General features: G+C 35.9%; 1 protein-coding gene across 1 annotated transcript; it reads right to left on the bottom strand.

The window, feature by feature from the left end:
* Positions 1-16,047: 16,047 nt before the first annotated feature.
* On the bottom strand, positions 16,048-45,675 carry spata17 (spermatogenesis associated 17). Its single transcript, XM_042742470.1, has 10 exons — positions 45,589-45,675; positions 45,318-45,407; positions 43,772-43,853; positions 42,752-42,802; positions 40,440-40,543; positions 37,054-37,177; positions 34,672-34,857; positions 32,008-32,156; positions 27,601-27,736; positions 16,048-16,200 (listed from the first exon to the last, which is right to left on the bottom strand). The coding sequence occupies exons 1-10, from the start codon at positions 45,654-45,656 to the stop codon at positions 16,120-16,122; spliced, it is 1,071 nt and encodes a 356-aa protein (XP_042598404.1). The 5' UTR covers positions 45,657-45,675; the 3' UTR covers positions 16,048-16,119.
* Positions 45,676-72,089: the final 26,414 nt, after the last annotated feature.

Raw genomic sequence — 72,089 nt, 5'->3', positions numbered from 1 at the left:
GCCTGGTCACAACAAACTATAATTTTTTTTTTCAGTGAAACACAATGACCTAATGCATCCACACCAGTAGGTGTCAGTATAAAGTATAGATAAAGACAGATAAAGAAGAGCCAGCAAAAATTAAAAAATTTACTATAAGAGCTGCAATGAAACAAAACTATTGACAGAGCTTTTCTTGTGACATACAGTGTAACAGATTAAAACAAAAGTATGCATCGTTGATTAGATGTTGATATGTGATTGTTGCACTCAAAAGTGCAGGCAGATGAACATGAGATTGTCACATCAACAGTTAATTTTGTTTGTTTGTGTGTTTTAATTGAAACATAATTATTCAGAATAAGATATGCATATATTATATGATAATAGATAGGTTGAATTTTCTTCTCATGCCGACTTGAACAGTTATATACGCCATAATGAGTATCGGAGTAGATAGCCATGTAGTGTGACAAACTGCACAACAGGGGTTACAGTCATTAACCCTTCCACCCTGAGCCCTCTCAGACAGTGACAAACGCCCCACTTACTCCTCACCGCTGCCCATAACAGCAAAAAACACTCCACCAGAGATGGCCAAAGAAGTCGGTAGTTTACTAAGTGGCAACAGCAGGAATTCCAAATCTGTCCCCGCTAATTTTATGTGGAATCAATTAAATCGTTTCGGGGGGCGGAGCAGAGGGGGAGCAATTCCCTCTACGTGATCTCATCTGTGCTTTAATGCAATTGTCCACTCTGAGCCATGCCGCACAGCACATAATAAAGTAATAAGGCTAATCTTGTTTCTCTGTCGCCTCTCCGGATCGACACGGCAGTTATTGTATTAGATCCGTAATGAGATTCTGCACTCCATCAACACGATGGTGCGCCAAGGGGGTGGATGCCTCTTTCCTCAGATAGAAATTTTGCCCATTTACATGCTATCATTAGTTTTATACAAATGTGCCCTTGAGCGCGTCGCACCTCTGCACCGCGCTCGTTTGCAAACACTTTACTTTGGCAGCAAATGATCATCACTGCCTCTTTCCTTACACACACACAGAGACCTCTTTCTTTTGGGAGGGATAGGTAAGCAGGACGAAGAAGACAAGGGCAAACACGCTGTAGTGTGCTGTTCTACAGAGACGGCGTAATGTAATGTAAGCCCACACACAGGCGCAGAGACAGAGATATGCACTCCGGTGGGACGCGCTCATCGGACAGGATATGAAAAGCACAACTTCAGGACGGAGCACATCTCAATCTTCTGACGCTTACATAACTAGACTATATGTGGCCGGCCTAGATATAGTGGAAGATTGAGAGGAGAACCTTGCTATTCAGGGCTCCACAATAAGGATTTTTTATTAATTATAATATGGTCATTTTTTTTTACTTGTTTTGCTATTGGCCTTAATGTTTTGCCACTTTGCCGCAAATTTTTGTGTTCACTGTCCAAACATGAAAAAATTATAAATATTATAAACTATTATATCATGTATCCTTAGGCTTCGGCATCCCAGCCACCCTGGATAAGCAGCTTGGAGAATGTATATTATAATATAATAATAATAAAAAAAATTATTAACGCACTTTCAACAACTGTTGCTTCCAAGACTATCACCAATCACTCTTGCAATTTTAACAAATCTTCATCTACTGTGTGTGTTATCACTAAGTGCAAGGCATAGTGACAATAACCCTGCTATCCATATCAAAATGTTCTTGATTATCGTATACAATTATATTCACTATAGGTGTTTATTTTCTACGTAAACTGTGGGAAGCTTTTCTAACATCTCCCAAAAGCATCAAATATCTTGGCCCAAAGTGAAGTTTACTAATACATTTATCTAAGCCTTCTCAGTGGGAGAAGAGATTAACAAGTCCCTCAAACATCATATAAGAGATAATATTTCAAGGTATTAATGTTGAATATCTAATTATCACTTTATTTGAACAAAACAAGATTGCACTTAATAAGCAAATTACCATGATAATAAACTGTCTGGATGGGAGCCAATCTGAATATATTAGGTGGAAACATCTTTAGCCCCTGGAACTGGAAACTAAAGTAGGAAATTTTCAAAGATATAATTATTGCGCTCTTTGAGCCACTGGCAGATAAGAATCAGTGGAAGTAAATGAGCGTGATCATATGACAAATGTTAAATGCATCATGCTCTGCTCATTGTGGGATGAAGGCACACTCATGTGGTGGCGCTGATAACTTTGAAGGCATTTCTAAAGGAGAGCGAAGCTTTTGACTCGCAACTTGACTTGCGCTGCGGCGTGAAAATGAAGCTGTGCAAATGAGATGCTGTCTCTTTAAGACAAGGCTTCGAGTTTGGAGAGGCGATAGATCATATCTAAAATAGAGTGTTTGCTCTTGGTGCAGATGCCATCATTACTAACTACTTGCCGGGGATCCTTGAAAGCTAAATCGCTTTGCGATGCATCATTGAGCATTTACTTGCCTCACCAGCAGATGGGTCCTTGTGGTCCATCTGTTGGAAGAGATGTCTTCAACAAGCCCCCTTCACCTTCAGCCAAAGAGATGAGAAGACATTTGAATATTCATCCCATCACAAGAGCCTCCTGGTGGGACTGGGGTCAGCGGTGTGGTCTTTTCTCTGGCCACTAAACTTTGGACGCTGAGTGAGGGGTCTCGCACCTGGTCTGCTGCACATATATGCTGTTTGTGTTTATGGAGGAACAGATGAACATGTGGACATGGGTGTATTAGAAAGAGGAAGGAGCAGAAACTATCCTCTCCCCTGGTAATTAAGGAGGCTGCATCTGTTAAAACATCACAGCTTAATGTGCTCATTAATTGTGTGCTATTTTGAATAGTTCATTATAAGTATCTAGTCCAGGGGGGCATATTTCATGCACAAAGACTTTGCTTAACTTGTGGCCTCAGTTAAATGTATTAGCTCTTCATTTGTTTGGGTATTAGCCATGATTATGGAACTTATATAATTTTTTTTCTTTTTAATTACGACACTAGATCTGTATTGCTTCAGTTCTGACCAAGCGGCAACCTCCCGCTCTCGTGAAGCCAACAAGGAAGTGACTAAAACTGCAATTCATAGACTGGCCGCTTGAGGCTGGCTCCAAAAGGGAGTCAGTCCCATAGACTACCCATGTTAAAATGCCCAACTTTACAGCAGAAAAAAAACTACCTGTTTACAGCTTGGTTCAAAAAATTATTTTGGTCTATATAGCTAATTTTGCCCTTCAAGACAATTTTGCCCTTCAAGACAATTTTGCCCTTCAAGGGTGTGATTTATTTTTTTTAATAACTAATCCGTTTAAATTATATTAAGCCTTAAAGTTCTGCAGAATTAAGGGCGTGGCCACTTGAGTGACATGTGGATTGCCGCTGCTGACACTGCCGTCGAGATAGGTGGGCATGGCTTCAGCAACCAGCTCCCACCTTTTTGCCCATTTCCAATTATCTGGTAAAAGACGCACGGTAACGCGCTGCCAAGATGGCAGCGGCCTGCTCCGCCCACTTTGCGCTTAAAAAAACGTTCTTCAGGAATCTACAGGTGATGTCGCGGACACTACGTCCATGTTTTTATACAGTCTATGGTTCTGACTTGATGTGGTCCATGTTTTTTTTAAGTTTATGTTTATTGTTTGTTGACTCAACAACCTAGCATTGTAGCATCAACATTGCAAATCTATTGACTCTACAGTATTAAATTAGTTAAAAATATTATTGAACATATTATGTAATGTTGTACTTTGATGTAAAATTCTACCCAATATGGTTTTCACCCATTGTAGTACAATACTTTTGATAATGTTTATAAAAAAAATTTTTGTTGCTGTTATGGACATAGCATGCTGCAACTTTTTACTTGCAATTACTTCTCTCAACAATAGAGCAATGTATTTCCCACACTTCTGTTAATACTTTTATTCAGCAAGGATGGATTAAATTGATCAATTTAATTGTTTACATTATTACATATTCCTATTTTAAAAAAATTCTGTTCTTTTGAACTTTCTATTCATCAAAGAATTCTGAAAGAAAATGTATCACCATTTCCACAAATATATTTAGCAGCAGATTAATCAACATTGATAAGAAATGTTTCTAGAGCATTAAATCAACATGTTAGAATGAATTCTGAAGGATCATGTGACATTGAAGACTGGAGTAATGATACTGAAAATTCAGCTTGGCCATCACAGGAATAAATTACATTTTAAAATATATTAAAATAGAAAACAGTTGTTTTAAATTGTAATAATATGTCACAATAGTACTGGTTTCAGTGTATTGTGTAATAAATTCAGCCTTGGTGAGCAAAAATCTTACTGACACCAAACTTGTGAATAGTGTAATTGCATTTATGTATTATGTATTTATTTATTTTTAGTGTTATATAAGCCATGTAATGTCAGGAAATGCTAATTCTAGTTCCTTCTAAAAGGATATTTACCTGGGCAATTGAATACTGGTAGTAAAATGTATTGCTTGTGATGGATTGATAGTTCATAGCCCAGTGTGGTCAGGAATATGAGTGGGTCAGTAGGCACAATGCTGTGGTCCTCGGAGGATTTCTGGAAGAATGACTGACTCTTTATGATCAGCCCTTTCAGAACATCACTATTTGAAGTCTCATCATTTATATGATTATGGAGCAGCAACAATAGACTGAACCCTTGACCCTCGTTTTAGACAGCGTTGCATTATTCGCACCATAAGGCCTTTCAAAACTACTTCACTCTTCAGTGGCACAAAATTGATTTCTCCTCAAACTATTCATGCATTTCCATGTTGCATTACCCTCTCGCTTCCATACACATGCGCTGTTTTACATAAGCCATTACTGTACGGTGTCACTTGTGTTTATTTCCAACACATGTCTGTGTTACTTTGATATTTTGACACATACTTAGCGAGGGGAGAGGGGGCTCAGATTGGGACACATCCTTTTCAGCTCCACCTGAACTGCTCTGTGCCCCACTGCCAATCTAATGAAGCTGTTATGGTGTGAAGACTGACAGGTTAATTATCTTTTATGAAAGTGGGACAAATTGAACTGTGTCTTTCCATCAGTTTTTGATAGATCAGAAGGCTGCTGGAGGTCTTGCGGCAGCACTCGAGTGAATCTCAAAGCTAATCCACTCCATTCCCCCTCCCCTGCTCCGAAAGACATGCAAGAAATACATCCAAACATGAGCTAGTGAGCTCTCTACCTAGAATGCATTTTAAAAAATTAGTTCAACCATTTATTCACCTTCATGTTGTTATAAACCTTTATAACTTTCTTTCCTCCATGGGAAAAAAAAACTATTTCAAATGGTGATTTACAAACTTAATAATGCATGAAAAAGCACCTTAAAAGTGTCATAAAGGTTATTAGTGAATATATGCATTGTGCACCATATATGTAAAGTCTTCTGAAGCCATATAATAGTTTTGTGTTAGAATGTTTAAACTGTTAAACTTTGTGATCAAATCATTGAGTTTTAGTGAGTTGAACTTGTAAACCAAACTATTCTGATTTTATTTGGTTTATCGACAAGTTCTGATTCAAAAGTATGATTCATTAATGAGTCAGACATTGGTACTTTTCTCATGAAATCTTAAGGACATGCTAAAGAGAACTTGGGCAGATGTCAAGATATTCAGTCAATAATAATTCAAATTTCAATCTGTTTCTTGCACAGTTGACCCTTCGCAAAGACTGATAAAAACTGACAAACGCCCCGACAGACAAGACAGAGCAGGTTACTTTTGGTATAAACCAAAGTCTCAACTTTTAAATTGTCCTTTTTAAGAAATTCAAACAATAAATACTGTTTTGTAGCTCTTTAATGTGTGGTGGCAGATTCAGCGTTATGATTGGTCAGACCACCTGTCAATTAAACTCCCGGTGAAGGGTAAATTCTGTTATATGGCTTCTGAAGATTTGGAATACGTCACTTTTTTGGTGCCTTTTTTTTTTTTTGCTTAAAAGCATTGTATTGAAAGAAACCAGGATAATCTCCAAAAATTCAAGTGAAAGATTCATTTGAAGTAACAGTCACACTGATAACATTAGGGTTAGTAAATAAGTTCTTAAAGAACTATTGTTAAAGCATAATAAGATGTTACCAATGTGAAGAGAAGGATTCCCATAACGAAACGAGCATTTCTTTTAAAATTTTTATTTCATTATTTTTACAAAATACACAAACAAACATGCTTTAATGGATAAATATCATGTAGAGTTGCGCTATATGACATTTTACATTCTGCACTACCTGTCATTGTCATAAAAATGTCAAATTATCTGATTTTTAGCAATTTGTTGACCTTGACACAGTCATGAGAGTCTTCTGGGGTCCCCTCTATGATGTCATTTCCTGTTGTTATAAATATGTCCCATATATGAAAACATATATATAAAAAAAAGAAAGAAATGGTGATACTATATGTAACTATTGATAATAAGTAAACTAATGTTGATTTGTAAACTTTATGCAAATCCACAACTGTGTGTTATCACAGATTCACTTCTTCTTAACACCCTCACTTCTCGAATTAGATATATTAGATATCATGATTTCTTTTGCTCCCTCTGCTCTTTGCCATCTCATCCAACGTGTCTGACCCCTACATCTCACTTGGATACCCCCTCCTTTCCTCATTTCTCTCTCCCAGCTCCGTCTCTCACACAGGCTGTGGCTTGACGCCCATATGCTACCTGACAGGCCCGGCCCAGTAAATGATGGCTATATCTAAATGTTGATGAGAGGGAGATGCGGACAGCGGTTGTGTTTGTAAATGGAGTGTTGTTTGGATGGGGAGGCTGGGGAGTTTGGAGCTGGCTGGCAGATGTCAAACAGCGGAGGGAAAGAGAGACACGCTCACGAGATGACTTGACAACTCTCTCAGTGGCAGGCCAGTAGATGGGCACTGTGGAAGTGGCCTTTCACCCCTTCGCTGTGTGACACCTGACAGCAGAGTCCTATCTCATCTCGCTGCCTGGAGACATCACTTACGTCCATGTCCAAAATAAGGTGGGAAATAGGAATATGTTAATTAATCAGCGGTCAAGGGTCAAATAGATGAAGACACAGCCCATGCCTCAGGGCTCGCAGTGTGAATTTATAGACTGCTGGTCAAACCTTTCCAAGACAAGGTCATTAAGTGGGAATCTGATCGGTACAATTATACTAAAAGATCTATTTGTGTGAAAACTGAAAGTGTCTAACAGTACCATGGTACAGTGGTCACATGGTTATAATAAACCTGGTACTTATTAATTACCATATGTGTATTAACAATTTGTGTACTCCAACGTAATTTAATGAATACAGTGGTTTTACCATGTTGTAAGTCCAAAACAACATGGTAATACCATGTTACTTTATTGTTAGTGTAATATAATAATTGGTTCTTCTGTAGAATAGAACAGCAGTGGTCCAGATACAAATAATTCACATGTATGTTGTATGAAAATTTTTTTTGTCAAATAAGTAATCCTTAAAAACAAACAAACAAACAAACAAGCAAACAGAATACAGTTTAGTAAAACGTTATTAAACTATGTATCTACCAGTCAAACTTTTGTAAGATTTACTTTTTTATTTATTTATTTATTTTGAAATATGTCTTACTAGGCTGTTTTTAATACAGTAAAAACAGTAATATTTTGAAATATTATACCCATTTACAAAACTCCTTTCTATTTTAATGTTTTAAGTAATTTATTCCCAATAAATTTATTCCTTGATATAAATCCAACAAAAATATATATTTTAGTTCTAAAAATAATACAAAAAATATAATTACATACAAAATATGTAATTATATGTATAAATTATACATAATATATTTGATTGCATAATATGTATTATTATTATTATCAATTTGTATAGTGATAGTAAAGCGCTTGACCTGACGTGATTTGTGTTCATAAATGTAACAAATTTCATAGGGATTATGTAATATTGTTTATTAAGTATCTAACCATTGATTTGCTTTCAGTAATTTAAGCTTTCATATAATAAATAAAAAGGAACATGCCATTCAAATAAATGAGAAGCATTTAATTAAACTTTTATAAACATTTTGTTGTTTAAAACAATAGTCTTGTAATTGTAAAACATTTGCAACTTGAAAATCAAGTGTATTTTCTCAACGCATTACCTAAACTCATTTCATTATTTACCATAATTAAATATATTATTAAGAAATCTACTTTAAAACATTTATTACAATTGTGATTTTGCTATAAGCATTTTTTAGCTATTCTTTCAGTTCTGTCAAAAAGCTCCAGTGCTGAGTTAGTCGGTTTGCAAGTGCTGGACATTTATATACATAAAGATCTACATTTATCTTTATACAGGGTAACGTTGCACAGCTGCTTGAGCTTCCTAAACAAATGGAGCCAGGTCACAGACCAGAAGGCAGCAGCCATGATACACTCATGTGTTCTGTGCATGTGTGTGAGAGAGAGTGTGATTGACTGGAAGGCCTATCTCTCCTCACAAAGGGGGCCGGCAAAGAAGCACTGCACCTCAAGCTCATCGGACGCCCGTAGGCTGCACAGGCATTAGCACCGTCGCCCAGGTGACCGATAGCATCGCGCTAACTGAATGAGCCGCACTTTTTACCTCTCGGACCATCTGGTCCCGCTGTCGGAGCGGCCTTCCCGCCTTCTCCCCGGTGGGCTTCTGTCTGAAAAGAGGAAGCAGGACGAGGGGTTGATGAGCGAGGCCTTGGGGCCCTCCATCATTCCTCGCCACCAGGAAGGCACCAGCTGTCTGCACTCATTTGCATTCTCTCTTTGCCCCCCCCCCCAAAAAAAATAATGAAATTAGCCACAAGTTTCCTGAGGTGATGCAAGACACGGACTTAGGCAGGACGTGTCAGTGTTTATGTAGATGCGGGTGTGTGCTTCAGGAGCCAGAGAAGAGAAGGTCATAGAGCCTCTGATGCTAAAGACGGAGAGAGAGGGGGAGAGAAAGCATACATGCCAGCGTGGCCTAATGTAAGCACTTATTAAGGTGTTTGTATGGTTGGATGTAGTTTTTTTTTGTGGCTTGATATTAATGTAAGAGTTTTTTATGTTGTTTTTTGGTTTGTTTGTACTGATTTTTTTTTTTGTATCCATCCAAAATTTTATACATTTCATGACATTCTGCATTTACTTGAAATTCTGCTTTTTATTACTTGAGTTTGGTTTTTTTTACTTGTTTTGAGATATGTAAGTGTTTTGGACTTGGGATGATAATATGGTTATAGAGGAAGAAACTTGGATAAGAACGTTGGTTTTTGTTAAATACATTTAGTTTTAGAAGAGGTGAAAGTTGTTATAGAAGTGACGAATGATTGATCTTCTTATTATATTTTTTATATGAAGTTCAGTGTTGGGGGGGAAGAAACTTGGATAACGCGAATTCTGTCCGATTCTTTTTTTTAACCACATTACATTTAGAATGCAAACTTAAGAATATGTATACAAACCTGCAATAATAACAATGTGTTAAATAAGACAAATATAAGTGATGTATTTATCCCATTTTATCAGGCTCTTGCTATGACCTTCGATGATAATTCATCTATACAAGCAAAGGAAAACACTTGGTTTCATTTTTTGTTATTGCTGCTAAATAACATTGCACTTTCTGTCTCCTTCATATTCCTTCATGCAATTCGTTTGAGCTGCGCTCTCTACTGTACAGACATGAATTTGCATTTCCTTCAGCCTGAGGCATATTCATATCACTTTTGTTGTGAAAGGGTTTTTACATTTGTAAAAGAAGAACTTTGTTGTATTAAAAACAAACAAGCAAGCCCTGCCCAGATTTAAAAAGTAACTCAAAAGTAACGTATCACATTACTTTCCATAAAAAATAACTAAGTAGAATGTGAAAATGTGAAATATTTATACACATATTGCACAAAATGTTTAATTGTTGCAAGACAGACTAACTTGATCAATATATCAGTGCAAAGACTCAGCACGAAAGGACTCAAGACACACCCTCAACTGATAACCAGCAATACTACGGTTTAACTAGCCTTGTAAAGTGGTCATCAGCTGTTTTTTTATGAGGTGATTTTTTTATGTAGATACATTTTCACTACTATGACATCCAAATGACTTTTTCAGCTGGAGAATTGCAGATACTGAGTGTTTTTCTGTTCGGGTGGTTCTCAGTATTGGTGGTAGAAGCGTGTGGAGTCCCTCTGGGAGCGTCTCTCCATAGCCTGGCTGTCTGCTCAGGTTAGTCTCTGACAGCTGGGCTGATTGATTCTCTGAGCGGAGCCAGGCAGGGGCACAGCCTCACGGTGAGCTGTACCTATCCACCCTGCCAGAGCCAGGGGTCACCGTCAGGGCCCGGGGTCGCTCGGTGTGGGCCACAGCTGACACGTCCCTCCATTGCCCATTAGCATCAGCTTTATTTCTTGTTATGTCAGGGCATCCACCTCAGCCAACTCATGTATCCTGACCATTAGTACTCCGCTGTCATGAGGGAGGCAGACACACAGTTCCTCAAACAGATCCAAGAGATCTTCAGTTTCTCAAGTCTGCTGCTTTGTGAGTGATCATGCGGGTTTCAAAAGTCTTTCTTTCTTTGTTTTCTCTTTCTATCTCTTCTTAAAGCATGTCAGCACATCCTATCTATCAATAATGTCTTGTCACTCAGGCGGCTGACAATTGCCAGAGGTACAAACCTGTCAATATGCCTGTTTAAGACAGACACCCGTCTCTTTGTGATGCAGCGGGCAGGACAAATGCTTGTCAATACCTCTTCTGATCGGTATTCATCATCTCCTCGGCTGTTGGATTCCATTTGGATCCTGATTTGGTGTGTGGAGATTCCTGTGTGTTTGGACTTAAAACAAAAGGTATTTTTGTTAGTGTCCTACAGTGTCAGGAATGTACCAGCTAATCCATGCATGATAACAGCACTGATAACAACATTATGTAGTTAATCTTAGTCTGTGAATTTTGGAGAAGCATGATATTTAGCTCAAGGCTATGGTGTGCAAGCACGTACCATCTGTGAAAGCATCATTTTCACACCGCTTGGCCCAAGGGTGTCATGGGTTATGTGTTTGATTTTAACAAATTTTGTTAACCTTTTAATAGTTTAGAAGTTAATTTACTAATAAACGCTAGTTCAAAATAGATTAAGTTGTCTTAATTTGTCATAATTCAATCGATTTTTATTGATTTTTATATTTTAATAAATTTTGTTAATTAAATCAGCATAAAATAAAAGCAGTAAAACAGATACTATAGCATTTACAATTTAAATAAAAATAATTTACTAATAATATTAATATTTAATGATAATTTTTAATGTATTGATAAGATAAAGAGGAAAAAAAACCTACTTTTCAGCAACAGACCAAAATTTTCAGCTATAACCCCATAATCAGAAGTTTTTTTAAATAAATCAGCATAAAATAAAAGTAGAAGAACAGATTTAATATAATAATAATAATAATAATTTTAATGTAATGATAAAGGAAAAAACATAAACTTTTCAATAACAAAGGCCAAATTTTTCAGTTATAATCCCATAATCAAGTTTTTTTTTAATCAGTGTCAAATAAAAACAATAGAACAGATAATAGCATTTACAATTTAAATAAAATTTGTTTATTATTATTATTATTATTATTAATAATATAATATTTAATAGTAAATATTTAATAAATTTCATTAAATTATATATATATATATATATATATAAAAAATACTAAATATAAATTTTTTTAAATACAATTTTTTTTTTAGGAAATAAGAATGAGACTTTTTTTTGCATTACAGTAATTATAACACACACACACACACACACACAACTGGCAGTGTAAAATGATGTTTTCCAGAGATGGTCAGATATTTGGGAATCTTGGATGAAGTGGTATCAGAAAATAATGTCAGATTCAAACTCATATCACGTGTTTCTATATGGTAAGCCACAGCTCCAACTACTAATCATCATTAAACCAAAGATTCAACATTTCCATAACACAAATCAAGCTTAACCACACTCTCAAGCTCCAATTGACCCATCTTATCTAAGTTAAAACATTGAACAATCAAAACATGGATTGATAGCAGACCACAAACATCTGTTGCTGCTTGCAGCTGATGTTTTGAAACACATAAATCAATAGGATGATCAGTAAATCACACTCGCTACTGTCACAATATTATGCATTAGTCCGAGGGAATTCAGAAGGGCTGAGGATTTCGTTGAAGCAGCATGAAATGCCTGCTCGTATCTGCATGCGAAATGTAATTATGGAATCACCCAAGTGAGCTGGGCCACACATCTGCCACAGCATCTGGCGGGCTCTCATCTCGACTTGCCCGCTCCGTTCTGTACAATTCAAATTCCATGCCTACAAGCACATTAACGCAGATTACAAAGCGCTCAGTCTCTACTTAAGGTTCATTCTCCGCTCAGGGGACGAGAAAGGAGATTTGTGTCTTTTAATTTTGCAGATTGCCATGCGTTAGTCTCAAATTAGATGCATTTGCATGAAAGGCTGAAAACGCTTTCCAGGTTTTGGAAAGATGGATGAAAGCCGATGTGTTACTGTAGGCGGCAACACAGATTTGGCATTTAATCGTCAATTGAAGCAGACAAAATTCCTTCAGAATCACAAATGCATGAAAAGATAATTGTGAATCATTAGCTTCAACTTCAGGGTAATAAGATCACCGCCTTTATAGGAGAGAAAAAACTTTAAACATCTTCCACTCCCATGATCAATCTCATTATTAAAATTTGAATGCTAAAATGTACAAAAACCCCACTATAAAAATAAATAGTTATATACAATTAAAAATGTTTTATTTTAATCAGCATAAATTAATATCAGTACAACAAATATAACCATGATGTATAAATACTTTGAAACTTTTTAATTTAAACAATATTTGTAATAATAATTATTATTAAAAATTAATTATTTTAAGAAAAAAAAACATTATTTTAAATGATTATTTTTACAAGGTAACAAAATAAGATTTATTTATTGAATTATTTTTGCATTAAATTATTGAGAATTAATGAGAAATTTGGCTTTTTGTTAGAAAAATAACGTCAAAAATCTAAATCTCAACCATCCTAAAATAGGCTTAATTTCCTTTATTGAAAATATAATCCCTGTATTTACTTAAATATGATAACATATGCTGGAGACAGAGATTCACCCTTAAATGCATCTCATACACTCTTCTCAATGTTTGATATCAACACTTGCATTTTATTCTTTTTTTAATTTTGAAATTTTATGAATTTTGGGTGGACAGTTCACCCGAAAATGAAAATTCTGTCATCATTTACTGATCCTTATGTTGTTCAAAACCTGTATGACTTTCTTCTGTGGGAGATATTTTGAAGAATGTTGGTAATCAAATATTGGAAGTCAATGTGAACTGAAACTGTTTGGTAAACCTACTATCCCTTTATAATTGTATCCCATTTGCATGCGGTGTCATCTCCATGATAATTACAAAGAAAAAGTAGGAGGGAGGCAGAGAGAGAGAGAGATCTGCTATATTTTGAAGTGAGTTGAGAAGCTGGTCGGGGTGGACAGACAGGTACGAGGCGAGCCAGCGCGGGCAGTGAGCCTGCAACTCTGACACGTCCTGCTGTGGCTCAGCGGTGAACTAAGACAGCCCATCACTTCACTGTCAGCACTCTGACCCCCTCTCTCTCTCGCCGGCTCCCCCGCACACACAAGCCATTGGCTTTGAGTCCAAGTAGAAGGACCCCCCACCCTTCATGCCTGGACCCCCTCTCTTCTGTGTGAGTGATGGCCTGAATGATGACTCTGACCCCAAACCCCGGACCGACCCAGAGTCTCACCACCAGCCTCACACAGTCATTCTCTCAAAGCCAGAAAGAATGAATGATAGCTCAGGTTCTTTAGAAAAAACTTCTGCCACAGCATACAGCATGTAGTCATGATGAATATCACAAGTAATTCACAAAAAATACTTTTTTTGGTAAAAGAAGCTGCCAACTTAAGTTTTTTTTAGTCTGAAGCTAAAAATTTATGTATGGCACCTATGGCACAGGTTTGACATTTGGAAAAAAACTAAATTTGCATTGTTTTGAAAAGAGAAAATTGACGTATACTTTAAAGTAGTGATGTGATTGAAGTAGCAAGAGATCTTTTCTTCTAAATTGTGACGTACATCCGAGTGAAATGCATTATTGATAAAGAAAAAAAATGTAGGGCGGGGACTTGGTTGTTTCCATTGGTCTGATTGGATGGAGGCAGATATAAATGGTTTTCAAATAAAAGAAAGGGGCGGAGTTATATGGACAATTTTTTGGAGAAGTCTAGCAAAAGTTACCAGAGAGAGGTCTTTAATTTCACTGGAATATTCAGTTTTGACATTTTGATTAAAAATAAAGAATCATCTGGTTTTAAAAAATGCACATCAAATGAAAAGGAAAATGCATGCATGAATTGTCATGCCATGTTTTTAGAAAAACATACTTTTTATATATTAATTTATATAATATTTTATATACTTTATATAATTTAAAACTGACCCACTTTGAAATTTAAATTTTATTCACTACTTTAAAAATTCTAATTATAAAAGAGGCATATTGTATATGCATAAATTGCATTTTTAATATCTTCTGTAAAAAAAATGTAGATCTGGACATGTTGCTTAAGTACTGTAGTATAACTAAGAATCTTATGTATCCAAAAAATGTAAAAAATAATATTTCATATCTATTACACCCTTCTGGCCAGGGAAAAAGTTTTCCCAGAGACAGGAATATGAAGACAAGACTTTTTCATATTTTCCCTGTCTCTACTCATTAGCAAGCTTTACCGCTCTTCTTCATTCTTTCCCTCCTCAGTGGCGTATCCTCTCTCTTGCATATGGCTTCACTCTATGAAGAGGACTTCCTGCCGTCAGCGTGCCTCTTTCTCTTCGGTGCATGTTGGCTGGGCTCCACGGCGGAGTTGAAGCCAAGACCTGTCTAGATAGCCCATCAAAAAGCACTCTATGTGAGCCCACACTCAGAGATCTGGTGCTTCTGTGAAGTCCTTCATTACTGTAACTCTCATTATTTCATTATCTAACAAATGAATGGCAAACTACATGTATTTACAAAACATGCTCTGATAGTATTGTGAAAAAGGAGAATAATGTGTTTGAAATGCTTTCAAAAATTGCACATCTAGTATGTCGTTTTTAGCCAGGTGCTACATCGTCAGCTAATAATCTGAGTGAAAGCTTTTCCATGAACCATCACAAAGGCCATCTCTTGAGCGCATCAGCTCTGGGATGTTGTCTAACCCTCACATGTCTGGTAGCCATAAGCAGGGTGCTGCTTTCCCAACATGGGGTCAAACTTAGTGTTAAAACAGGGAGTAATCAGATCAGCCAACTAGGGCTTTTTCTAATCGCCCTGATGGAAAAGCGTGTTTTTTTTGGAGGCAGGAGTCAGCGGCAGGGTGAGTTACTGTGAAGTGATGGACTACCTCAGACCAGGAGCAATCAAAGAGATAGCCCTTGCATCTCCAAATTACTGCTGCCCGTGCCTCAGATTCATCAACGGGGTGCTGGTGGCGATGCCGGCCAGGAGGCTTCGTACAGTTGTAGGCCCTCACACACACACACATACACAGAATAGAACGAAGCACTCAGAATTATTTGTGGAAATGAAACCTCTGTAGCAGAAGACTGGATAAGTGCCTTCACCTTTTCCCACTCACTGAAATTAAATGACATTTATTTTCTGTGGCAACAATGCATGGGAAATGTTTCAAAACGCAATGCAATGAGGTGATTGATGGAAGAGATGCAAGAATCCACATGTGACATCTGTTAGTGCGTAAACTAATGGAGGAATTTCATTAGTCTCTTTTCCAGGATCAGAATCATTGCTGTTAAAGAATTCTTTCATCAACACTGCTGATACTGAGTGCAAAAAGCAATTGTGCGTAATACAAATAGCATGTAATTATGCTAAGAGGACGAGATGTTTTTACTCTGAATGCGGCATCGAATGTTTTCTTCACCTCATCTCACCTTCGCACTTTCTGAACCAGACAAACAAATGATGCATGATTGGATATTTAATTTCATTTATTTATTGATTCTGTCAGTTTTCCACTTGGCTATCTCATACAATATTACCAGCGTTGGAGTACAGTCGTCCAAACTTGTCAAAGACGTGGCAGGTAGTGAAGACTGTCTTGAAGGGCTGAAATGATAAGCACATTGATTGGATGTCAGCAGTTTGAAAAACTGTTTTACACTCAGCAGAGATGGTGCAATTATTATAGTTTTTCCATTTAGCACACACACACAGACACACAGAAGGAAAATGTTATTGCTCAGAGTTCTCAGTTATGTCGAAGTATCCAGTCAATCACAGACATGTCTCTTTAAAACCTTTTAAGAATAACTTTTTGGGTCAGTAAGGTTTTATTTATTTATGTATTTAAAAAAATTTATACTTTTATTCAGCAGGGACGCATTCAATTGTTCAAAAGTGACAGAAAGACAATACAAATGTTACAGAAGATTTCTATTTTAAATAAATGCTACTTACTTAAGTGTTCTTTTCATCAAATAATCCTGTAAAAAGTATCACCGTTTCCACAAAAATATTAAGGAGCAGAACCATTTTTAACATTGATAATAAATATTTCTTGAACACCGAATCAGCATATTTTAATGATCTCTGACGGATCATGTGACACTGAAGACTGGAGTTATGGCTGCTGAAAATTCAGCTTTGCCATCACAGAAATACATTACATTTTTTTTTTATTAAAGTAGAATTTTTTTTAGGGGTGTTTTGTTGTGATTTCAAGTTTTGTTACAAGTGTTACAAGCTCTTGGTGAATAAAGAAGTTCTGTAAAGTTGCAAAGACTAAAGTCTCAAATCCAAAGAGTTATTCTTTATAAAAGTTAAGACTCGTCCACGCCCTCCTATATGCTATATTCTATATACACCCAAATAAATTAAGTTTGTCTTGTATTTTGTCCATGTGTTCTTGCTTAATAAATGCTCATCTTTTGATTATTGCTGTTGCCTCTAGTAATTCTGTGTGTAATTTTGAATCTCCAGTCCATTTTAAGCCAGCAATATAATAATTTATAAACAAAGGTTGACTTAAATAAAACAAGCCAGCATGTTGGATAAAAATAAATTAACCCAACCAAGCTGGGTCAAAATAACCCAGCATGTGTTCTGTCCAATATTTACCCATATTTAGCACTGGGTTGCCAAATAACCCAAGTTGGGTTGTTTTTAACCCAGCATTTTTTAGAGTGTACTAAAAGTTTAATCAGTTCAGTGTTTGACTACAAATATAAGCTATAAGCAAAACTAATATTCTATCACTGGTTTATTTCCACTTAGATCTATAATTAGGAGTTAAAAGGTGTTTATAATGGCTACACAGAGAAAGAAAGACTATCATTCTCTCTCTGCTCCCTCGATCCCTGGATGACCACGCTAACCTCACACTAGCTGCTGTGACTAGCATTGGCTCTTCATCACTGCTATAATACATTCTCCCAGTCAGCCAGTTAATGATGAATACATGAGCCACAACAAATCCTGCCCTCTTTTTTTGCAGCACTGCACAAAATATCTGCGTCAGATATTTTTAGTTGGACTGGATTCAGCTTTTGCTAGTGGCCTAGTTGCTGCAGCAGCTACACATGCTGTCTTAAAGCATCTCTCCAAGCACGCTGGCTCTCAGTGACCCCCCCTAGAGGCTGACCTGGTCTTAAACACGCCACCTTCATCTCCACAACCGCTTAATATGAGAGCCTGTGAGGAGCGTTGCTGCGTTGAAATGGAAATAACGGGCTGAAGTAAGAATTGGATGAGGAAAGGGAGGTTGGGAGGAAGGCGATTTAATTATATATTTCATTTTTAAGACTAAAAAAAGCAGAAGTTGAGCAAGGACAAACTAATGTCATAGACTGGGGCGCTGACTGTTTCCCTCTGGCAGGCATGCATGTGATCCCTCTGTCAGTCAGCGTACGCCACCATGACAATCATCTGTGTGTCTTGGCCTCGGGAAACGCTGCAGCTAGCTGTCCTTGTAAACAGAACCCGCACTAACTCGAACAACTGCACAAGAAATGCAAAAGGATACCGTCTCCAAAGTGGAAAATAGATTCATTCATAATGTTCGCTGTATCACTTTTTTTAAATATGATTATTGCAAAAACTTTGATTGTTGTTCCATAACAAGGATTAGTTGTACATGCATAATTAGATGACTAATGACTGATGCCAGTGAGTGTAGATTGCTACAGTACTGTATGTATGAGTTGAACTACGACTAGTTTAAGGTTAATACAGGGGGATGAGAGACTAGTTGAGTTCGCAATTACAGTGGCAAAGGGCAGAGGAAGGAGCAAATACATAAAAATGAAGAAGAGGAGGTATTCAGAGATAGACTATGAATGACAGAACTTATTCTCACGGACAGAGGTGAAACTAGGGCAGCAGAAATATTCCAGAAACACTCATTTGTACTGACATACACTGACAAATAAGTTTTGCCAAATGTTTTAATTCTCTTATAATGTTATATGCTGCAAAATTATAAATATATACAAAATATATAGTGTATATTGACTTATATTTAAGCTACAAGAGTTTAATTATGAATTTATTTTAGTATTATTTATTATTTGTGATTTTTTTTTTTATGCCAAATTATTATTGATTATTGGTATATTGTATATTTTTTAATTTTTAATTTATAGGTTGAATGACTAATAATGATTGAATGCTGTAAAATTATGAAAATATATAAAAATCATTATCATTATTTAAGCTATAACAATTTATTATTTATTAATTTATTTTAATATTATTTATTTGTGATTTTTTGATCCACAATATGCATGAGTTCTTTTAAGTCAAATTTTTTTATTAATGCATATTATATTAATTCTACAGTTTTATATAAATTTTATTTATAAATGAGTTAATGGTTGAATAATATTGAATGAATTGATCAATGAATGAATGCTGCAAAATATTATACATTTACTTGTATTTATGCTATAGCAATTTATAAATTTTTTTTTTATTAATTTATTTCATTATTATTTGTGGGGGGTTTTGATTAAGGATATGTGTGTGTTTTAATTCAAATAATTTAATGAATACATATTATATAATATTTTTATAATTTTATATTAATTTTATTTATAAATGAATTAGTAAATTAATAATGATTATTCGATTGAATGAATTAAATTATAAATGAATCAATGATTTAACCAAAACCAACAACAATAATAATAATAATAATAATAATAATAATAAACATTTTAATGTTTATTATCAAATATTTATTCTGTCCACAGTCAAATATTAAAAGTTTCAGAATTCAAGCATCTGTTTATAACAGACTATAACAAATGCCCTTAATTGGAGTCAGCCAGACACATTTCTAAAGTGCCCTCAGTCCTTTTGAATGTATAAAATGAATCTCTCCTCTAGCTGATGTTCTTATTTGTCACGTCAACCTGTTCTCTTAAAATAGCCGTAGCCCATGTTCTTTGTTATCTTTCACCTCAGAGTGTGTTTCATTTAACAGCTACATAACAGCAGTGGAACAACAGAAGACTTCAGATAAGCACTCAGGGCACTTAGACACTTTTTAGCCCATCGAACCCATATTTTAACCAAGCATTTGTTGCCTCTCCCTCCAACATTACCCAATAAAAACAGTCAAGGGATAAAAAATATGAGATTGATTTATTTGCTCCAATGTTCTTCAGAATGAAGCTTTTCTATTTTTTTCCCCTCACAACTGAAACCAATTAGCACAGCTAGCACTTGTAGTGCAGAAGGTAGGTCAGCCCGGAGTAATAAAAAAGTATTGACTTTTCTCTGACTGTAAGCAGGCTGAAAGGGGTGCCGCGGCCTTGTCGTACATGAAAAGAGCTCCATTAATTTCACTTATTTCAAGAAGGGCCCCTGTCAAGTCCTAATGTGTCCAATGCACTTTTCGCATTCATACAAGCTGACATCTTAGCTGGGCCTCAGCCGAAATGAGTTTACATTATTTTAGCTAGTGAGAAGTTGACGGCGTAATTCCCACTGCACAGCTCTACACGGGCCGGCAGGGAAATGGCAGAGGACTCTTTCATACGTGGCTACTCCTGACTCACTCTAAAGGGAACTGAATGTAGCCTTTGTGCTTTTGACTGCTCAAATGCACATTAAAGTATTTGTTGTTGTTTGTGGACTGCTAACATTTCTGGTAACGTGAAATGCTATTTGATTTTAATGAGTTAGAGTTTGCACAAATATATAAAAAATGTTGCACTAAGATTTTATATTTTAAAGAGCTTATGTTCCCAAAAGCACATTTGATATGCGCTTATACACTAAAAACGTAATCAGTCTAAGGTAAAAAAAGAAGCTCTTTATGCTATATTGTAATCAGCCCAATTTGAGATGGTAGTGGATAATTATATCACCTTAATCAAACGCTTGATAAAATGTGCATTTTATAAACCTAACATACTGTACAGTTTTTTTTTACACTGAAAAAGTCTCTTTAACTTAAAAAAAAAAAAAAAAAAAAAAATAAATTTTTAAATTTTGGAAGACACATGCACTAAAGAAACAAACAAAACATTAAAATGTATTGCAATTAATGATATCATTGCAGATTTTTAAGATGGTGGTGGGATGAAAAAAAGAAACATTAAAAATAGACTCATGACTGATAGCTTCATATGTTTTCAGGCAATAAGCAATATTATGCAAATATTTATCAGTGAGTAAAAAATCTATTTTAATATTCCTGTCATGGCCAAGCTGAATTTTCAGCAGCCATTACTTCAGTCTTCAGTGTCTCATGATCCTTCAGAAATCATTCTAATATGCATAATATTTATTTATTTTTTTGGATTGTATTTAAAAAACAAACAAACATAACAACACTAAAACATTACAAAATATTACTATATTTTATTGGGTTTCATTTCAAAATCTTGCAGAGGGGATGTAAGGACTGTCTAATTATCTGAAGGTATGCAAACATTTTTTTTTTAAGCAAACATTTTATTTTGTGGATAATCGCTCTTATCTAAATCCTTAATTTACATTCTTGCACTTTCCAGAATGCTTCAGATTTGACAATTAAGTCAATGAAAATCATAAACTTGATATAATCAAGTTATTTCGGGTGACATGACCCTAATATGGCTCTCAATCAACCAACACACACTAACACACACAGGCAATTTCAGCAAGATTAACTGGCAACACCAGAATGATGCAGTTTTCACACAATTACGTAATGTAGTGTGGCTAAAGTAATCCTTCTGTCTCAATTGAAGAGACCTAGTGCATGGCATCTAAATGAGATTTCTGTTGAACTGCAACAAGTCTCATGTAACACAAATCCCTGTCCTTGGAAGCTAACATACAGTAACACACCGTGAAGAGAAAAATGATTTCAATTCATGCTATGCAAAAACTTCAACAGCTTTCAAAAGCCTTCAATAGCTGCATGAGCCACAGCACAGATGAAATTCAGTCTGTTTTTATTGTCAGAATGACAGAGGAAACCAGTTCATATTTGTGTAACATGCATAGAAGAAAGCACAGATGGAGGAAACGGTGTAAAAGAGCTGGGGGTCACAAAAGTACATGGTACTGTGGAGGCTTTTCTCACTCTGCCCTACAATACAATGTTTGTTTGCATTGTGCTTTTTCTAAAGCTAATGTATGAAGGTATTATGCTTGAACGAAGAGAAAATATTACACAGAGAAAATAAACAGAGAAAATATTACAAAAATAAAAATTATTATTACAAAATATGAAATCATTGCAGTGCAAATTGCTTTAAAATACACTTTTAAAAAGATCACAATCATTGTATGTCTCAAAAAATATGAATAGATATCTTATATCTCACAATATGTTTTTATATCTCATCATGTGTCTTTATTTTTCACAATAGCAAGAAATTAAGTCATATTATATATTTTGCCTTTGCCATTCAAAAGTTTGGGTTTGGTAACTTACGGCATCTATGATTGACATTGTGAAATTATCCTTTCTGCTGAACGATGATATTAATTTTCTTAATGTTTAAGGCAAAGGCCATTTCAAATCAATCGTGACACATTATATTTATTTACTATTTATACGAATGACTATAAAAAAGGAAACGCTGACATAATAGAAGAAGGTGTAAAGTTAATTGATACATATGTAAGAAAAAAGTGAGAGGCATGTCAGGCGAATTGTTTATTACGTGGCAAATGAAGGGGCCTAGGGATTTTATATCCCTATAAAATGGATATAGTGAATCACCCAGAGGCTCTTGGTCACTAATGTAGTTCAGTCTGGAATATGAGCATTTGTGTGTGTGTGTGTGTGTATGTGTGCGTAATAGAAACACTCACATGCCATTTCCTATCCTGGAGTCAAAGCAGGTTGTCCTACTTTAATATCACTTATTTATTACTCATTATGAATATCATTCGCATTTAAACACACCTCATATATCACACATATCAAGGTGATGCATTATTCCGCCAGTGATTAACAAGAGCAGCCACTAACAAAGCATCATTTTAGGCTAAATATTCCAGTTGCCTACAACAATAATTAAAAAAAATCTGCTCCGTTTGTGCTTAGAGGCGATATTCGGTGGGGGGACAATGGAGATGGGGGTCTAGCAAAGGGAGTTTGGAAAAGCAATTACTGAAGCAACATTAAAATAGAAGAGAGAGAAAATAAATGTAGGCCCAGGCTGTGTGCTGGTATTCTGGCGCTAAGATATATCAGTTTGAAAACATGATTGATGAAAGTCTAATGCAAGACGATGGAGAGGCTTTTGCACTGAGGCAATGCACTTTATTAGCCACCATAATTAGCCCTGGTGGTTCAATTTGTTAGAATCAGTGGTGATGATGCAAAAATCAGATCGCAGGGCTGGCTAGTCAGCGGCCGGCGTACAGCCTGATGAAGGGTCATCTTTGTCAAGGGGCTATTAACTAACGCATTAATTACAGAGGAGAGGAAAAAGCGTGGACCCTGTGCCTCTCTGTCTGTCTGCATCACTTCTGATCCACAACTGGGCTGACAACACACCGCTGTGGACGTCACTTCATATCTAAAACAGCTCAAATCACTGTAATGCCGCCTTACTCTGATTCCATTTAAGGGTGTTTCTTCAACTACGAAAACTTGTGGACATATAGAAATTAAACTCTCTTAAAACACACTTTTAATACTGACAGGTGTATTTAATTAGTTTACTAACAATGCCCAACAGTGTGTAAATTGTACATGCACCACAGAAAATGTTTTATTTTAAATAAATGTCAATAAATTAAATTTTTAAGCATTTTTGGACCTCACTGACTTAAATAGCTATCAATTTAAGTTTCCTAAATACAATTAAATAGTATTTCATATTTTTTGTATAACTCGGAAATGATGGAAAATAAAAAAATATATAAAAATTTTGGATATATGTTTGTATTTTAAGATTAAATAATATATATAAATATCAGTTAGTTTTGTGCCTAAGAAACAGACTTAAATGGAAAAGGAAAAACGACAGACAACACAGATTTAACGTTTATATCCATAACAGTTAAGATCACTTTGTTGAGGAAAATTTTAGTTTCTAATGGACTTCAATGTTAAAAGAAAAAATAGGACATCAAAAGAGCTCTATAAAAAAGACATAGATTCAAATATCAGAGGAAAAGTTCATTAGTTATGTATCTGAGCATGTCTGAAGCCTCTGTAATCCTTCCTGCATCACTTGCTTTTATCTCCACAATTGAGATAAATCACCAAGCACTGCTTTCAGGTTAAGACATGTTAATCTGGGAAATAACACATCTCAAGGTGTGGGTCCTATGAGGGGTGGGATGAACAAATGAATGGAGAAGAAAGGAAAAAGAGAATGGGTATAATTAAATCAGAGATGCACTTGGAAATTACCATATCCATCATTATCTTCATGTGAGTCAATGCAAAAGAAAAAAGTGAGGGGGTTAGGAGATGTATAAAAAAAAAAAAAAAAAAGGTTTGCGTGCAATGTATTTCTCATTGGTAACCGTCAAAGGTAGGCAAACGTGGAACATTTATCAAGCCACAGACAAATGACACTGGGTTACTAGTTAGACAGTGTAATAAGTGCCATCTAATTTCCTCTTTAGAATCAATTTATATTTCAAAGCTCGGGATCGTCATCAAGGGACAAAGCTTTTCCTGTGAGAAATTAGAGATGTGAAAAATGGACATTTTCACATAACGTACCTAACATACCTAACAGAAAATACCTTTTTTAGCCATTTTCGACATTACATTTTCATATAGAAAAATGTATGAAAATAAGAAATGTTTAACTTATTTTTTTTACATATCTATTATTACATTTTTTTTTTTTAATTATTAGCTTTTAATTTACTTTACGGATTTATTTACTTAAGATAGACCTACAATAAAATGTCAAACATAAAAAACATAAAAAAGCTTCATAATGAAAATATATAAGGTACACAAAGGCAGGCAGTATTTTGTTATATAAGACAGAGATGCATATTCTAACTGCAGTTTGCATAAATCTAATATCCGAATCAAACCCATCGAGAGTGCAGTCATCTTAACGTGTACAATTCTCACGGGAACATCAGTGCCTCTGGCATCTGGGTCTCTGTGTGACCCGGGTTAAATGGAGGGCATCTTTTGGAGTACATTACTCTCTTAGAAGTCTAATGCATTTTGATTAATCAAAAACAGCTCTGTAGTCGCACTCTCCAGAGAAGGATGTAAATAAATATACAAGCAAACAAAATAATTAGACAAGCAAAACATACCCTGCACCCCCCAGTGATAGAGGAATGGATGGGCTCCTTGATGATGAGGTGGGAGAGAATGAGCGAGTTCTTCCAGATAACTCATCCAAATAGTGTTGAGGGGAAAGAATAATCCATTCAAAGCAGAAATGCTGTGCGTACATTGCATGAGCTAGCTGCATTAATTACAGACACCGAGGCAGCTTTGCTAAGGGTTAATGAGCCTGGCATGTGCTAACAGATCAAACGCAAGAATGCCATGAACAATATTGTAGTTGGTTACTGCTCCATGCCTGTTCATATGAAACCTTGAGTGTAAAAAAAGGGTAACACTTTACAATAAGGTTCATTAGTTAACATTATTTAACTACTTTATTTAACGCAAACTAAGAATGAACTATACTTCTACAGCATTTATTAATCTAAGCTAACGTTAATTTCAGCATTTACTAATGCATTATTAAAATCAAAAGTTGTGCTTGATAACATTAGTTAATGCAACGTGAATTAACATGAAATAACAATGAGCAACTGTATTTTCATGAACTAACATGAACAAAGATTAAAGGGATACTCCACCCCAAAATGAAAATTTTGTCATTAATCACGTACCCCCATGTCGTCCCAAACCCGTAAAAGCTCCGTTCATCTTCAGAACACAATTTAAGATATTTTGGATGAAAACCGGGAGGCCTGTGACTGTCCCATAGACTGCCAAGTAAATAGCAGTGTAAAGGTCCAGAAAAGGTATGAAAGTCATCGTCAGAATACTCCATCTGCCATCAGACGTGCAATCTGGTTTATATGAAGCAACGGGAACATTTTTGTAAGCGAAGAAAACCAAAATAATGACTTTATTCAACAATTCCTTTGTCAACAGTCTCCTCTGTGTCTCTCCATATCACTGTATGCTGTGTATGAAAGAAAACAGCCTTGTCTGGACCTTGACACTGTTATTTACTTGGCAGTCTATGGGACAGTCACAAAATCCAAAATATTCTTAAATGTGTTCCGAAGACGAACAAAGCTTTTATGGGTTTGGAACGACATGGAGGTAAGTGATTAATGACAAAATTTTAATTTTGGGGTGGAGTATCCCTTTAATAAATACTGTAATAAATTTTTCATTGTTTGTTCATGTTAGTTTATACATTAACTAATATTAACTAACGGAACCTTATTGTAAAGTGTTACCAAAAAAGTAATGGGGACTTTATTTCTTGAAATTGTGAGCTTATATCTCAGTAAATATATGAAAAAATATTTATAAAAAAAAAAAAATCACAGTAAATATATGTATCAAAATATGAACTGATGTAATCTTTCACAATATGATTGTATATTTCACAATAGGAATGTATATTTATTATGCATTTAACATGCAAAAGTTTGTGGTCTGTAAGATTTTATTTATTTATTTGTATTTAAACAAAGTTTCGTATTATTAAGGTGCATTTATTTGATTATTTGAATATTGTGACATATTACATTTCTTTAATTTACTGTGTTCTATTTTAATATATTTTAAAATGTAATTTATTCCTGAGTTTTCACTAGACAGTATTTACTCCGGTATTCAGTGTCACAAGAAATAATTTTAATTTGCAAATAAACCATTCTAATATGCTGATTTGGTGCTCCAGAAACATTTATTATCATCAATGTTGAAAAGCGTTCTACTGTTTAATAATTTTTTGGAAACCATGATACATTTTTTTTTCTTACCAGGATTCTTTGATGAATAGAAAGAACAGCATCAAAAGTACAGCATTTGTTTGGAAAAGAAGTCTTTTGTAACATCATAAATGTCTTCCCTTTGCTTTTTGATCAATTTAATGCATCCTTTCATTATTAATATATACAAAAAATCGTATTGACCCCAAACTTTTGTACAGTTGAACAGTAGCGTATGTAATACTGTGGTAAAGCTCTTCTGGGTAGGGAATCACCCCTGAGGCTGAGGGTTTGCCTCCTGTTTAGCTATGGATCAGTGATAATCCTTAATATGGTGTCCTCTGCCACATCAATTATGTTGATCATAGGCACGCTCGTTATGCTGAGTCTTCATTACTGTCAGACGGTGTGAGCACGAGCCTCAGACCTTCACAGTATAAATCAAGACACACTGGGCTACTTTCCAAAAGAATCAGAGAGAAGTATGCACCATGTCTTTTTACTTGTGACGTATTACGGAATGGCATAGATATGGTGAAGCTAGACCAAGAACTTTGAGTGTCTGATGTATTCAGGGAATGACCTGATGAATTCTGTTCCCTCTAAAAAAAAAAAAGTCCAAAATGTTATGCCATACAGATAACAATTAAAACACAGAGCGGAACCGAGCTGCCACATCTAATATCAACCAAGCATACATGAGCGGTGTCAGCAGTAGGGGCTCTCTTATTTATTTCATTCCAGAGGAGGTATTTCCGGGCAATTGCGCTGGATGCAGAGGGTAGTGCCTGCTGGTAAGAGCCAATAAAGAACTCTCATCCATGAACGGCCTTCAGCAGAGACACAGTCAATTACCTAATGTGAGGACTTTGAGGGGGGAGAAGCCTTTTCTCCTCATTTACTTTTGGGTATTTATTAAATTGCTGTCAAATTTGACAAATTTGCGACGCACAACATGGAGGTTGTTTTGGTGGGGGTGCGTGGGTTAAGAATGAACACCGGTCCCCTCCCACTACATCACAGATCCCATATCCCGCTTCCCGAATCATGCCAGCACACAGAATCCGTTTTGGCAGTTCTACATGTGCATGCTAGCGAAACGTGTACCTTTTTCCCCTTGAGGTACTCCTTGTGCTCCTCCCGGAAGTGCTTGGTCCCATATGCCACCTCCTCAAAGGGGGTGGAGGTGCGCATCATGCTCTCGTACTGCTTATTTCGGCTTGTGTTTGAAAATGGAAGAAAACTGTGTAAAAAGAAAACAGAAATAGGAATTAAGATATACTTCATAAGTCAAGTCAAGTTAAAATTTATTTCTAAAGCACATTTAAAAGCAACAGAGTTGCGCCAAAGTGCTGTACAACAAAACACAGTATATAAAAAGCATAATATGAAACCTGCATTATATATAATTATATTATATAAATATATATATATATATATATAGATAGATAGATAGATAGATAGATGATAGATAGATAGATAGATAGATAGATAGATAGATAGATATTTCATAATATAGTTTGATATGTATATTGATAGATAGTTTTTTTTTAAATTAATAACTAATGTTTATATGTGTTGTTTAGCAGGATTCTTTGTTTGAAAGAAGTCTCTTATTCTCACAAAGGCTGCATTTATTTGAGCAAAAATACAGTAAAATCAGTGATATTGTGAATTATTATTGCAATTTCAAATAACTGTTTTCTATTTTAAAATGTAATTTATTCCTGTGATGGCAAAGCTGAATTAATAAATAAAATCTTCAGTGTCACATGATCCTTCAGAAATCATTCTAATATGCTGATTTGAAGCATTCCTTTTTATCATCACTGTTGAAAATGGTTGTGATGTTTAATATTTATGTGGTAACTGTGATACATTAACAAACCATTAACTATGCTTTTTGCCTCAATAAACTCCTAATTTGCTGCTTATTAATAGTAATGTAGTAGTTAGGTTTAGGTATTGGGTAGGACTAGGGATTTAGAATATGGTCATCCAGAATATGTGCTTTAAAAGTACTAATAAAAAGCCAATATGTTAATAAACTGCATGCTAAACGCAAGTTAACAGTGAGAACTGCACCCTATACTAAAGTGTTACCACTTTTTGTAATATTAGTTATGTTTTGATAAATTTAATGTGACTATGCTGGATAAAAGTATTTATTTACTGACCCCAAACTTTTGAATGGTAAGATATATGAATAGCAAAATTTTCCAACATTAGTTCTTTTAGCCTTAATGCATGAAAAAGTAGAGCATAATCTCAATGTCGGCCCAGTTACTGGCCTCTGGTCTTGGCTAACATGCCTGCTAAGAGCTAACATTCTGCTATTTTCACAACACAGCACATGTTACTTATACATCACCACATCGCCTCATCCCTCCCTCACAGGCACTTTTCATTCTAGTCCAGATCATTTCCAAACCCAAATCGCTTCTTAATCGTTGTGATGTCTTGAGGTTGTTTCTGCACATGCTGCGTGTTTGCTGGGCACACGTTCAGTGCAAATAGCGGTTACTTAGGAAAAATGCCAGATGTTAATTACAGCGAGGTTGATTTTGTAAATTGTACCCAAGACACTTTGCCTGGAGGAAGATTTATCCAGTGCGGTACAAGAGGTGTCTGCACGAGGCTTGGTAAACGTCCGCTGGGCATTGGCTTGGCTTGTCACAAAACAAACAAACAACCAACAACCTTGGCACTTTCTGTGAACACAATCTGCAAAGAAAGGTTTTTTATTCCCAATGCTTGTTGTGTTCCATTTTTTGATGATGAAACCAGAAGTACAGGTGAAGCCCTGTCCTCTTTAATGAAATCAAAAAATGTAACCATAATCGCTCCGCCTGGAAAAGCAAGCATTGCACAGATACAGTGCAAAACTGGCACATATTCAGAGTAAATAAAACAAAAAACAGATGGGATCGTTAGATCAAAGACTTTGTCTCATATTTCTGCATTGATACTTTCTAAAACATCTGTTTAGGAAAAGATAATAATACTGGCTGGGCCAACTGAAGTGAAACGTTCTGGCAGAACTGGAGTTTGTTCGACACTCTCTTTAGTCATTTCCATCCTGAACAAGATCATTATTTATTAGAGGGCCTCTCTTGTCACGTAAGTACCACATAAGCAATAATGCTTTTTAAAGCTTTGATGGTGCAAGGCAAAAAAGGGGGTGACATCAAACACCGTGCTGGCCCTTTAAATAATGGCCCAATCTCCCACAGACATCCTTATCCACTAGAGACACCAGCCTCCCTACAAGACAGATTACAGTGCAACCCATGCTAATGTGCACATGGGACGGACATCACAGAGCAAAAATTAATGTGGCCCCAATGTCCCAGAATACACAACGCTTCTGCTGCTTGCCGGCTGTTTCACTTACTGCTTTCATTGCCACTGAATTGCATTTTAATAGGGTAGTTTTTATTCATTGAAAGCCATTAAGGAAAGTTTGACTTCTCGCAGGGGATCTTTTGGCAGTGCAGACCAATGCCCAGTGACAACACCCTAGGAGGCCACCAAAACAGGAAAAGGGGGAGTGTTTGAGGAAGTAAAGAGAAAGAAGAGAGAAGAGGCAGAGAAAAAGAGAAATATGTAAGCCAGCCTGTTGGGTGACATTGGTTTTAAAAAGAACAGAATTAAAGACTAATTAATTAATTAATAATAAGAAATTATAAATAAAAGAAAAACTTATATGCTTATATAAATCATTCCTTAGATATTATTAAACTTTTATTTTTTTAACTAATTTATTTTAAATAAATAATTCATTTTAATTGTTTGTGCAACCTAATTTAGTCTGGCTGATTCACAAAACGATAAATTTTTCTGACTTTAATAAAACAAGTTTATTTAGTGGATTTACCATATGAAACATATTACTAGTGTACCTGACAAAATATATGAACAATGTAATTCTCAATGTTTAAAAAAAGTATAGAAAATATTTTTTTTTTATTAATAAACGCTTCACAGTCCAGCTACTTATTCCTTGTCAAACTATAAGCCAACTAGTTTAGTTCACTATGGAGCTGTTTGTTTTTCTAAATAATGGTAATCCATCCCAGCATTATCTGCATCGGAGGCTGAGGAGACATCACTAGGACTGAAATTAAGCTGGTGGTGAAAAAAAAAGAGAATAGGAACATTTCGGTAGCTCTTTGAAACATTCCGGAGGAAATTAGCAGGAAACGATAGTGGGATCCTGGATCAAAAAGACTCTAATCATGCTTCGCCATGCCCTGCAGACACCACATGTATAATACGATTTACACAGTAACCACCTCTCCTATTACAGCCTGTTTGGGGTATTCTGTGTTAATGGGGTTAGCTAATTTACTGTTTAAAGTTGGAGCAAGAAGAAAAAAAATTAAACATGATTAAAAAACACTGCACATTGAGCTTGTAATTAAAATAAAACGGAAGGGTTTTAAAACAGAGATGCCACTGTTCAAGTAACGTTGTGAAAAAATGCTATTATGATAATCCACTGCAATAATTATATAGCAGAGAAGACAGCTAATAATGTCTCTGCAATGATGAAATGAAACAGTGTAGGGCTATTAATAGTCAAAAAAGCTGTATTTTTGGCCAGAGTTGCTGTTGTTTGTTAACTTATTTAGCAACTAAGCCCACTTGAGATTTTACCATCTGCTCCAAACTTTGAGAAAATAAAGTCTGGGCTTCTCTTGTTGTGTGATTAATGTGCATCTAGACAATGTCATACTGTATATATACAGACCAAGCACTCAACAATTTACACTATTAAACTTCGAAATATTATTCTACATTCATATTAACATCTACAGTAAATTGGCCTCAAAATGTATTCAGACAGTTAATTTCACCAAAAAATTTAAATGAACACTAAGCCTTCTTGATAATGCAGTGTAAATGTACTGTACAGATAAGATAAGATGTATAGTGGCTCCAGAAAGTATTTGGACACTTATCCAGTGCCATTCACACATTTTTAAATTTGCCTTAAAGGCATAGTTAAAGAAACAATGAAAATTCTGTCATTATTTACTCACCTTCATGTTGTTCCAAACCTGTATGACTTTCTTTTTTTCTGCGGAACACAAAACATGATATTTTGAAGAATGTATCAACAGTTTGTATTCATATAATGAAAGTTGGTGTTGTTTAGGACACCACTGACTTTCATTGTAACCTTTCACTTATCTTTTGTGTTCCGCAGAAGAAAAAAGAAATACATTCAGGATATAAATGACATGAGGGTGAGTAAATGATGACTGAATTTTTATTTTTCCCTTTAAGTCCCACTTTAAAATGTATGAATGCCACACCGTAAGTGTCCAAATACTTTTTGGATCATATTGAGACCTTGTACAGTGAATGTACACTTCATTATTAAGTAGGTACTGCTACAGAATATGTTCCATTGATTGTATTTAGCTCCAAATCAATACATACATGCATTTCACACAATCTCTAGTGCAGGGATGTGTACATGCGAGCGCTTGTGTGTGTGTAACTTACGTCTGGTCGATGACACAAGTTCTCCACTCCTGCCGTTTGAGCTCCTCTCTGGCCTCCTCCAGGGCAGTGATGGATGTGGCCACGCGCAGGCTTGGCTCCAGGGGCCGATGCCGCTGCTGCTGCACCTCCAGAGCTGGGCGAAAGGGGCCCTGACAGGTACGGGGGATAAGGTAAATGTTTTATTGCCCAGACCCGCCTGCCTCGTTATTGATGAGGCCCCTGTGGACGGCCAGCAAGACCCTCGAAAGCCCCAGTCTTCTCATCTAAGACATTAACACACCTGACCAGTGCTGATAATGATACCTTGACCATATAGTGAAGGCCCTGATGAGGCAGAGGCGGTAGAGACTTCAAGTAAATGCACTAGAATTCACTATCAAATCTACATGCCAGTATAGAATAGCCGTGTCAATAAGTCTTTTTTATTTTGAGGCAGTATTTTATGTTTCCCCTCTGTAATTTATTTTTTTACTCTTATGAGGGCATTTTTGTGTGCTGTTTATAAATGTCAAAGACTTTATTTGAATCAATCATTAAACTCATTTGCAAAAAAATCTGGTTTACATTGGAGTATATAATGCATATGTTATTCCACATTAATAACAGATTTTTAATAACTGATTGATCTATGTGTTCTCAATCGCTTAACATCACATTGCATTTCTGAAGTATAGGCTTGCACATGCTCTATAAATAAAGTCTGACTTGACTTCTTAACCATATCACCAAACCACTATTATAGATAGATAAAAAGTACCACCTTTACATTATACCTTGGATTTAAATGGAAATACCTTGGCATACGAATATGGTAATCAAACAATACCATGGTACTTGTCCAAAATGAATGTCATTACCATGTTATACCATTCCTTTTAGACAGATACCATGGTATTGTACCACAAGCCTCAGTTATTCTTACATAAATACCCAACATGTTAACACACGCTTTCAGATGTGTTTAGTTAACCAAATAGAACGTTTTCCTTTTGAACTGGCACAAACACACTTGTGGCATGGCTCCACATGCATAACTTATTGTCTTGGTTACTCTTAGTTTAAATGTGACCTTCAGACATTGTTGCTTTTAATTCATGCTGGCGCAACATTCTCTGCCCTTGATACTATCAAGACCAGATCAGCACCTGGCACTGACCAATCCCCTTACTTCCCCTAACAATACACATAATCAATCTATCACTCGCAGATGCTTATCACACAGGGAGAGATGCTCCACCTCAGACCACAAATAATTGGGAGAGAGAGAGAGAGAGAGAGAAAGAGGGTGGGTGCTTATTCTGGGGTCTTTGTAAGGGCAAAATGTAGATAAATAATGCATCTTCATCTATTGCACATTGTGTGAAAGATGTGGCAGTTTTTTTTAATGAATTCCCACTAACTGGGCCCAGCTGGAGTGAAAAGCCAGCCCAGGGAGAAGAACTCGGGCTCTAATAAAAAGAAATGACTCACGCTTCATTTCTGCTCACTTATGTTTTACATTAATAGAAACCAATAATAAGAACCAGTTACCATAAAAGTCATGGACCGTAAATAACACAAATGGCAAATACGTATCATCAAATCTCCCTCACAGCTGGACAAGATGACATGCTAGATTTAGAAGTACTTAAAGATATTCTTTATCGGGGCACCTTTACATGTTGCGGTATTCCCTTGCTGAGAGTCCCTTAATGGGATCCATGGAATGAAGGGGCTTGGGTTGACAGACGTGCTTATCACTGGTTATCTGGCTGTCTAAATGCTTTGGTGGTATCCAGGCGAGAAGGGAGGCATGTTAAATGATATTATTCCATTTTTATGGCAAGTTTTTTCAAAATGATCTCAAGGTGGCAATAAATCCTGGCTTTAATCATAGTTATCTCAAGCTCTCTTTTGTTAATTGTCACCACGCTCTGTCATCTTTTTGAGGCCATTTCATTGGTAGAGTCTAGAGGGACATCAACAAATGCTTTGAGTTGATAAAATATCCCAATAAAGGGTGGTGAGACATTTGTTATGAATATAAATGAAGATTGTAGTGTAAGTTAGCTAAAAGACAAATAAATGTTCCTATAACAACTTCAACGTCAGCTTTTTGCCTGAATTTCAGAACAATATAGGCGATATTTCACCCAAATAGGACTAAGAATGTTTTTTGTAGAATGTCCTTACGATAATAGGGCCATCAAGCTTCAAACACCATGAAAGTATCATAAAAGTGGTATATTCCAAGTTTTATGAAGTCATGAGAATTAAGCTTGAGAATCAGTTAGTTATAATTCATGAACAAATCATTCAGAACAGTTTTGTAAACTGGATCAACTGATACATTGAAGAGATCTGACTCATAAAAACATTTGTTCATGAATAAGACATCACTACTCATTAAAACAACAAGGACAGCTAGTACAGAAGTCAAGATTTTCGCCGAATAACAACAATTATATTGTATGACTTTAGAAGCCTTGAAATAAATCACACAAGCCATATTGATTGCTTTTTTGATTATTTTTCATCTCTTTTGAAGCTTGAAGGTACTCTTGTGTTCCACTGAAGAAAGAGCAATGTACATTTTTGGAACAAGTTCAGGAACAGTAAATGAAGACAACTGAATTATTGTGTATTTTTTTGCATTAACTATTCGCTTTAAGGGTAATGTCTCACCTGTGGCTTTTTGTGAATGGGTGGTAGTCGCTCCCGGTTTGGCATCAGGTTAGAGAGATCAGGGGTTATATTAGGGGTCTTCCTCTCTTTAGGAGCTGATCGCACTAGAAGCGGCTTCACTTTTTTCAGTCTCAGCTCCATCTCATCAGGTTCTGCTCTGAACGGTGAATTGAAAACACCTGGACACTAAGATAAGCACACAAACACAACAATCAAGCAAGGTGAACAAAACAATGTTATGCTTCTGTTGGCATAATGAAGAGAAAGTCTGTTTCTCTAAATGACTGCCCTTAAACCTTGCAGAGCAAACCTCCAAACACATCCTCATGCCCTCTTTAATAACTCATTTGCTAGCAATGAACTGGTAACAGCTTCCATTGTACCTCTCATCATAGGTATCCATGCAAAGCCTACAGCAAAACACATTTAGCTTTTAGGAAAAGGAACCCACTTTATTCGGTCGACCACAGCAAAACAATTATACTTGTCACCTCCCCTGAATGGACACACATCCATCATTCTGGCATGTGTCATGTCTGCTGGCGTACATGTCTGCTAGCTAACTATGAGCTGTCTGATCTTACCGTAGCACTTCGGTGGTTCTTGGTTTGGCCTGAGGAATAACAGCTAGAATAATTAGTCTCTAATCAGACGATTCCTCATATGTGCTTAATTAGCAGCAGGAGCTTTTTAAGCTTTATTACTATATATGCTAATAACTTTTACAGGTAATATTCTTCAGTAAGGCTCCTGCATCCGTTTGGATAGTGTAGCTTTGGGTGTCACGTGGTGGGGGGTACACCACAAACTCCCAACTTGCCTCGGACTTACAGGAAAAGAGCAATGATGTTGACCCTCGTACTGAGGAACTACATCTATGTCAGCGCAGCCACTTTTGTCCAGCGGAATTTTCTCTGGTTAACGATGAACCATGGGAGACCCATCCATTTCACGGAGACAAGGTCAGACTGTGGGAACACAAGTTGCCCAGCGTAGAGACAGAGAGAGTGAGAATGAGAAAAGCAGGGAGGGGGAAAGAGAGAATGAGAAAACTCGGAAGAGAGTAAAACCTTTCCCGCACTGACAAGCACTTAAGTCTGAGTCTGAGTTTTGTGGTTTAAATGACTGTCCTCTCAGTCATGAATAATGTGCATGCTTGGGTCAGTAATATATATTTTTTAATTGATCAAAAGTGACATTTAAGACTTAAAAAAATGGTTAAAAAATATTTACAATAAATTCTGTTCCTTTGAACTTTCTATTTGTTAAAGAACCCTGAAAAAAATCACGAGTTCCACAAATATATTAAGCAGAACATATATTTGTTAAAGAACCCTGAAAAAAATCATGAGTTCCACACCAACATATTAAAAGGATGTTTTAAGGATCATGTGACAGTGAAGACTGGAGTTATGGCTGCTGAGAATTCAGCTTTTATTTAAATCATTTTAAATGTTATAAATAAAATATATGGTAAAACAGAAAACAGGTTCACAATATTACTGTTTTTGTTTAAATAAATGCAGCCTTGGTGTTTTAAGAGAATATATTTACACAACCCCTGAAATTTTTGTCAATATCTAGTAAATACTTCCTAATCATAATCATTTAAAGCATTTTTTTAACACATATTCAATTATAAATGTTTATTTTATCATAAGTTTATTTCAAATAGATGTATAAATGTATATTTTTTAAAATAAAAATAATAAATGTAATTTATTAAATAATTTTAATGGGACAAAAAGTCTCAAAACTAAATGTAAGGTGCACAGTAACCAAAAAAGAAGAAGAAGTAAAATCTTGGGACTAGTAAACTAGTCAATCCCAGCATCCCCATCCCACACACCCTTCTTTTTCTCCTTATCTCCCTCTAAAGCATCTTTTAACTAGCATGTGGTCCCTTGCATCTGTTGTCCATTAGCCTTTAGCTGATGTGTATTATTTCTTGGTTTCTCTCCTCAGACTGCAGGCAGCTGGCAGTAATGTCCTCTTGCCCTGTTCGCGGCACTAAGTGTCCAGTGACCAGAGCAGAAACCTGGGCATGAGCGGTGTGGCCACAAGAGGTTGTGATGACCATAAAAGCATGAAGGAGAGGCCACAAAATGAAATATCTGCTCACCACGCACTGCTGCTGAATCAACAACGGCCAAAGCACTTCATCATAATTATCAAGACACATTATAGCCAGAGGGATTTCTGAAAAGAATATATATACCAGCAGATGATTGCAGCAGTTAGGAGCCCTGCTGTAAGAATAAACGCAGGTCTTCATACTCCATACCTACACAGTTTCTTTTCAATCGGTGACCTCAGATAAATGCATATATATGTATGCCGTATATACGTACATCATGTGTGTCTCATTGATTTGCCACTGACCTGTTTAGTGCTCAGGAGGAAGTGGAGTCTCTGAGCCTGGATGCTTTTCTCTTTTTCCCCTTTTTCCAGAGTGATCCGTTCTCTCTCTCTTCTCTGGAGCTCTGCAAATTCCTCCAGGTCTCTCCTGGGAAGCAGAGAACAGTACACATAAACCTACATTTTTTTCAACTTATTCTTCTGTAAACTCTTGTCTCAGTCCCAAGACATCAGACGATGTTCAATACTCTTGTGGGCTGTTCAAGAGAACAGCATGGCTGATATAATAATAGTACAACAATCTGAATTCTTGTGATTATTTCATTCTGATATATGACACACGTTTGCAAAACTGTATTTTTTGTTATTTATATGATAATACATATAAGTGAACATCAATTCATATTTTCTACCACTACATTTATGCCTGTGCTAGAGTAAGCATAAAATAAATTAAAATAATAATGAACATAAAATGCACAAAATACTTTCTGTTACATAGTTATTTTGCTCTGTGCACTGACCTTTAGAAATCACCTCACTTTTCCTATGAGGCATTTTTCTCTCTCCATAAAAGTAAAGCGCAAAATAAATCAAGTATGCATAGTAGTCTGGGCTGTGAGTGTGTTTTCTGTTGTGGTCTGAGGTTGCAATGTTTGCAGCGCTGTCTGACCAGCCTCGGCTTCTTTCGTGTGGCATCACGCTGTCTGTGTGACCTTTGCTAACCTATATCTCCCGCTTATTATTAATTGCACTGTAGTGGACAAAAGCCAAATAGATTTGTAACAGTGGAAGGGGATCTCGATCTGTGTCTAAGAGAAGGCTGGGGTAACACATAAACCTCATTAGTGTTGATGGGCCAGTAGGGAGACATGGGAGCAGCTAACACAGATGACCTTTGTGTGTCCTTAAACAACACGCAACTATAAGCACCCAGCGCCCACTGAATTGCATCCACTTACTGTGGAATCCACCAGGTGCTAAACACCCTTACGTATCAATAGCTAGGCATGTGGTTTTCAGTCAAAAATACAAGCCGTTTACAGAAGACTTCAGTCTAGCTTGTTAGTTAGCTTTTTGCAACATGCAACTTTTTGCAACGGTATAATTACCGGAGTGCTTTTTGACATTTGTCATTACAGTATTATCTATAAATTCACAAATTTCTGTTTGCTGAAAATGTAATAATAAAAAAAATTGTAAAGACCAACAAAAGCGTTTTTTAAGTGAAATTTTGAAATAAACAACATTTGATTAATTAGCAGAGTTTAAACGCTTTAAAGGTGATAAACATTTTTAGATCAATTTGCCCATAAAATGGGATTTAGTGTACTTCTCTGTAATGAATGCAGTAATTTGTGTGATTAAGCATATGCATACTGCGGCCTGTGTATTTTGGAGTCTTGCTATGATAAAAGACCTGCCCTAAATACTATGAAATGTTTATAAAGAAAAAAAAAATTAATAAGGCCTGCAGTTAAGGAGTGAGTTTCACAGATGTCCTTGAAAGGGACACGCGAGCAGAAAAAGTAGCCTGAGCAATGGGAGTCCATAAATTCCCTCTGTGCTTCCAAAGAGTTAAAGATTTGCCATGCTCAAACATTACAGAGAGAAATTTATCTGATTATGGCAGTAATAATTACCCAGCTGTTTATTACAGATAGAGAAATAATTCATGCAGGCAATAGGCCATGGTGGCAATGACACTCCACATTTAGTAAATATGCAAGCCGCTCAGTTCTAATTACTCAGGCCCAGAGGAAGCCCTTATTAAGTGCTGGAACTTTAAGTGTCTTCTTGACAAGTGATAAATTGTTACATTGCACAAACTCTTGCTGTGGAATTGCTGCGGTGAACCCAGGTCTTGACTTCATTAAGGTATGCAGAGAAGGACAACTGAATGAAGATGGACACTGGAACATAGCGGGCCTTGTCGTCAGGCTAGAGCTAATGAAACAACTCAGATCGTTTTGAACAAGGAGGGAGGATCCTTCACTGCTGGCAGGGAGAGGGAATGAGAGAGAGGGGCCACCCTGACACGGGCAGTCGCTGGCCTCCTATCATTGGCATGCCGGGCTGGTCTGCTTGCGCTAAATGGGAACCATTAGGAAAATTTTGAATAATTTATTCAGGCGCCGGAGCTGTACGGATTAAAATCCTGGCACTGAGACTTTGAGGGGTGACTAATCAGTCAGTGGGTGATCCTGAGCCCAACGTGGAACAGATTGTCAGAATCAGCGCAGTGATCTTTCACTTCACATCTTTGACTGATTCATCATGACCTCACAAGCGTTACATAAACAACTAATTAATGCACTAGCAGACAGAGAGAGAAGGACAGGCAAACAAAAAAAATGGGACACTGTTTGTAAAACACAGTTGGACAAATATCAAAAACTCACTGGGACAAGAATTTCCATTCCCACAAATAACTGTTTAATACTGACCAGACAGATTGATCAGACAATGACCAATTCTGACATAATCAAACGAGCCAATAACTAAATAATTAAAATGTCAATTGTACTTACTTGCACCACTTGTTTTTAATATAAATCAGTGTTTCACAGTATATAGATATAAGGGCTGTTAGTCAACAAAATAATCAAATTTGATTATTTGAAATTGATTTAATCATGATTTTAAGTTAAAAATGTGAATTAAATTGACAATGCTAATAGATATAACTACAGCATTCTATTTTATGTGACCTCAGCATCTGTATGGCTTACTGAAAAATACAGGTTTACAACTCTCTTGTGTGCTAAATTTTGGCCTCTCCCAAAACAGGAAATAGAAAAGAAGAAAAAGCTTGCAATATACAGTATAAGACACAGTGCTGTACATGATGGCCCAATGTTTTTATAGAGAAATGCAATGTGTTAACGTGATTCATAGGTGAGAAACCCCATTAAAAGAGAGCATTCCCACTTAAAGAGAGGCTGGAGTAGGGAGATGGAGGGAGGGGGTGGGGTGTTGGGAGTCAGTGATCCAAGGAGCACTTAACAGATTTACATTTAATTTTAGCTAGACCCTTAAGATATTTTCCCACAAAATATATTGGTCACATTAAAAAAAGTGACTTCATTTTTATCAAAAGTAAAAGATGGCATCTTCCTTCAGCCCCTGAAGCAGGAACTTTTTATATATATATAAATGTGGGGGCACACGCAAATCAGAGGCTAATTTTGAATTTCATAACGTTATTCATTTTCATGTAACCAGAGGCAATTTATGCATGACATGCTGCTAATGTATATGTCTCAAACATGCCGTTAAAGGCATGACATTCCTTTGTCTTTGCAAGAATTTCAAACAATGGTCATCTGTGAACATTAGTCTAATGTAATGTTATGTACAAATATTACTTTATTCGGAGCTGTATATGTATGAAAATGTATTTTTTTCACCTGATGTGTTCATTCTTCCTTGTCAATCCCTCCAAATATCTCTTGCGTGCATAATAATTGTGTACATACTTCCTCACATAATAGCCCCGCCATCTCTGCTGTATCTGCAAAAGAAATGTCATTTTTGATTATGATTACATATGCCTGATTATTATTATTTATTAATTCCTTTATTATTTCACTGTATGGCAGATAAAGAGTATGAAATTGAGTTTTATTTGTGACTATAAAAAGTATTTAGAAGTTAAATTTGCAAAAGACAAATCAAAGTCAGAGCAAATTAAAGAAGCCCCTGTCACTTTAGAGCTTGCAGTCATTGTCACTCCATGAAGAAGTTGGTGCCACCATGACAGCACCACTGAGGACCCAATACAAAAAGGACAGATGTCCTTCAGGCTAATTAGGTACTTAACAATAGCAGGTAAAAAAAAAAAATAATAATAAGGCAAAAACTAAACAAAACAAGAATTGCCATTGATCAGCAGTCAATAGATAATTTTAAATAAAGTAATTGCAGGCTTGGTTTCTGAGTTGTTTGTGACCTCTTAGACTAGTAAAATCAATGATGCATATTGCTCAATTAGATCTAATACAAATCGGGCCTCGCTTGTAAACACTGATTTTTGGTTTCTGAGTTGTTTGTGACCTCTTAGACAACTTTACAGAATACAGATATCTATCTATCTATGCAGAATCTATCAATCTATCTATCTATCTATCTATCTATCTATATTTTAATACAATGTAGCATTGCCCAAAGTGCTGTAAAAACTCAACAAAATCTCATTAGTTAGTTTTAGTTCTAACTATCTATCTATCTATCCTGCGATACGTGGTAATTTTTACAAAATAAGCGGGATCATAATTTATTTGCATTATTTATTGGATCATAATTGCAAATTCTGCAAGGTAAACATATGACCACAGTTGTATAAATTGACATTCATTAGCAAACCTCATACATACTTTCCCATGAAGCTTTCCAAACTCAAAAAGAACAATTGTCAAGTCTGTGCTTGAAACAGATCCTTCAGTGACTGTTTTCACAGTCGCCCTATCTTTTTTTTTTTCCTTCAGCAGATTTTTACATTACCAGTGCTTCCCGGACATAGCACTCTATCTTTTACAAGGGCTATAAAAGCTGTCTGTCCTGTTGAACAGCTTCTGTTTGTGTCTAAGTGGTGACAGGACCTTTAGTCTTATATTCTCTGACCCCTGAGAAGAGGGCAAGCTTCATGTTTCAAATTAGACTCACATAACAGAAGTGGGAGCAAAGAATACAGGGTGGGCTCTAGATTTACCACAAAAGATTTGCGTATAAATTACTCCCTCAGTTCACATTTCTTGTGATTTCCAATGATCACACTAGAAATATGCAGTCCTCCATAGAAATGCAGCATTCTTCAATAAGCTATGAAATTTTGTAAGACTTATAAAATTCTTTAAAAGTTTCACCTCAGGGAAAAACAATTGTAAAGCTAAAGTTTCTATGCATACCAATAGCTCTATAAAAGTGCCAATATATCACTCAAATATAAACGTGTTTGATTTATACGCTGTGAAACAGAGCATGCTGAATTGATGTAGCTACCTTTTTACAACTGTAGGCCTTATAAGTTATAACAGATGAGAAATTATAAATGAAAAAGATATGATATTTGGTTTTTTCTTATTTTGATTTGACTTTATTTGTTATGAAAATATTTTATATTTTATGCTCACCAAGTCTACAATTATTTTATAAAAAATACAGTAAAAACTATAATATTTTGAAATAAATAATTTTAAATAAATCTATAAAGGAACTGTTTTTTTTTTTATATATTTTTTTAGGGGATTTTTTTTTTTGTTTTTTTTTTTTTGTAGATTTTTTTAGTGTTTTGTGTTGTATGATGATTCTTGAGGTATCTTTTTTATGTTGTGTTTTTGTGCAATAAACATCTCTAACACCACTGAAAACAGTTGAGATGCTTTGTGTGTGTGTGTGTGTGTGTGTGTGTGTGTTTATTTCAGTTTCAAAAGAACAGCATTGATTGTTATAGAAAACAACGTAAAGTTCTTCAGTGTCACTTTTTGAGCATTTTAATGCAAATTCAATGCAAGTAAATATCTTTATATATCATATTTATATATTTTATTTTACTATAGCTATGAAAACATGAAAAAAATTATTTTAAAAATGTTGAATATATTTAGGCATTTTTTTATGTTATGCCACACTTAAACCAGTAAAAATTGTTTACAGATTTCATCCAAATCAAATGTGTGACCCACTGACTTTTCACTCACCAAACAGCAAGAGAAATATTTACCTTGACAGCCATCTTATTGTAGAAATTCATCTTCATGATAAAATATGCTGTCTGTGAAGAGAGGGAGATAGCATTACATTGTGACTGGGCCCTCTGATGTTTTCCCAACATGCGAGGAATAAAATCCTCTTTATACATAATACATAAAAGTCATGGAGACGCAGCAGCAGATAAGAGGGTGGAGTGGCAAGTCATACTTTGTATCGAAGGGAAGTGCCTGTTCTTAATACATAATGCAGACATGGCTGGGAAAATCTATGGAAGTCACGCTGGTAACTAATGGAGATGTATGAAGGTAAAATGCTCTTCGCTGAGTTTGATAATCAATGGAATGCTGCTGAGGATGGACCGACTAAACACAGTCAGGATATTCACAAGATACAAGGCACAAATGATTCACTCACTGGGGACACAAAAGATACTTGATATTGCTTCTCTACATGATAGTAGAGGAAAGATGTACATATTTTTCAATTATAGTTTACAAGAAATAAAACAAAAAGGACACCATGTAAGTTTCTTTGCCTTTTATATGTAAGATTTCATGGTAGTCCATGATTTATTTTCTCTTTAAAAAGTTACTCCTCAAATAATGCAGAATTTCCATATTATACTTACTGGATTTCCTGGATGTTATGTAAAAAAATCGAAAACAATACTGTAACTGTATGTTTTAGTAAGACATAAAACAGGCAACCAACTGTAGGTCATAATTGCACATACAGAAAAAACAGACAACCACATTTTAATGAACAAATTGAATCTAATATAAAATAGGTTCTCACAAAACCCTCAGGATTTATTTTAGAAAATTGAAAAATGAAGATATGAAAAATTTGAACTAATTTGTCAATACCTTTAAAACATGGAGGACATAAAAGCCTTTAATTGAAAATCAATACGAATTGTCAAATTACAAACTTGCACCAGATGTATGTAAATCATGGCATGCCTGTTAACTGCTAAATGTTAATGAGGGTTATCATAATATAATCAATATTACATGTCTCCACAACTTACCTTTACCCTTTGTCTGAAAAGTGCCCGTGCAGTGAATCCACGCCATATTTTTTGTATCAATGTTGCATTTTTATGCAGATGACTGAAAAATAGAACAACACTCAGCAAGCTGTAATTTTAAACAGATTAAATCTAAACTTTTTTCCTCAAAGTCCCTTTTTTTCCCCTCTGCATGCCTGTGGTAGGTCTTTCTTGGACAACTGTACATTTGCATTCATCATTAACCACCCTCTAAATGCATGTCTATGGCAACTCTGAACTCAACATGGCCATCAATTTCCAAAAGGCCATTTATAACTCCAAAAAATCAATGTGTATAGGAATGGTGGCAACCCTGGAGCTGCACTCAAGAAGCCTAGATTGCGCTTAATTAGCCACTTAACACATTGATCAATTAACTAAAGTAATCTAAATTAACCTACTGTCTGGGAGTTTGTCTGCTCGCTGCACAGAAATATGCTGAGGTTACACACTGTAGCGCCCTGTGCACTGGCTAATTCTTGCATTTAAAGACCAACTGCATTAGATGTAGGCTTCAGCATCCACTTACAGGTATATGCTGAGAATATAGAATTATACACCTGTCCTCATTAACACATCTACCTACCCTATACAATATGGATCCTAGAAATGTCACACCTATAGAGTGCAACAGCGCCCACCCACTTTTTCAGTGGCGTTGGTTCAGGAAGTGCTTGTATAATTCATTTTCCCCATAGGTATATTAAAAGAGTCTTTGTTAAAGAGTTAAAAATCATGAATCAAACCAAGATGAATCACAACATTACAAACTTTGATTTTACGTAAAGAAAAAAAAGTGATATATTTTTGTATTAATGTTGTTTTTATGCAGATTACTGCTAAAAAAAAACACTTAGCAAGCTGTAAGTATGGTTCTGTACTTTATATATGATTATATATGTACCATATACTTTACACACACACAGACACGCACACACACACACACATATATATATATATATATATATATATATATATATATATACACACACACACACACACAGTATAACTGTATATACAGTTGTTTGCAGAATCATGGGTAATGTAGTGTTTCACCAAGAATTTTGCTCTTAAACACGATTATTTAAATGGCTGATAACTTCAACAACAGCATATCGATTAACAACCTTGTAGTTGATGTTAAAAATCTCTATGGAGAAAATGAATGGGATTTTTTACTTCCAGACTCGATTATTGCACTTTCTTCAAACCTGCAATTAGATTTTAAAGCATTTAGATTTTATTAATAAAAATAAAAAAATATATGTAATTACCTGATTACTATAGGTAAAACGTGTCTAAAACACTGCAGAAAACTATTATTTATATATTTATTTATTTGGCCATGTCTTATGTAGCATAGGGAATGAACTGAAACAGGACTACCACTGACGTTTACTCTAAATAAACGAACAAATAAATAAGTACATACATTAACTTAAAGAGTTAATTTTCTGTACATATTGAAGCTTGACATATTGAAAAATTGAAGCTATCATATTGATAGATGAAAATGAGATCTTACCTGAGGAATTCTCTCACCTGGCAGCCCCTGAACCAGCTCTGAATTCTGACCGCAGCCTCGTTCTCTTTCTCTCTGTTTTCCTCCGCAATCCTGTAACATGAGATGTTATATCTTAGGCGTTTTATCCATTGATAATGTCATTATAAAGCATATTTGTCTTATTTAGTCTTTTCTAAAAACCGATTTTTAATTTTTTTTAACGTTTTGATATAACAAAACAATACACCAGTTTTGAAATGTAACGAAGTGAATAATTTGCGTGTTTCATTACCTGTTGCGGATAAAATATTGCTCTTTTATGTTATCAACCTGCTTGTAAAGTTTCTCAAGTCTCGCCATGTTTCCGGAAGTTTGTTGGTGTCCATGACAACGGAAGAGTCCGTGCACGCGCGGGGTAGAGAGAATGCCTGCTTGTCAGGCACGCGCAGGGAAGGAAGTGTCACGCGTTGAGATCGAAATCATTTCTTTTTTAAGTTGGTTGGTAAGCAACATTCTTGTCAACAGTTATTTTATAATTTAAATTAAGTTATAACGTTATAAAACGTTACAAGTACGACAAGCAATTTTTCAATATTATGAACTGTTCGGGTTTGAATGTATTTACTTATTTGTGTTTTTATGATATTTCCTATTAGACAGCTCGTTGGTCGTTGCAAACAGTATTTAAATTCAAACCGCATTTAAATTTATTATATTGTATGTATTTAATATGTATACAAGGAATGACATTACACTGATGTGGTTGCATTAATATTATTATATAACAAAGTCCCTTATTGTTGTTTTTACTAATTTTACTTTTGTATGTTTATATAATGTACGGTATATTAATGTGTACTTCTTTAATTTCTTTTGTTTAATGTTTTATGCTAGTACACAATCACTTTTTTATTACAAATCAAAGTAAGGCCATATATATTTGATTATTTAAATCCTTGGTTCATGTACTAAATGTACGCACTTCATAACATCCTGCAAGAGAAAAACAACACAGAAACATGATTTCAAACAGATCTTTTGAGAATTTCATCCATTTACAGAGCACTTCTCTCTGTTTTCAGATGTTCTGTTACAGGCAAGATACAATACGTCCTGTGAGTTCCCGGCAATACAGATAACCGCTGACAGACGCCAGCCAATTTGCTGTCCCGCTGCACCAGAGCAAAGCGCTAGAAATATGGGCAGAGGAGTGACCCTTTGGCTGTATCGCCCATCCATCCGAACCCGGTGGTGGGCTGGCCACCGTGGTAATTGCCTGCGAAACAGTGTTTTGACAAGCCAGACGGGTGTAAGCCATCATTCTAGCAGCACGGTGATGAGGTGTCACCTGGAGAGAGCTGTTGAGAGCCCACATGTTTACATGCAGCCAGGTGACCCAGTTTTGCCCTGCATCAGACCACCACTGCATTCTTCACATTGGTTTCACTTCTCTAGATCACACTTTGCCGATTATCACTTTGAATTGGTTGTCAATGCCACAGGCATCAAGGTTCTGGGAGGTTTTAATAATCAATGTTGAAGCTCTTCAAAATAGTGGAAAATATTTACTTTTTTAGTGTGGGATTTTTCATATCTGTTGACTTATGAAAGATTCCACACTGGTACAAATAGATATAACACCTGTTAAAGAAATAAACAACAACTACAAAGAAGCTAATTGTTATATGTTAGAAATGTAATGTTCCTATATTAAAATAAGAACAAAATAAAAATAATGAAATACAGCATGCAAGTACTGTAGATTTGTTGAAAATTTCACTCTAAACCGCCACACATTTTTCTTTTTCCTTGCAATGGTTCAACCATGTAATTGCAATGATGGCTGTTATTGCTTTCGGATGATATCACCTTCCCCCTCTTCCTTTGTTTCCCTTAAAGGATAAAGGTGTGACTGTTCCGGTGCAAGAGAAAATCATATTTTTATTAGCTGGCCTTTATCTGGGGAAAAGGTAATGAATTGAGTATTGTGTAAGATGGTTTAATCTGCAGGTGTTCTATCATTATTTGCAGTGTGGTTCCACTGAGACAGCAGTAATCCATTAAGAAGGGGGCTGATCCTGCGAGGGGTTTGATGAAGTTGAAGCTCCTCTGCCCCATGCAGAAGGGCGTTTAGTGCTGCCGGCCCCACTGCTAGTGTGCAGGGATATATCACCTGCGTACTCACTGTTTCATCATAGCTCTCCGTTTCTCTACTGGGTGTCCAATGGAAAGGCAAACTCACCTTTTGTCCACTCAAAATATAAAAGAAAGGAATCTTTTATATGTTTCAAAAAGCTTAACTGATGTTTCTACCCGGGTTTCTGCTGTTCTTAAAAAGGTCTTAATTTGGCCTAAAAACTCTTAAAGTCATGGCATGAAATGTTGGATGCACTGCAAAAAACTTCCTCTGTGGTTTTGTTTTTTTACCAATACAAATATCTAAAAATCTTAAAATAAGATACATTTAGGCCTACTTGAGATGCAAAATGAACATATGAAGTTTTGTTTTCTGAGAAACTGAACAAAATTGAGTATATGCTTAAAAGAAGACCAAACATCTGGCATTGGGAATGAGGCCCATTTTCTGAGCCCATTGGCAGATATTTGTTCTTGTTTTAATCATGAACTTCCTTCATTTTGATAATTTTATCATAAAACAAGGATTCTTATATTATATAATTTTGCTTCTGAAGTAAACACAGTGCCTTGCAAAAGTATCCATGCCCCTTCATTTTTTTTCATGTTTTTTTGTTTTGTTGCTTTATTATTTTAATGTTTTTTATTTTTTTTTTTTTACATATATATATACGCGATATACAATATTATGGTATAGCAATAATTTTTTTTAACATCTTTAAAAAAAAAAAAAATCTAAAAGAGCTCAGAAACAGGTTTGTGTCAAGCCAGACATCTGGGGAAGAGTTCAGAAAAAATCGTGCTTCATTGAAGGTTCACAGAAGCATGTACGCTCCATTGTCCATAATGGAAGAAGTTTGAAACAACCAGGACTCTTCCTAGAGCTGGCCTCCTGGTCAAAGTGAGCAATTGATGGAGAAAGGCCTTGTCTAGACTGTGACCAAGAACTTGATGGTCACTCTAGTTGAGCTCTATGATCATATGTAGAGATAGGATAAATCTACAGAAGGACAAACATCACTGCAACACTCCAGCGATCTGGGTTTTATGGTGGTGTGGCCAAACTCAATCCTCTCTTCAGTTAAAACACATGAAAACACACTTAGAATTTGCAACACAGCACCTAAAGGACCCTCAGACTGAAACCAGCTCTGCTTATCACCTGCAGAGTACCATCCCACAAGTAAAGTGTGCTGATAGCAGCATACTGTGGGGCTGTTTTTCAGCAACAAGGACTGAGGGACTTGTCAGAGAAGCTCAATGCACCAAAATTCACTCACCAGCCACTTTATTAGGTACACCTATTCAATTGTTTGGTAATACAAATTGCTAATCAGCCAATCACATGGCAGCAACTCATTGCATTTAGGCATCTAGATGTGGTGAAAAAGACTTGCTGAAGTTCAAACAGAGCATTAGAATGGGGAAGAAAGGGGATTTAAGTGACTTTGAACGTGGAATGGTTGTTGATGCCAGATGGGCTGGTCTGAGTATTTCAAAAACTGCTGATCTACTGGGATTTTCACACACAACCATCTCTAGGGTTTACAGAGAATGGTCCAAAAAATAGAAAATATCCAGTGAGCAGCAGTTGTGTGGATGAAAATGCCTTGTTGATGTCAGAGGTCAGAGGAGAATGGGTTAGAGATGACAGAAAGGCAACAGTAACTCAAATAACCACTCGTTACAACCAAGGTATGCAGAATACCATCTCTGAACACACAACACATCGAACCCTGAAGCAGATGGGCTACAGCAGCAGAAGACCACACCGGGTGTCACTCTTGTCAGCTAAGAACAGGAAACGGAGGCTACAATTCGCACAGGCTCACCAAAATTGGACAAAAGAAGATTGGAAAAATGTTGTCTGGTCTGATGAGTCTCGGTTTCTGCTGCGACATTCAGATGATAGAGTCATAATTTGGCATAAAGAACATGAAAGCATGGATCCATCCTGCCTTGTCTCAAGGTTCAGGCTGCTGGTGGTGGTGTAATGGTGTGGGGGATATTTTCTTGGCACACTTTAGGCCCCTTAGTACCAATTGAGCATTGTTTAAATGCCACAGCCTTCCTGAGTGTTGTTGCTGACCATGTACATCCCTTTATGACAGTGTACCCATCTTCTGATGACTACTTCCAGCAAGATAATGCACCATGTCACAAAGCTCAGATCATCTCAGACTGGTTTCTTGAACATGACAATGAGTTCACTTTACTCAAATGGCCTCCATAGTCACCAGATCTCAATCCAATAGAGCAGCTTTGGGATGTGGTGGAACGGGAGATTTGCATCATGGATGTGCAGCCGACAAATCTGCAGCAACTGCGTGATGCTATCATGTCAATATGGACCAAAATCTCTGACCAAAATCTCACAAAGAATTAAGGCAGTTCCGAAGGCAAAAGGGGGTCCAACCCGTACTAGCAAGGTGTACCTATAAAGTGGCCAGTGAGTGTATAGAAATAGCCTTAATGAAATCCCAGCCCAGAGCATTCAGAACCACAGACTTGGGAGAAGGTTCTCCTTCCAACAGGACAATGACCCTAAGCACACAGCAAGAGTGGCGACTAGACAACTCTGTGAATGTCCTTGAGTGGCCCAGCCACAGCCTGAGCTTGAACCCAATCAAATATTTCTGGAGAAATCTGAAAATGTGCATCTGCCCCCATCCAACCAGACAGAGCTTGAGAGCTGAAGAGGTGAGGAGAAGAATGGCAGAGAATTGCCAAATGCTGATGAGACTGTAAAGGTTCTTCAGCTAAACATTTAGTTAAGGGTTTAAATACTTATGCAATGTACTTATTTCAGAGTTTTTTTTTTTATATTTTAATAATATTACGAAGTTGTGACAATTCTGTTTTTGCTTTGTCAATATGGTTTATGAAGTGTAGCTTGATGTGGGAAAAAGTAATTTAAAGCAGTTTAACATAAAGCAGCAATATAACAAAACATGAAAAAAATGAAGGGGTTTGAATAATTTCGCATAGGCACGGTATATCTTGATTTTAGAATCTTTAGACTTCCGATTTGAACTGGAAATTTATTTCGATATTAAATTGAAATGTAATGTAAATTCTATTTTGAAACTTTCTATTTACATTTACATACGTTTACATTTAGAGACCATATTGATGCATTGTGTTTCATTAAATTTATTCCTTAAACTGTCTTTACTTAGTCTTAAATTTACCTTCATAAAACCTGCAGAAACCCTGTTCTACTCTGTATGACTTCATTAGAAGCTTACAGTAGCATGCATGATGGGATTATCATGCAAGCTATAAGTGCAGCATGTACCGCCTGCTGCTTATTATTCATCATCAGGTAATTCATGTTATTTTCCATCCTCCTTCTGTTTTGCATTTCCTTTCTTCCCTCTTCATCGTCTTCCATTCTCTCTGGCAGACATAATATCAGCTAGAGGAGTGCTCTGTTTCATGTCCCGAAGAAAGGCTTAGCTTACGTTTGATTGAGGTCTCTCCCATCTCACACGAGCGCTGTGTTTGCGGATCCGGTGCCAGAGAAGCAGATGCAAGGGCCTATTTGATGGTGGCAAATAATAAAACGTATCATTTGCGTTTGCAGTTTCTCCTCCACTGTATCAGGCGCACAGATGCTACTGCACAGTTTTATTTGCCAAAAATCATATGGACTGTAGTTAATGGAATAGGGAGTGTTTGCCATCCAATTTTGAAGAGAGCTGAAGAGAAAATAAATCAAGCCATGTTCCTCTCTGTTATCTCGCTTTGGCTGTGAGCGTCCACCGTAAGCACAAACTTGATTCTTTTTATCGTTTTACAATTCATCTGTCGGTTACCCCTTCATCTCTCTATTGAGTCAGACTGTTTTTGTTTTGTGGCTGTTGTGTTGTTGTCATATAGGTATTGCGTAGAGGCCATGAAAAAACAATTTAAATTCTCCTGTTACACCATAGTCATATTTCTGTGGTGTTTACTTCCACTCGAAAATCTTTTGTAGGAGAGGAATGTAGCACTTGAAACATTTGTGAAAAGTAGAATGTCTCTGTATTGGCAAGATTAAGCGAGACTTTGATTTCTGGAGCTCAAAGGTTCCAGAATTACTATGCCGTTGTTAATAATGGTGGTTTGAGAGTAAATAAGACTACAAGTCTCCTGGGATTTGGTTGTCACAGTGTTGTTTGGTTTTGTAAATTTTATTGTTATACAAATCCCCTTGTTTGCACTTTTCTTTTGTATATGGTGTACTGTACTTACACTCATTGAAACATAAAATTACATTTCCCTCCTGCAGGGAGCATCTTTCTGACGATAAAAACATGACAGTGCATTTATTCAAACATGGCTGTGTAGTGTGATCGGCAATCAAATGTGATGACTTTGGTTATGACTTTGGCTTTGATTATTTCCATTTCTGGAGGGGTAAAAAAAAACTGTCTGAGGCAACAGAGTTCAATCTACCTGACTAGCATCATGGATATAAAAGACTCAGTCAGAGAGAGATATGCATATAAAAAAAGGAAAATATACTGTTGCTCTGTAAAATAAAACAAGGGGAAAAACAGTTATATCCATTATTTTTTTTTTTTTTTAATTTATTTTTAAAAGTCATAAAATATATTGTAAAATCTAATGTACAGATTTATAAAATAAAATGAGAAATTACAATTATTATGAAATATATATTTTGGATTTATTTGCATGTTTTTATGTGAATAAAATATATAATTGTTTTTCTCTCTCTCTTTCTCTTTAAATAGACCTGTAACAAATAAGTAATATTTTTTTCTTTATTTTATAATTATAAAATAATATCATATAATAAATAATGGAAAAAAAACTCCTTGTTTGTTACTGGCTTATTTAAAAGTGTTTGTAATTGTAATTGTGAATTGAAGTCGGTCTTAAACCGAGTAGTATACGAAGCTATCCATCTTGTGTATGGGAGGGGGGTAGCTCTTGTAAAGACCTTGACCTATGAACTCTGGCCTATTTTAGTCATGGTCCAGTGTGCTCCATCCAGGGCCCGATCCCATTTCTAGCTTTTTGTTTGCTTCATTGCCCACCTGAGCAAAGCAAAGGATTTGTTGCCTATTTATTTGCCTCTATTTCAATGGCTCTGTCCACTTTTATAGGAGCTATTACTACTGAAAGATTAGTTTTCATGGGCCTGATGACATGGGACTTTAGTAAGTTGTTGGTTTAAAATACTATTTGACACTGAAAAGTTTTCTGCTTTCACTATCAAATCAAGAGAGTAAGTGGAGCACAGTGACTGGACACAGGCGCTCTTGGAACAAAATGGATTTCTGTTCAAAGAGACCTTGGTGGGCATTTTATCATTATTATGGACTGAACTAATAGAGTGGTTTGTTGTGGTCAGTTTTAGGCATAGTGGTCTATTTAAAGCACAAAAGGGTATTTGTATATTAAGATAATTGAAGATTAGCTTATATTGTAAATTGTGTTTCCATTTAGTTCATTTTGTAGCCCAATATATATTCTTTTTTTTTTTTGCACTGGCATTAATGAGTAACAGTTTACTTTTTGTTAATGCATATTTATTGAATTAATGTGTGTATCTCCAGTCTAGTGGCTTGTCAATTAATTGACAACACCACACCAGATAAATTTCATGAAATTTTCTTTCACTGCTTATCTTTGCATATCTAACACTCTCTCTCCTCTCTCTCTCTTTCTCTCTCTCTGTCTCACTTGATCTGTTTCCCAATCATTATGGGTACAAAATCATTCTTTAAATTACCCAGCTATCATTTAAAGAGTTAACTACTGCCAAGTTATTAAGCCGCAAAGGTCAGACTTGTTTCTAAAGGATTATCCTTGTTAAGGAGTCGGAAAACACTAAATATTTCTAATCCTATGTTATTTGCCGCTTGGCTGGTTAAAAGCTACTTTAAGCCTCATAAAATTAAAACAGAGCGTTCCCTCAGCTGTGGCGGCCATTGAATTTGGAGGAAGAGGTGCAGAGCCAAAATGTTGCGACAGAATTAAATGTCAAAAATCTTCTCAAGTTGTAGATATATTGTTCACACTGAGTGGTTTTGATTAATACATTTAATCTAAATCATGTGAAGGTTCCTCCTCCTTTTATCCATAAAACGCAATAGGACACAAATCAGTTTTACTGTAGCTTGATAACAATTGGAAAATAATGCATTTTCCCACCCAATAAATTGTTGCTTACACCCCTAACCAAAATCAATTCATCTCCTTCGAATTTATTAAAATCCCAGCCATAAATCTTCCACAATGTTTGTTCATCTGCTTTTGTGATACGTTTCTATCACGTTTGTTCTGGTCTAATGTTTTCCCTGTCGCTCCTGCGTAAAATGGAAAAATCTATTTTGGACCAATTGAATAGTTAAAGAAGTGCGATCCTGGTGAGGTGCTGTAAATAGAATCGATAAAGATGGCAGTGTGCGGTGAAGATAGCACCTTTCCCCTTGAGTTTTTGATTAACCCATCCGACAGTGAACCTGACAGCAATATACCGGCGCAGTGTACGCGAGGTATTCCCCGAGGCCCTCTTTTTGTCTTTTCATAAACCGTTCTAGACATGTTTGAAAGAGTTTTTATTGGCCTGCGTGTGTGCGCACATGTGAGCCTGTACATGTTTTTGTGAGGATAGTTTTGTTTTTCTTTTTTTTTTTCAACAAAGGTGGGCAGGAGAGACTGTTTTTCAGGCCTAATAACTGCATTCGGTATATTTAGAAATCATTTGCACCATTCCATGTGACCAAATCTTTACCTGAGGCTATGAATTGATTGGCGACGTTAAGAGTATGTCGCACAGCAGTTCCATTTAAAATATGATGCAAACCTCATCAGATGCTGTCAACATCCAGTACCAACACTTTGGTAGTTACCATTTTATGCCAAGATTTTATATTGCAAAGAGATGGTCCTCAATCCATCTGTGCTCTCAGACTAATGATTTGGGTGTGCTTCAAATATGAGGATACAATACGCCTCATTGCTGCACATTGTCCAATTTACTCTTGATCAATTACCCATTCTACACTGACAGGGTCAGTCGAGAGAAGCAGGGCTTTGTGATTTATTCTGGGTGTTAAAAAATAATTTGTTTGGATTGATTAACGTTAATTAATTATGCTAATTATATGGGACGAAAACAGATGTTTCCCCTTCTAAGACTTTAATTACAGGCTCTTGCTTTACCTAGAAAACAACATTTAGTGTAGTTTTCAAATCTTAAAGGCTGTAAACCCATCACTTAAGAATTAGTCCTGCATGACAATTTGCATTGCTTATGAAGTGAAATGAAACAAAGAAATGCACAATATTATATATTTATCGGTTGGTTGGTTGGTAGGTATAGTTAAATATTGAATATTTGCATGCTCATATCTGCATTTTTAAATTTTGATGGTCTTTTTTATTAGCTAACACACACCTAAAGTTAATTATTAAACACTAATAATTTAATAACACTGTTAATAGCACTGTTTGATAATACTGTTAATTTTAATCTACTGTGTAGAGCTCAAAATATAATAAATATCTATTTTCTAAATTGTCCATTATAAATGCCTAAATTCACTTATTGCATTAAAATATATTTATTTTAGTGTTTCATTTTAAATTTATTTGAAGATTGTGGTATGGAATTTTAATATTTGAAAATTTAATGGTTTAACTTAATTGTTTTTTCCTGTGATCAATAGGCCTCCTAAGTTACACAAACTACAAAAAAAAAAAAAAAAAAAAAAAAAAATCTGGATTCTCCCCTGTTCCTTTGGTGTTGTATGTGTGATAAGGTTGTCCTCTTTCTTCGACAGTAGCTGTCATCATAACGTGCCAATCATTCTGTTCTCTTGTCTGCCAGGCTTTGATATGGTAATTCACCCTGACTGACTGCAATAATGACCAGTCTTCTGGGTGTGATTAAGTTCATAGCTCTTCTTCCTGGCCCCACTAAACCAGAGAGAGCCACACTGACCCTTGCGTGACTGCCTGGAGGCCCCTGCTGTCAGTCCCACCGACCACATTAGCACACTTGACTTGAGCGTAACACAGAATGAGCCTTGATACAGCAGACTTGAACATTTGTTTCTTTATTTATGTTCAGTTTATGAAATCCAGTCCCTTGGATCAAATTGGAATCAAATATATTTGATTTATTGCCCTTGTAAGCTTGTAGATCACCCTTTCTTGCCTACACATCTGCATATAATGTATAATGTAGAAGATCTTTAAACAAATTGCAGTATACAAAAAACTAATAAGTCTTAATCGCTTTCATGTTGCTCATGACATGCTCATAAATGATACATAAACACCGCTAATTGCTTGTGAATAATGCACATAATGACTGTGTTTCATTATCCAATGCTGAATGTTAGTATGGCTATTAGTATAATACATGAAAGCAGGGGATGTTTTAAGTCAGCCTGCATTTAATGGAAGAAAATACTTTTTTATTTTAGAACCTCAGCAATACAGCTGTGTTCTTTTATCCAGGCATGGCGGCCTGTAATGCTTTATCATCATCTCTCTTCTCAGGAATTTAATGATATAGAGGTTGATTCTGAAACTCCGAGCCAGTGACGTCCTGCATGCGGAGCTAGAGAGGAACTGCTGATAAAGAGACACAAGCTGTCCGCTGTGATGTAGTTAAACTGTTATCGATAGCAAGGAGGAGACATAGATTATTCTGGAGTGTATTTTTGCACATGCCCGTGTACACTCTGTGAGCGTGAGGCTGTTCTTCACATTGCTCAGCCTCAATGTCATTTAGCTTCAGTGGCAGAGAGGTGTGGCTACAGGCACTGACTTCAATAAAACATTTAATGTTTTAACATTTAACATCTGCGATAACAAGGACATATCTGTGCGTTTACTGTAGCAACATAATGCACTTAAAGAGGATTTTCAGTGTGGTTTATCCAAGACATTTAAAACTGTATTATATATTTATTTTTTGACCAAAATTTGGGGTCAGTAAGATATTTTCAATTTTTTTCATGTTTTTGAAAGAAGTCTCTTATGCACACCAAGACTGCATTTATTTGATCAAACATATGGTAAAACAGTAATATTGTGAAATATTATTAAAATTTAAAATAAATGTTTTCTGTGTTAATATATTTTAAATTTTAATTTATTCCTCTGATGGCAAAGTTTAATTTTGATCCTTCAGAAATCATTCTAATATGTTGATTTGGTGCTCAAGAACCATTTCCTATTACTATCAACTACTAAGATTACTATCAAAACTATGATTTTTTTTTCTTTTCAGGACATAAAAAATTACTTTTTTTTTTTTTTTTTTTTACATCAGATTCCTTTCAAATATATCTGTTAATACAGTATATATAGTTTTCAGAATAAAAAGTTCAAAGGAACAGCATTTATTTGAAATACAATACATAATATTTTTAACAATGTCTTCCCGTCTCTTTTGATCTTTTTATTGTTTCCTTGTTTCATCAATCTTACTTACCCAAAACTAGTAGTGTATATCTTACAGATTATGTTGGCATGCATTCTAAAGCTATTAGCTATTATCATTATTATTGCTGTTGTGTTTTTATTTTTATTTTACTTATTTAAAAAGCACAGATTTCATCTCTGAATAATTATTTTAAATATAATGGACATCTCACAGTGAGCCAGCGCAGAGAGTGGTGCTAAACAGGCTTGTGTGACTCTGAGCTGAACTGCAGGTTAAAAAGTCACTTCATCCAGTCTATATCAGCTGACAGGAAATGTCACGCTGGAGGAGGCTGATCCAGGATCTGATCTGCAGTAAATTTCTATCTCATCCACCCCCTCCCTTGCCCCCTCTCACCCACTCCCACAACAGCTTAACTGCATGGATTTGCTGCTGAAGTTTGAGCAGTTTGAAATTAAAATGTATTGCTCATTCTCAATGTATTGATTCACACCTTGCTGTGTCAATATTAACTGCAGCTAGTTTTCCAATAAGAAGTAAAGATCTGCGGGATGGGCAGAGTGGGGCCCTCTCTCTCGCTCTTGCTCTTGTTCATTCTCTCTCTATTAGATCTGAGTCGACTTGTCACAAGTTTAAACACAACACTTTCATTTACAATATCATATCAGCAACAGACGTCACTGGATATGCTTTATACTGATGGATATTTCATCTGAGAAGTGTGCTATAGTGTCTCTGCACTTGGTTTTTATCTGTTATTTTTTATTGTTGCAACTATTTATCCCTGACCCACCACCCCTGTTGTGCAATGCTCATTTGCACATCTGTAATCCTCAAGCTGTTTGCTTCTTTCTCAGTGGCCATTTGCATTCTGCTATGGAAATCTATCACTATCACAACTTCCACTTATTTATTTTATTATTATTATTTAATAGTAATTATCTATATGGATAATACTACTTCATCTACTGAATAACAATAAACTGACTGACCCTGAACTTTGTGAATTAGGGCAGTGGAACTGCTATATTAAATTTGTATTCCTGAAACGGAAACAAAAGGCTCAGTTTTGAGCCATGGTTTCTCTTGAGAAATGTTAATACTTTTTCTGTTTGTTTATTAGATTTTTTTGTGTGAGTAAAATAAGATCTGTGTTTAGCATGACTTAAAAAGCCTGATTTGTTACATTGATTTGTTTTAAAAGAAGTCTGCGTTTATTTGATCAAAAACAGTTAAAATAGTAATATTGTGAAATATGTATTATTGCAGTTTAAAATACCTGTTTTCTATTTTTATTATGTTTTAAGTGTAACTTATTTCTATAATTCAAAAACACAGCTTTTTTAATAAAAATACTCTGTAACAAATATTTTTACTGTCCCTTTTGATCAATTTAATGCATTCTTGCTGAAAAAAACTTACTAAATCCTAAGTTTTGAACTGTAGTGTAAACTTGACACATCATTTTTAAAACTGTTGTTTGATTTCAAACAAGGACTAAATAAGGACAGCTTTTATCTGATGTCAAATATATACAGTATACTCACATTTTGTGGTAGTTGAACATCATGACAGAACAACATTATTTGTGCTCATCAAGGTTTGTTAAACTTGTCACAGACTATTTTCAAAATAGTATCTCCTTCAGAGATGATCTCAAATAGAAAATATGCCAAAAGGAACATCTACAAATTGTTCCCAAAATTAAGCAAACATAATCAAAAGTAAGACATGAACCAACAAGATGAAGTTTCTGACACATCCTTCAGCTGAAACAGCTCTATCTCTCTCACCTCAGTGCAGTGGCCCTGTCAGCCTAATCCTATTCCTCCTCTCATTGTCAATACCCATCTAATTCTACTTTAACAACAGTAATTGTCTGGTAGAGTAGAGGCTATAGATTTGCTTTCCCGATGACTCCTTGACTTTTTTCCATTGGTAATACTAATAGAATTCCAAATCCTCGCCACTGTGATCGTGTCATGAGTAGGTCAACAGTTATGTCAAGGTCCTATTGGAAACTACACATCTAACATCTTAATTTAGATTTAGCCATCTTTTTTCCTCCCCTCGCGCTCTCTCCACTATCCCTCTCTCGTTCCATCTTTCTTCTTAAACTAGTCATGTATGAGAAATTGCGAGTGCGCTTTCAAGCTAAGGCACTCGTTCCATTATTACAGAATTCATTTAATTCTGCGACATTCAATTCTTGCATGTGAATTATTTGGCCCGGGCCATTATTGGATGCGTTCCTGTCGGCACTTGAAGGATTATAGATTTGATTTCCATACAGCTGGCACCTTCTGGGAGGGACCGGGTGACTACCGCTCATTTATTTTTATTTATAGACTTTTGAATTGAATTTCTGATCAATGAGGGAGGACGGTTTGTGCTCGCACACTAAGTTTCAACTGAAAGAAAGAGCACAGGAGAGAACTCAGAAGAACACACAATTGATTGTGTCTTCGTGTGGGGCTAGGTTTCGGAGGATGATGTACGCTGTACCGTCCCGATATTGTAGTGATATGATTGGGCTAATGATAGTGAAGTTAAATTGTTGTTACTGTACCTTGTAAGGACTGTGAAGGGAAAGAGGCCATCTGTTTGTGATTGGAAATGGTTCACATTGTGTACTGAAAGCACTGTCCTCTGGGAAGCAGATTTTATATTTCTCTATAGAACAAGTCTATTTTAACAAATGACCTAAACGTTACATATTTGTTCAGCTCCATTGGTACACATTTTCTCCCACATTTACCATTTTCTCAGTGGGTGTCGTATAGTTAGTCAGCGCAGAAGTTTTGCAATCACTTATTAGTATCCATAGGATTAGGATTTTTATTAATCTGGTTTGCAGTAGATACCTAAATTAAAATGGTATTGCTTCAATGTTTCTCATATGTTTTGATGATTTTTTTTTTTAGTTTTTTTATGTTTTATTTTGTTTTATTTTTTGAAAAGTTTCTCCTGAAATTGCTTAGAAGAAATGAAATTATACAAGTATGTACAAATTAGATCAGTTGTTTTCTAGCTATAAAATGCATGTTCATTGCTCAAACAATTTGGTACAGGAAAAGTTTGAGAAGGAAGGTACTGGAAAGAATTTCTGACATAATTAAGGGTCTTTTTCTCATGAGTAAAATGTAGGAAGCAGGGGACTACGGTGAAAGTCTCTTTTTGCCTTCTATTTACTCTCATTGTCATCTACTATATGACAGGGTTCAAACTAGGGTCTAGTATATACATATATTGATATTATAATCTGTTTTACTGATACAGATTGTACAGATCTTATTTTAATAATTTCTTTGTAGTACAATGATAGTAAAACAGCCAGTTGCTTATTTTGGGGGAAGTTTTCTGTATGATATAACTTCTTATTGTATTTATTTATTTTTAGAATAATATAAATAGGTCTTTATATGTTACATTATATAGATTGTAGTTATATTTAAGGATGCAGGTCAGAAGTGTATTGTAATATTTTGGTGTTTTTGGCATCAAAAGTTTAAACTCTTAAACTCTTAATCTACTTTAGGAGAAACAGCTGAGATCAAGTGAAGTCATGTGTGTGTGTGTGTGTGTGTGTGTTTCACTCAGAAAAGCTTTACAATACAAAGCTCAAGTAATTCTGCATTACCTGCTGCTCTGGAATATTTTTCTTTTGTTTTAAATAAAAAAAGGCAATTAAATAAAAAATAGAATTAGAATTGTATTGCAGATATCATTTTACAGATTCTGTTTTTTTTATTTTATTAACAATAATATATGAATGGGAGTAACACATGATATCACATATCAATTTAACTACAGATTACAGAGTACAGATTCTGTTTTAATTATTTCTTTTTCAGTCATTTATTTTTGGTTAAGTTGTCTTTATTATATCACACATTTTTTGCACAATATAAATGGGTCTTTATACATTAAATGTATAGATGTCTTCATGTATTAGGAAGCGGTTGACTTAAAAAGTTATCATAATGTCAGGGTGTCTTTGGTATCAAAAAGTTTGAAAACCCTTGATGTAGGAAAAACAATTAGGAGATCTTTTTTTCCCCTCAGAGAGGCTCTCCAATACAGCAAGTTCCACGCTACTACCTGCATTTTTCCAGTTTCTATCCACTTCTTCCCTGATTTTACATGTCTAGCACCTCAAACCTCCACGTTCAGCAACCTTCATCTCATATTATGATACATCTACTCACTACCCACCACCTCAACACAAGGCCACATCCAACCATGTACGGTAACAAGGTCAGTGATGAGAACAGGCTCCACAGACTGGGATTAATTTCCCTTTTTACAGTTGCTTTTTATGGTTGCCTGTCTTTTGTTTCATGTGCTCTGGCGGTGCGGAGCTGTTCTAAGTAGGCAGCACTTCATTAGGTCAGCCTGCAGGCGTGAAGGTTCCACTCATTACTGAACACCGTACCTCCAGCGCTCCTGCACTGATGGAGCTTAATAGGATTGAGTATGGACTTAAGGACCTGATTGAGGCCATTTTCCAATTCCTCAATAATTAATATAGTCAGACATTTTGAAAATATTATTGGTCTTGAGTCAGTGGGCTTAAGGAGGAACTTGTGCTGACCAAGCGATCCCTTTTTCATTCTCTGTCTTTTTCTGTCTGTTAGTCTGTCCGCTTGTCTCCTTCAGTATCTCTCGATCAGATTTTCACTGGTGTTGAGAAGAAGAGCAAGCGAAGAACGTACACTCAAACGGGGTGAAAAGGTAAATTAGGTTGTCATGCTAATTTAGTGTCAGGTGACTGTGTAATTGAATGCATAAGGGAGGCAGTGGAGGCAGGCTGAACTTGACCCAGCTAAAACGAGCTGACCTTGAACCCCCCTCCTCCTTTCGTCTCTCCTCGCAGACCCATTCGCATCGGCGGCTGCCGATTCGCACTTGCACTGCCCTCAAGATCCACGTGCTAGAGGTCAGCAAATTAAGCCAATAAATCTCTCAGCCTCTCCTCGGCTGTAGACATCACTTACATTAAAACGGGACGTTTGCAAATTTTCACTCTTGTCTAAATGTAAATGCAGCTGGAGTTTCTCAAACGCTTGTGAAATTTTAGGTTCACTTTTGAGCGCTGCGTTCTATCGCTGTACTTTGGTGTCATTTTCGAGGACATCGTTCATGCATAGTCCATGTGTGCGGGCAAACGGTGTTTTGCACATGCAGTACAAACAGTTTTTTGATCGAAGCGGAATGAAAATGGCTTTCTAAAGCTCTTGTCTTGTTTGCATTAGCGCTCACGCTGGAACAGATCCTTCTCGGAATGTCTTTTAAATAATTCACAACACAATCACACCTGTTTCCCCCCGATCAAAAGATGGATATCACAGGTCATCCATTCTTCCAGATAAAGGTGACCTCTCCTTTCTCCCTTTAAAAGACCGTCTCAGTTCGGCTTTTACCGAGAGCACCTTTGCTCTTAGGAAAAGACAACTTTTACCTTGTACTCATTCTCATTATGTTTTGCATCCAGACCCTGGTGACCTTCTCCTAACTGTGCAGGAGATTTATTGCTTGAAACGCAACTTCTTCTAAGCATGGGGAAACAATGTGCTGCCTGTGTCATTAGGAGAAAGAGAAAAGGAGGAGTGTGTGGAAGGTGTGTGTGCGGGTGTCGAGGTATAGGATTTAATCAGAGACACAATGAGGGGACGGAAAGAAGGAGAGGACATCTAAGGGATAAGGGCACAATGAGATGCCAGAGATTGAAAGTAGCATGGAGTATTCTGGCATGTGGGCTTACGTGAGAGAGAGAGTGTGTGTGTGTGTGTGTGTGTGTGTGTGTGTGTGTGAGACACAGAGACAGAGCACAGAGAATTCATTAGCATGGAAAGGCAAGATAGAAGCCTTTGAAGGACAGCCGCGATCCGTCTGTCTGTGTGTGAACTCGGGAAAAGCTCCTGAAGATTGTGTTGTATGTTTTGGCTCAAAATTATACACCTTTTTATGTTACTAAATTATGTTATATTATCATATTTAGGACTTTTATGCAAATTCTCCAGTGCAAAAGTTTCTACACCCTTTGGTCTCTCATTGCCTTCTATGAGCATCAGTGACTGTCTGTGGTCTTTTGTGATAGTTGTGCATGAGTTCCAGGTTTGTCTTAAGCAGTGATGTCTCCAAATCATGTAAGTTCTTCAGTTTCCCAGCATGCTCTGCACATTTGAGGTCCTCTCCACAGTTACTGTAGAATGTTGAGATTTTGCCATTTTATTGATATGTGCTCTGCTGTTCAAAAGTTTGATGTTGGTAAGATTTTTAAAAATGCTTTTGTACGAAGTGTCTTATGCTCACCAAGGCATTTATTTGATCAAAAATACACTAGCAGTACTACACTAATAGTAATATAGTGAAATATTAGTGCAATTTAAAATAGCTTAACTTATATTGTATTTGAAATAGAAATATTTTGTAAATGTCTTTTTTTGTCACCTTAATGCATCTTTGCCTAATGCTCAATAATGGTATACATTTCTTAAAAAAAAATCTTACTGACCACAAACTTTTGAATGGTACTGTAGTTACATGTTGATGTTCAAGGAGGCAAAATATAGTATTAATAACCAGTGGTATGTGTTTAAAATATATATATTTTTTCTCATTTTAATATTATTATATATTTTTACTTAATTTTAGATTTTCTTATTTTTTACCTCACATAATTTATTACATCTTTATTTGATTTTACAAATGGTAAACATCTTACATATTCTGTGATGTATGTAAACATGAGCACAACTATATTGTTATAGTAATGTTCTGTATAATAATATTAAAGTTGAGAAATAACAATAACTGGCAAGTAAAAATGTTAAATGAGTAAAATTCATTGTAATTGAGTATTTTTGCATAAGCATCACATTCCAGAAGGGTCATGCTGCCCTTTAATGAATGAACTCATTTCCCAGGCTAATCAAAAACAAGATTCATTGCTTTATGTTACGCTTTTCTTATGTTATGTAACTAGACATTTCAATATGACAGTATGGATTGCGCTGTTTTAGAGATGATGGTTCCTAAGAGCGGTTTGGTACTCGTAATGACAGGCGGTCTGTTTCCACCGCTCGCTGGCTGCTTTCTGTGTCATTGTCTTTAGCTGCGGCACAGAGTGTAGAGATGGATGGAGCCATGTGGGTGAAGCCGCTTCAGTTTCCCCACTGCCGGTGCCTGCCTGTCACGCCAACTCTCACTAGACCAATTAATTATGATGGCCTACTTATGATGTTTAATTGTGATGATTTATAGAGTAAATAAATATATTTGCGAGGACAGCATCTGCTCTGTCGGGATGAAAAGGAGCTGCTTTATTTCTGTTGTAGTTGTTTTTTGCTTTGTTTGTTAATTCCAAAAAAAAAAAAAAAATGTTAAAGTGTGCTCATTAGGCAAGGAAGAAATATCAAAATAAAAATTAACATAAAGCATACAGATCAGTGTCTTGGGATGTCACCAGCAATGAAACATCGCTGGTGTCATAAAGATGGATCCAGATGGCTAGACATATTTTCAAATTTGTTTAAATTGCAAATGGAGAAAAAAAAGTTATTCTAAATGCTTGCATAGTGTTTCCTTAAATTATTTTGTATTTCATTTTCATTTCAGTAAAAAAAGTGAAAGTTGCTTTGAATTTAATTTTTTTTTTTTTTTTTTTTTGTGCTGACATGGGGGTGACAATGCTTGTGTCTCTATTTTGAGTCCTTGGTATATTTTTGTGTATGCGTATGTTCAGAAGTTCACGGATGCATGAGACTAGCAGTCCCCCTGGTGAGCAGGGCCGGCCGGGACAGGGGCTTGACCCTTCCTCTGACCCCTCATCATTTCCGCAGGCAGGTGACGCTGGCAATTACAGCCCCGACTACTGGCCGCGTCCGGCTGCTTCTGTTGGGCCGGTGATGAATTGCAAATGGCTGGCACCCAGCGCACAACTCCAAACTCAAATAAATCTTCAGCGTGTAATAATGACAGGAGCAGGGAGAAGACTGGCAGCTATAACAAGGCAGCCAGTGTCACCCACTTACGCCAGGCTTTCAAGATCCATCATTACCTGCCAGGCCCCATGCTAAGGTGAGCCGGACATGCAGGCCCAAAAGAAAGATGTGTTGTTTGCAGTGGAGCATCCAGCCAGTCCCATCTGGCATGCTGCAAATGGGATCCCCCCCCACCTTCTTTCTACCCTCTTTTCAAACTGTCTGTCACCTCAGGTAGGTTTCGGACGTCCAGTCTTGGCGAGAAAGGACCAGGCTGTGTATGCTGGTTATTCTTAGCATATCAGCATTATGATGTCATCAAGACCAGGGAGTGTCATTTTGTCCTTTTGACTTTGATTAATGGTTTTTTCTTTCTTTTTAATTTTTATATTTTATTTTTAGGCCTAGATACCACTTACTTTTTGGCCTTTTGCCTTAAGCATAGTAGGAGTTGTCAGGAAATGTTGGGGAGAAGGGAGGAAACAAGATCACAACAAGCCGATCTTAGACTGTTGTATGAACAGCACGGCACATTCTCGAAGCATGTACTGTATGCAAACCATTAAACTTTGACTCCTCTTGATCAGAAATACAGTAAAACAGTAATACTGTGAATTCTTCTTCTTATTATTATTATTATTACATTTTAAACTAACTGTTTTCTATATATATAGACTCCTCTTGATCAGAAATACAGTAATATATATCTATATATATATTTTTTTTTTAAACAGTAATACTGTGAATTCTTCTTCTTCTTATTATTATTTTTATTTTTTATAATAAGTGTTTTATATATATTACATTTTTTTGTTTATGTTTTGTAAAAATGTTTGTGGAAACTTTCTGATAAAAAATACTTTAATAATAAAAAATAGAGAATTTATGCTCCATAACAATTATATTTACAGTGGCGGCCAAAATGATTAGAACACTAGTATTTTCACCAGATAAAAAATGGTATAAGTCAGTTATTTCTGTCTTTTGCTGTAGTGTGTCAGTAGGAAATATCAGTTTACATTTCCAAACATTCATTTTGCCATGTCTACAAGATGCTTCAAGAGACCAACCTGCAAAGCTACCTGAAAAACTGTGCTCCTAGAGCAAAGGCAGCTTTAAATGCAAAGGATGGTCACACCAAATGTTGATTTAATTTAGTTAATAGATGTTAATTGATAAAGAAAATCTATTTATGACATTATTTTTGACAGCATACTTATTTTACAGCACTTTTACACAAGTGCCTAAAACTGACAGTACTGTAGCTTTGCAGATAGGTCTCTTGAAGCATCTTGGAGACGTTAGCACAGATGTTCTGGATTTAGTCTGTCTCAGTTTGTTCTGTTTCTTCAAGTCATTCCAGACAGACTGGATGATGGTGAGATCAGATCTCTGTGTGGAGCACTGGCTGTTGTCAGACTCCTTGCGCAAACAAAAATCTCACTGGATTATTACAATTAATGGCAAAATGAATTTTTGGAAATGTAAACTGATATTTCCTGATGACACACCACAGCAAAAGATAGAAATAACTGACTTAAAACCATTGTTTAGCTGGTGAAAATACTAGTGTTCTAATTTTTTGGCCACCACTGTATATAATTGATTTATTAAAAATGTCAAAATCTGTTTTCGTTATATATACAGTATATGTTCACCATATTTTTAAATAAAAAATAAATAAAATAAATAATAAACTGTGTAATTTGTGACCAATAAATCATATAAAATTATTAACCAAAATCGATGAAAACATTTTTTTTAATGAAATATTTTTGATCAACCTATGAATACAAAGTAGACAATCTGCCATTTGTGCTGGCAGTGTTTTTTTTTTTTTAATTAATCTCTTACACAGTTAGCGCTAACTGATCACAAATGCCTGGAGTCAATACTTCCTGTGAGTAATAAACTCTCTAATAAAACACTCATGTACATGGCTCATCAGTGACCTGTGAGTCCTGGACCCAGACCCTGTGAATCCCCTCTCCTCTTTGTATTGTGTGTGGTGATAAATCTTTAGCTCCCTGAGAGGTGCTGGACTGATGCAGATGGGTGAGAGGGTGATGAAGCAGGACCTAACCATGGCCCCTCTCTTCTCACCCCTCTCTCTCTCTCTCTGGACTCTGATTGCTGTATAAACAGGGGTGTCAGGAGCTGCAGATATCACGAAGTGAAATTTAGGCAATTTGTTTCCACCCAGTCAAAGGCTGTTCTGTGGCCTATTTTTGGAGGCCCCTTTGGTGGCCTTACCATACGTTTCCACATAATTTATGGTGGCACTGTAACATATGGACTTTTCATCACTGTCCGGCCCCAAACTCCCTCTTGAATGTTATGTTCTCAGCATTGTTGCTACTCTCTCTCTCTCTCTCTCTCTCCTCTCTCTCTCTCTCTCTCTCTCTCTTTCTCTCTCTCTCTCTCTCTCTCTCTCACACACACACACACATAAGCTCTCTATCTCTCTTGAAGATTTTGTTTTCCTTCTTTCTTCTCCAAGTTTTGCTATTCTTTTTAGTTTTTGTCTACTCCAGGACAATACGTAGTTCATAAATTTTTCATGTAATTTCATTACCAAATTAAATCATACGGAACACACCAAGGCTAATTATCAGTAACTATTGGTTTTTCAGTCAGAAATCCAATTACGTAAATATGTGCATTTTCTCTAGTAGTGGTTTTATATATTTGTTTCAAACACCTAGTTAACTTTTTTCTTAGATTCATTTCTGTGAACTAAACTACATTCCAGTATTATACAATTATACTGCTTAATAAGAAGTGAACACCTTAAAATACTTTGGCATACATTCAGACAAGAAAGTTTTAGACTAAACAAAATTAAATTAAAGTAGATTTGAATTGTGTTCTTAGAAAAAAAATCTTTTTTATGTCAGGTAGGGGACAAGTTGTCACATTTTAAATTTACAGTACTGCTTATTGTATTTCAATCTATTAATTTTAACTTGATATTTTCATGTTACATATTGTCATTTCTGTTCCACAAATTATTTTGCTTTATTAATTGCTTATTTAAATTAGCTGAAAAGCCCTGCAGGTTCCATTGTGACAATTTACCTTTACCTACTATTTGTTGTCAAGACTTTAAGATATGTGCCTATACAGAAAATGAAAAATAAATCTTCATATGAATATCCACTACAGTAAAAGAAAATCTGGGACACACACACACACACACACACATACAGACAGATAATTAAACAACAGTATATTGAGATTTCTAAAAAAAAAAAATATTTGTAATTTGTATATTTATAAAATTTTATTTATATTACAAAAATAATGATTCAGTATTTTCACTTGAATAACATCACTTGCTTCATGGCTTTTAAAAAATGTATGTGTTTTCTTAGAGGAAAAAAGGAAAGGAGCCTAGCAGCGAAATACACAAACTACAGCATGTGTTAACACACACTGCTAATTAAGCAGCGGCTTGCACATGTTAGATTTATCACTGTAACTCTGACTGGTAATTTGCCACCATTTATATACGAGAGGGGAGTGTTTGATGTGTGACTGGACACTAACCATTTCAAGGACTGCATGTTCTGTGTATGTTGAATAAAAACTAGCTTCATACTGGCTCACGGCTGTGATATATTTATGTTATCACAACATTTCCTGCCATTACTGAAGCCTCATCATACTGAATAGAAATGACTGATCATTGCTAGCCGGTGATTTCCTGCCATTACTGAAGCCTCATCATAGTGCAAAATGGATTTTTTTGGTGGTTTTTTTTATTTTTAAGAAACTCTTGAATGGAAAATGTTTTGATAATCTGTATGTCTTCATGCATTTTACTATAAACTAAAATAGCATTAATGACATAAATCACTAAATTGTTAAAAAAAAAAAATTTTTTGGAGATTTTTTATTTTTTATTATTTTTTATTTTTTGGTATAAAATCTATTTCATTAGATATTATTAATAAATAAAAAAACCTATAGCCACCTCAAAATTTTAATTGTGCTCAATTACTATACAATTAAAACTGCTACAAATAAACATTACACTAATTTACTTAATGTTCTGTTGGTGGGAAATTATTATTTTGGTTAGTTTCAGTCATATCATTTTTGAAGTGCGTCTGTGTAAAACAATTGCACTTATTAGACACATGCTGTAATGTCTCACTGAGACACTTTGAGAGATATTCAGTGATGCTTAGCTGCAATCTGCTTGTGTTTAGTTAATGGATGAGACATGTTACTGATGTCTTCCTCTCTGACGTGCTGGAGCCGTAACCTTCACAGACAGCATAGCAGTGTTTTTCTGACTCATCCTCCCTACATTAATAAACATCAGCATCAAAGCTTTGCTTTTCAGATGAAACTGGAAATCCCCTACCCTCAGACGCACACTGACGTGGATGTCTGTTTTTGTCACATGACTGCATTCATATGAGGTCATGACATTGTCACCTCAGCGTCTACTTTTCAATTTGTATATATATGGTGAATATATTGATTGTAAGAAAAAAAAAAACTTGCATTGCTATTATTATTATTATTATTACTTTGACAGAAGACTGAATGATTATGATTATTTTTAGTTTCATGAATTGAAACGTTTTCTGACTGTTAATAGTAATAATTATAAATTTTTAAAATTTTATTTTCATGTATTTTTCATATATTTACAGAAAAATAGCACAATTCATTCAGTTTGTTCTAAGTGGCACAAGAGAATTAAGACTATTAGCAGGATAATTGTTTGTTATATACTTAAAAAAAAACATATTTTAAGTAATTACATTAAAAAATGCAACAAAAATATGTATTTTTCCCCCAACCAGATTGCCTTTATTATTAGGTTTAAATTAAGTATACTGTTCAAATTTAAAAAATACTAAACAATGATCATATTTTTTTGAGATTATATTATATAGTTTTGTTGTGATTTAACTCCACAGTTAAATATTACTTAAAAGACAAAAAAAAGAATTTTGTTTTCAATAAATATTTCTACACATTCAGTTTGGGAGATGCTTTGCCGTTTTTAATTGAGGACTGGCTCCTCACTCTGACATTGAGATGATTGCGATTGTTTAAAGTCCTCTGCGGGAATGAACCGGTCCCTATTAAAACACTGAAAGCGGTACATTTTTGTAATGCCTCACAAAATACATGGAAAGAGTCAAAACTGAGTCTCTGATAAATCTTCCTACTGCGCTGTGCTATTGATTATTTCTGCCAAAAAGCTCCCCTGAGGACCCCCTCTGTGTTTATGCCGCCATTCGTTCACATCAATATATCTATCCAGTATATTCATGTCGCCTTTCAAAACAGGCTGCTCTTATGAAATCTACGTAGACCACGCAAGTCCTGTTGTCTTGTGGAAGCCGAACTTCAGATCACTTCAAACAACAGCAGCACTTGTACAGATCTAGCTGTGGAGGGTTTAATAAGCTATGTCAGGTTGTTGCATTACTCTTTACTAATTCTATGGAGGGGCATGTATAGAAATGTGGATTGGTGCGGTGTGTGTAATAGCATGTGACAGCCAGGGGCAATTCGGGGGTGGATGTTAGATATTATATTGTACCATACTCAACCTCCCAGCCTCCTGCCCCTCATATTAGCACAGTCTTTTGTTTCAGTGAAGTCAAATACAACAATGTCTTGCTACAGTGAATGAAAAACAGAGTGTGTGTGTGTATGATTGCAGGGTTGCTGCTCTGTGACTCATGTTGCCCTCAGTTAGCCAGCAGAGGCCACTCACAGCATATCATACAGCTGACAGTCAGACGCTACACACAGATCTGACTGCATTCACCAGCACACACACACATTCCGACAATCAAAGGTTCACACACACAGTCATTAATATGTTATGCATACATAAAGCATTTCCTTTAAAAGAGCTCTGCATTACGTTGTAGTTCAATTTGCATTTAATTTTTTATCTCGAACTTGCATCCTAATTTTTTTTCTGTATGCTAAGTAATTTAACATTTAACTATTTGATAATTAAAATGTCTTACAATAATCATATTTTGTATTTTTAACAATGTAAATACGCATCTAGTCTTTTATTCACATTTTAGTGTTTTGACAAGCTTTCTGGGCTGATCGGATGCTGAAAATCATCAGTCAGTTGCTCGTAAAAGCTGATAAATGATTTATCCATGAAAAAATATTAACTGGAGTTTGGACAATTGATCGTCGGATGATGAATGTGAGGCATGTGGATTACAAGGGAGAGCGGAAAGGCAGTAAATACAGGTGTCGTTTTGCTGAAGTACACCATGTTACGCTGCCATCACGCGGCTCTAAAATCACCTAAGAGTGACATGTTATAGATTCATCACTTATAGCTTTTTATCTTTGTCTTTTTATGCCGTGATATTGTAGTCATGTGAATCTTATATAATCAAAATGGAAATATGTTTTTTTTTTTTATTAATTTATGTTATAAAAATGCATTTATTTTTTATCTTTAGGCTTGTATACTGAAAAAAAAAAGTTTAATGATCAAAGTATAAGAATTTTATAATTGTACTAACCATATGTACTTATGCTTTAAAAACAGAATAGTTCTGGTATAAAAGGCACAGTGCCGGTCTCGTCTCCCAGATCAACTCAGCAGCTCATCCTGTCATACAGAAGCGTGCGGTACGCCGTGATCCATCTGAGAAATTAAAAAAGGGAAGTGTTTCTGTCAGCCTAAGCCCAGGATTCACGACCCAATCCACCACGGAGGACTAATGAAATCATCCTAATCCTTCCACCTCCCCTCACCCTCCTAATGCACATTCATTCACTATTCTATCTTTACCAGGGGAAAGGGAAGCCAAATCAATATAGTCCACAGCTTTGAAAACCGTCAGGACAGAGAGAGGAAATAAAGCCTCAGAAATGAAGACATATGTGCTGGTTTCGTGCATCACGCTGTCTCATTCCGCATGCTTTATTCAACTGGCAGTAAGTAAAGGAAATATCTCACTGATGAAGGCATATAAGGGAATAAACCTAATCACTCTTCAGCCCTTTTTCTTTCTCTCGTTCTCTCTCTTTGCGCTCTCTCTCTCTCTGAAGGTTGAGGAAATTCCAAGCTTCGAAATGAATCTTTTCCTGTAATCGGTCCCTGAGGCTGTGTCATAATTCTGTATACAGTATCATAATGACATTCCAATAATCATACGGATCATAAACCCAAGCTCTCGAGTTCGCAGAGTGAGGATGATCAGACGCTCTGTGTCACGCAGCTGACCTGTAATGTTACAATGATGT

Source organism: Cyprinus carpio, chromosome B17, assembly GCF_018340385.1.
Source record: "Cyprinus carpio isolate SPL01 chromosome B17, ASM1834038v1, whole genome shotgun sequence".
Classification (NCBI taxonomy): Eukaryota; Metazoa; Chordata; class Actinopteri; order Cypriniformes; family Cyprinidae; genus Cyprinus; species Cyprinus carpio.
The sequence above is the reverse complement of the archived record's forward strand: the minus strand, read 5'-3'. Positions and strand labels throughout refer to the sequence as shown.

Excerpts from the sequence above, each read along its gene's own strand:
- spata17 (XM_042742470.1), bottom strand. The coding sequence starts at position 45,656 with ATGGCGAGACTTGAGAAACTTTACAAGCAGGTTGATAACATAAAAGAG. Across the intron at positions 45,408-45,588 it reads CAATATTTTATCCGCAACAG|GATTGCGGAGGAAAACAGAG; the intron begins GTAATGAAACAC and ends CTCATGTTACAG. Across the intron at positions 16,201-27,600 it reads AGTACCTCAAGGGGAAAAAG|CCCTTCAAGACAGTCTTCAC; the intron begins GTACACGTTTCG and ends TTATCATTTCAG.